This window comes from Aethalodelphis obliquidens, unplaced genomic scaffold (assembly GCF_003676395.1).
Source record: "Aethalodelphis obliquidens isolate GAN/ISIS:26980383/991018 unplaced genomic scaffold, ASM367639v1 scaffold4, whole genome shotgun sequence".
Classification (NCBI taxonomy): domain Eukaryota; kingdom Metazoa; phylum Chordata; class Mammalia; order Artiodactyla; family Delphinidae; genus Aethalodelphis; species Aethalodelphis obliquidens.
In genome coordinates, this window is record NW_020837948.1 from 84,686,705 (window position 1) to 84,758,793 (window position 72,089).

The following is a 72,089-nucleotide window of genomic DNA, read 5'->3' on the forward strand; positions in this document are numbered from 1 at the left end:
CATCTCAGCAAATCTTTACTCGTCCTTACTCAGCCCAAGTGAAACAATCAAGTGCATTACCCAGAGCACGTGCAGGGTCATCCAAAGCTAGGATTTCAGTGTTAGGTCTGCCACCTACTAGTTTTGCAGTGTTAATCAAGTCAGCTCAACATTCTGGGTCTCGACGTCCTCAGCAGACTCCAGATAACACTCACAAGATTATTAGCAGAATCAATGAGGTAATGTGAGAGATCTTTTTATTTTATTTTTTAATTTTTTTTGAAGTTATTTAAATTTTAATACAACGTTCCTGGAAAGGGAATAGCTTAGTCCAAGTAATAACCAAATTGTTATTATTTTATTACTATAAGAGAGATCTTTTTAATTTGCTGCCTCAGTTAGAATGGTTTTGGCTACAAAGTACAAAATATCCAACTAAATGTGGCTGAAGTCATGAGGGCATTTATTATCATCTCTCATGGCCGGAAGCCCAAAAGTAATTAACAGCGTTGGTGAATCCTGCCACGAAGTGGGCCTTCTGCTTCAGCTCTTTTCAGTTCTCTAGCTTTCCCCGCGAGTGTGGCACTGCTACAAACATGATGCCCTCACACAGTTGTATTAAAAAGTAGGAAAGGTGAAAGGGTCTCTTCTATGTTTCCCTCTTCACATCAGAACAGAAAAAACTCTCAAAGGTCCCCGCAGACTTCCCCTCAGGTCTCATTGGCCAGAAGCTGTTTCTATGTCCCACTCTAAACCAATCGTAAATGAGGACGTAGGAGAGCCAGCCCAATTTGGTTTAAAACCAATCACCATTCATCTCCTGGGCTGGGGGGAGGACCTCCCTCCTTTCCTAGAGTCCATTGCCACCAGAGAGTTAAACGGAATAAAGGTTTTGTTGGCTTAGGAGTGGGAATGGCTGTTGACTTGAAAACTGAAAGTGATTGTCAAAATTTAAAAGAGTTAAACAGGTAGTATTTTAAAAATACACTGTATGACAAAAATAAACACATAAGTAAATAAAAAATAAAAAAGGATAAGAACAAGTTCCTGTCCTTAAGGATCTTAAGATCTAACCTAAGAAGACAGCTTTATTGAAAGTAGGAGGATCTATTTAGAGAATCTGTTTTCTCTATGAATTTGGATTCCCACTACTTCCAAAGCAATGATCAGGATAATAGGTGTATAATGTGTTCACCACCTAATCAATCGATTCTGCAAAAAATATAAAAAGGAGTAAATGAATGACATGCCCTCCCCGTTAAAAATAAATCTCTGTTTATTGAAAGTCAGAGTTAAAATTGCATTTCTGATCTTTACAGATGTAAAAAAAAAAAAAGTTGATTTCTTCGCTTTCTCTGTTTGGGTTCTGATATACATAAAAATTGTATTGTGCAGCCCTCCATGGTAGCCCTATCATTTACCAGACCACAACATTCCTGGCCCTCCAAACATGTCAACATGTGGGGTGAGATACCTAGCAGGCGGGAGCAATTTCGTCATCTTTCACTTGATGGGACTGTTGACAGAAGTGGTACAGGGTGGTTTTAAAGAATTGAAAGCAGAGACAGGTGTTTGGGAATTTATAAATCAACTGTTTGTGCTGTAAAGAACACATAAGAGTTCCTGGAGGATTTCCCCCCACCTTCTCCCTGTCTTTACTTTCCATTGTCTCTGTGTTTGAAAATTCTGTCTTGCTATTAGTTTTTTTTTTTTTTTTGATGTTGGGGGTTAGTAATTTATTTATTTATTTTTGCTGTGTTGGGTCTTCGTTTCTGTGCGAGGGTTTTCTCTAGTTGTGGCAAGCGGGGGCCACTCTTCACCGCGGTGCACGGGCCTTTCACTATCGTGGCCTCTCTTGTTGCAGAGCACAGGCTCCAGACGCGCAGGCTCAGTAGTTGTGGCTCACGGGCCTAGTTGCTCCGCAGCATGTGGGATCCTCCCAGACCAGGGCTCGAACCCGTGTCCCCTGAATTAGCAGGCAGATTCTCAACCACTGCGCCACCAGGGAAGCCCCTTGCTATTAGTTTTTAATGAAACCAGTATGTTTATCGTATTTGATGGCAGACTTGGTTGTTTGCAACTCAAGGCTATATTATTTTTTCCTCAGACAGATTCAACTGGCAGCCTCTGCAGATTCCTTGGCACAAAAATGACACATGACACAAAAATTCTAGTGGCAAGAAGCAAATTCTATACCTCAGGAATTCTGCCAACAAGATAAAGCATTGCCAACTGATTTTTCTTTTTCTTAAGGAAAAAAAAAAAAAACAGAAAGGGTAGAATTAAAAGTTTGGACAAGAAAACATGCTCACATCTCACATATCATAACAGAGGAATGTGCTTTAGAGTTTTCTATGATTCTAAATGCTTGGTTGATGCTACAGCAGCCCCTTCAGAGCCATCACTTGCTGCCATTTCAAAAGATCTTGGACTCTGGGAACAGACCGGATTAGCATGACTAAGTTTCATAGTCCCAAAGCTTCAGGCATCAGCACCAGAGAGGAAGGAGCCAGGTAGACACTGGATAAATAATAAATAATGAGAAACATGTTGTAACATTCACTGTCAAATTATATTTCCCATTTTTTCTTACATCTACAAATTTCTGGTAAAATGAAGTTATGCAGTTTCATTAAATTATCTAGATGCCATTTAAGAAGAAAAAGGAAAACAGTTTTCATATAATGTCAAATGTCTCCTTCACGGCAGATACAAACATACGGAAAGCTCTGTGTTGTATAAAAATTTCCCCTTGTCCCCACTGTCCAGTCAGTCTACAGAACCAGGTCTTCCCTTCCCTTCACTGCCAAACTTCTCAAAAGAGAGTTTACAGGGACTTCCCTGGTGGTGCAGTGGTTGGGAATCCGCCTGCCAATGCAGGGGACACGGGTTCGATCCCTGGTCCGGGAAGATCCCACATGCTGCGGAGCTCTCTAGGGCCCACGAGCCACAACTACTGAAGCCCACGTGCTGCAACTACTGAAGCCCACGTGCCTAGAGCCCGTGCTCCACAAGAGAAGCCACTTCAATAAGCATGCACACAGCAAGGAAGAGTGGCCCCCACTCGCCACAACTAGAGAAAGCCCGTGTGCAGCAACGAAGACCCAACGTAGTCAAAAAAATTTAAAAAAAAATTAAAAAAAAAATTAAAAAGAGAGTTTACACTTTTTCTTAAGCTCTCCACTCCTTTCTCATAATAATCTTTCTGCCTCCATCCATTTGTTTAATGGTTTCTCAAAGTCCAATGACCTCTTTACAAAGGATCTCAAAGTTTGTGAAATGTTATTCTTGTTCCATTTGTCCTTGTTCATAGGCCCTTGAAGATAGCATGCTCACCTGAAAATCCTGCTAAACTTAATCCTATCATCAGTTTTTCCTAAATGCAAGCATTCTCCAGAAGGTTTCTAGGACTTCAGGCTTTTTCTCTCTCAGACTTTCTCATCTACGCCTGTGGCTGCAAATACCCACCATGTGTGCATCTGTCTCTTAAATTTTGCTTCTCATCTAAACAGCAGACTGGCTTGTCAACTGCTGAGTTAAATCAGCATATAGGTGCGTCATGGCACTGCAAAAAATTCCCTTTGGTCCAAACCCATTCCTGCCCCTGCTAGTAAGCTTTCGCCCAAACCAGGATTCAAACACAAGAGTTATCTTTGGCTCTTCCTTCTTCGGAACTTCTAACATTCAATCAATTGCTCAGGTCTCTCACTTGTATGCCTGCAGTTATTTCCTCATGTAAGCCATAGTTTTTACTGCCATGGCCAAGATCAAGTTCCTATTACTTCTGTTCTAGACCATTTCAAGCAATATTTATTCTATCTTTCCACATCCTTCCATGCATCCTTTCCCTGTCAGAGTGATTTTCCTAACGTACAGTTCTGACCGTGTCAGTCCTGACTCAAAAACCATGTACTTTTTCCCCATTTTCTACAGAATAAAGATCAGTGTTTAGTTTAGCATTTAAAGTCCTTTATAATTAGGGAGTTAGAAAGCTTTGCAGTCTTTAAAAATCTTGTGTAGAATTCATTGTTTTAGCTTACCACAGAGAAGGACTCACCACAGAGGTAAATAAATAAATAAATATAAGTTGGTTTTGTCTTATTTTTTTTTTTTTAAGTTGGATAGTGAAGCAATTTTTTTAAAACAATGATTGTATTGCCATCTGCTGGAGTGACTGGAGCACAACATTTGAAGCAATTTCTTTTTTCAAAAGTGTGAAAGGTTTGGCTTCAATATTTTAAAATTCTCTCTGAATACGGCTTTAATGTCTAATCTAATAGCAGATGTTAAAGTTTCTGGTAAGAATTACCTTTGATTTTAAAGCACACCAAATTACAATTAACAAATTGACATGACTTTTGCTTAGAAGAGACTGTGAGTGTTCACCCTTTATTACTGAGAATATCCCAGTTGAGTCTAAGAATGAAATGGTTGGCTTTATGAGAAGTAAAGTGCCTTGTCTAACATCAGGTGACTTTCAGAAAGTCACATTTTCTGATGCTACTCAACCATTCAAATCTTTCTCAAACTTTAAGACGCTGAACTAGAATTACCTTTCCCGATGAAGGTTTCCCATGCCAAGTCTCACCCTTCGTGAATTCATAGGACTTACTATTTGCATATACGCTTCATTTGGGAGATTAAACAGACTGCAGTGTATTGACATGTACATTTCCTGTGTTTGCCTTTCACCATGCAGTCATAGTTAAGAATCTGGTCTCTAAAGTCAAAATACCTCTTTCAAAATGTAAATTTGACACTTACTAGCTGTTAATTAATATTTTTGTGATTAGTTTCCTCATCTGTCAAATGGAGATACCAATGCTTCCCTCGCAGGGCTGGTAGAAAGATTATTTTATCAAAAACTGTAAAATCACTCAAACAAGTGCCTGCCATATAGTAAACCCTTAAGAATTAATAGATAGTATCAAGCATATTGCTACAGGTATGATGCTTATGCAGCAAAAATCCCAAGAGGTAGCAGTGAGTCCCACAACTCATAATAGTACTATTATTAAATGACAGAATTTATTAGATATTTTTAAATTAATTAGATTTTTAAAGTATAATTTACATACACTGAAATTTATCCATTTTAATGGTACAATTTGATGAGTTTTGACAGCAGTTGAATAACCATAACCACAAATAAGGTCAAGAAAATTTCCATCACCCTAATATGTCTTATGCCCTTTTTCATATATCCCTTGTTCTTACCCCCAACTCCTAGGGACCCCCAAGCCCTAGCAACCACTGGTCTACTATATGTCACTATAGCTTTCCTTTCAGATAGAACTCTACATGAATAAAATCATACCATATGCTATCTTTTGTGTCTGAATTCTGTTACTTAGTGTAATGATTTTAAGATCCCTCCATGTTGTTTTGTATAGCAGTACTGTTCATTCCTTTTATTTCATATTAGTATTTCATAGATATTTGGATTGTTTCTGGGTTTCAGCTACTGTGAACAAAGCTGCTATGATAATTTGCATACAAGACTTCGTGCAGACATTGGTCTTGGCAATATCTTTCTGGATACATCTCCTCAGACAGGGAAACAAAAGTAAACAAATGAGACCGCATCAAACTAAAAGCTTCTGCACAGCAAAGGCAACCATCAACCAAACAAAAAGACAACCTACCAAATGGGAGAAGATATTTGAAAATCATGTATCTGATAAAGGGTTATATCCAAAATATATAAAGAACTCGTACAACTCAACAACAGCAAAAGAACAACCTGATTTAATAATGGGCAAGGAGTTGAACAGACATTTTTCCAAAGAAGACATACAGATGGCCAATAGTCACGTGGAAAAATGTTTAACATCACTAGTTATTAGAGAAATGAAAATCAAAACCACAATGGGCTATCACCTCTCACCTGTTAGAATGGCTATTATCAAAAAGGCAAGAGATAACAAGTGTCGGAAAGGAGGTGGAGAAACACCTCACACACTGTTGGTGGGAATATAAATTGGTGCAGGCATTATGTAAAACAATATGGAGATTCCTCAAAATATTAAGAATAGAACTAGCATATGACCCAGCTGTTCCACTCTGGATAGTTTTTGAAGAATATGAAAAAACTAATTCAAAAAGTTGTATACACCCCTATGTTCATGGCAGCATTATTTACAATACCCAAGATACGGAAATAACCTAAGTACACATCAATGGATGAATGGATATAAAGATGTGGTATATATATATATATATATATATATATATATATATACACACACACACACACACACACACACACAATGGAATACTACTAAGCCAGAAAAAATGAAATCTTGCCATTTGCATATAGATCCATATAGATGGATCTTGAGGGTATTATTCTAAGTGAAATAAGCCAGATGGAGAAAGACAAGTACCTTATGAATTCACTCATACGTGGTAAATAAATAAATAAGTAAATAAATTAAACCAAACAAAAATAAACATGTAGATACAGAGAACAGAGTAATGGTTACCAGAGGGGAAGGTGTGTGGGAAGGTCTGAACCAGTAAAGGGAATTATGTATCACAATGGATAGAAACTAAGCTTTTGGTGGTGAGCACACTGTAGTGTATACATTAGGTGAAATAGAATGTTGTACACATGAAACATATATGTTATAAACCAATGTTACCTCAATAGATTAAAAAAATATTTAAGTACAGTATTCCATCTACACTGACAAAAGATGAAATAAAGTACATGAACATTTAACATCAGAAGAAAATGAGTATTTTACTGAAATGCAGTTGAAAGAAGAAAAAATTGAGGAGGAAAACAAAGAATGAGAAGAAAAATCATTATTGAAAGAGAAAAAAGAAAAATAAAGACAGAGTTTTGTGGCTGAAAAGTTAGATAGCAATTCAAGTAATGCTGCGAGAAGGTCCATGTTGAGTTGCTTTATATCCGTCAGAAGGTGTGTGAAGAGCGGAAAGCACAGGCAGAATTCAGTGAGGAGCTGAAGAGGTAGAAGCTGGTGGAAGAGGAGATGGTCTCAGAATCCTGGGAGAAAGACCAATGAGCCAAGAAAAACTGAGAAGCCCAGGAGGCGAGGAGACAGAAAGAGCTGGTGGAGAACACACACCAGGGGCTGGGCGCCCAGGTCACCAACATCAAACACAAGAGCGGGTGGTGCAGTGACAGAGAAGAGGAGAAACAACGGTACAAAGGGTAAACTTGAGAAAGAACAGTATAAGCTAAAGGAAGAGGAGACAAAGCAGGAAATTAGGACCTTTTTGCAAAAAGCCCTCTGAGAGAAGGTAGGACCTATTCAACAGGAATAGAGAACAGAGCAGGACTTGAACATGAAGCTCATGCAAAGGGCCCTTCAAAAGTTCCACGAATAGGGCTTCCCTGGTGGCGCAGTGGTTGAGAGTCCGCCTGCCGATGCAGGGGACACGGGTTCGTGCCCCGGTCCGGGAAGATCCCACATGCCGCGGAGCGGCTGGGCCCGTGAGCCATGGCCGCTGAGCCTGCGCGTCCGGAGCCTGTGCTCCGCAACGGGAGAGGCCACCGCAAAAAAAAAAAAAAGGTCCACGAAGAGACTAATAAGAAAGAAGCAAAAAAAGAGAAGACATGGGAAGAAAACGGAAGCTTTCTCAGGGATATTTAGCAGAGCAACGTGAAGAGGAAGATGCTTGGGAGAAAGAATTAGACAGAATAATAGAGGAAAAGAAGGAAAAGAAGTTGGCTGAGAAGGACAGTTTGCTGCGACTTGACGGGAAGGAAAGGAAACAACGTGGGAATGAGGTCATGTGTACAAGAAAAGTGCAAGAAAGCTTGCAAAGAAAAGGAAAAGATCAGGAAGAAGGTGCTATGGAATAGGATCCCACAAATGAAGGTCTTGAAGAACTTAACAGAGAGTAGGAGAATTTTGCAAGAGGCTACGGTTTAGCCCAAGAGTACAGAAGGCTGCTGCAGATGCAAATATCCTACCAGCTGCAGTCTCAGGAAGCAGAGGAGGACGAAGTTTCAAGCAGAGATAGCAGCAAACAAGATTTGTCAGGCCAAGATCCAGGAGATCTGGATCACCCATCAGGTGTCATCCAGAAACATGCACCCCATGTGGACAGTTTGTCATAATAAGCTTCCAGCATAGTCTCATAAACGCCAACATATTTTTTCTCAGTCTTTTAATATTTATGACTACAATATGCTTGTATGTTCTTTAAAAATAACAAAGTACAGTAGCCTCTTCAATTTTATCACCATCCTTGCAGACCCACAAGCAGCCCAGCATATTATAATTAGGAGGGAGATTCCTTAGAACTGGCGATCTGTTTCCATGAGAGTTGAGAATTGGCAGACAGAAAAAAAAAAATTGCTTTACTACTCCAGGAGGCTGGTGACAATGGGCCAACCAGCTGTGATCTTGGGATTAATGGATAGCGACAGAAGCCACCAGATTCCTGGGCCTCTCCTGATCTCGAGGCAAAGAAAGTTAACACGAGAGGGGAACAGTGTGGCTGAGCCAGGCAGGCCTCTTCTGGAAACTGGCAGCCCCTCCTGGGGTCACTGAGGTGACAGGCCTGGACAACCGGCTGACCTCCTCAGGTATCTGCAGTAACCTTGGATTTTTGTCCCAGGCTCCTCTGGGTGTGCTAGCCTCTTCTCAGGGGCTAGGGTTTTTCAGCATCCCTGTCCCAGGGCCTTACAAGGAAATCACTTGGCTGCCCCAGGCTGTGGCCAGGAGCCCTTGATCATTGCTGTGCAGGTGGGACCCCTCCCCCTCCTGACTCTACAGCTGGCTAACATTTCCTTACCTCCTTCCTGCCCCAAACTTATACAAAACGAGTCTTCAGGGTCTCAGTGGGGACCCTGGGGAGAGAAAGGGGTCAAGCACATATAGTGAACCTACCATCTTCACAGAATCCTTGGAAAATTATATATTACACTTTTGTTATAATTTCTAAGTAGTTTTACTTTTCCCACACATTATGTGTTCTTTGAGAATAGAAATTTTATCTTTTAATTCTCTCTTATCTCTTTCATGGTGTTTGGTTTAAATTTGAGATTCAGTAAATACCTTCTGCTCCCAGAATCCCCTTTACAGGCAATTCTAAGTCATACCTGTAGGTGGGGCAAGTGATATATTTCTCCTGCCTGAGAAAAGCAAGCCAGGATTCCATGAGGTAGCTCTCAGACTTATTGAATTTTGATTGTTTCTCAAGCTTGGTAAGGATTTACCTCATATGAAAGAGGTGGGTAAAAAAATCTCCTTTAAGTCTTAAGAAATTGTTTCTATGGGTGACGGAGAAAATGAGTAACTTCTCAGCCCACACCTCACAGCATTAGCTAAGTGAAATGGTTATTTCAGAAAGTGAGAAGAACAGATGTCAGAAGGTAAAAAAAAAAAAAAAAAAAAGTGCTAAAAATAGTAGGTTCTTCTGCCAAGATTTTGTCATCTGGGGTTTTGATTTAAAATTCCATTCAGATGCTATTTGTTAAATACCATTAAAAAAAAAAAAAAAGTCATCCCCCATCCCGCCTCCACGACGGGCTGGAAAACTTACTTTTGATGCTTCATTGACCTTGGCTGTCCACCTTGTTCCACTGAAATGAGCAGGTTATTTTCTCTAAAAGTAAATGCCTGAGACTGTGTTTATAGATGCTAATAGATTAAGTGAAACTGCTCTCTGTGACCACTATGCAAGGGTTAAAGATCAAAGCTCACATTAGCTTTGTTAAAGTATAATCTGGCGCCTTGCTCAGTACAGCGTGATGCTGGTTCATCTTTAATGCTGTGCTTGGAGGAAGGTAGAAGGATGAATCCAAGGGGAATTCTTCTTAGTCAGTTTTTTAAATTGCCTTCATCTACCACTAAAGAGAAAGCCAGAGAACTTAAATGCGTCTTTCATTTTGGAGGAAAGAGATAGATTGACTCTGGTTAATGAAAGTACGCCTTGGATTATCTAACCAAATAAATGGCACTGGATTTTGTTAAAAAAGCAACTTGTGAGACACACACTGACCTGTAGGCAGGAGTGCTTCCTGCCTGGTGTACTTCTGTTTAATTGGGCTTCACCAGCACAAAGGTTGGCCTGGAAGCTTTCCACAGTGGTCTGCACCCTGGACTTACCCAGCACATAGAATTCACTGGTAAAGACAATAGTTAGCAAACCACAACAGCATGGCTGGTTTAAATGAGCTTTTGGGCTGGCTGTGCTGGAAAGCCATGCTGTTACCTGCAGAGCTCCCACTGTATACTTGCCTACTGATGTGCCTGCCGTTTGGGGCAGGAAGTAAAGGAGAGAATGGTGGCTAGTGTCTGAGATCCTTAGATTATAGGAGGAGTGCTAGAACCTGCCAGAACCGTTTCCTTCATTCCTTCCCAAGCAGATTCTTGTAATGGGTTCAGAAGCAGCTAGACCTACTCAAAAGAGACTTAAAATGGCAAAACTTTCAAGGCTCAGGTGACAAAATATGGCATGGAATTTGGGAGAAGGCTGAATTAGGGGCTGTCTGTGCCCCAAACCAGCAGTACTCTATGCTATTTGATTGGAACCTTTGGGGGAGTCTGGAAACAGCAAGACAGAGGTGTCTCCCTAGGTGACTGACAAGGCTGGTGTTCTTATCCTGAGTCAGCTTTGTAAGCAGCTGATATGCACAAGCAAGAGAGGAAAATAGAACAGACGTCCTGCAGTGTCTTGAAAATGGCCTAATTATGCTCTAGCATTACTTTGGCCAATTCCTGACGAAGAGCATCCTTCTTCCCTAAGTTAACAGACAACATAATATACCTTTGTTGAGAACATACCTGCAACCATCACTTGGCTTAGACTATCTCAGTTCGTCTTCACAGAAATCCCCTGGAGTGTTAGTATTACCATCCCCACTTGATAGATGAGGAATCTGAGGCCCAGAGAAGATGAATATCCAAGGTCTCACAGGTAATAAAAGGTAGAATTCAGATTCAAACACAAGCAGTTTCATCCCAAAGCCTATGGCTGTATACACTACAATGGACTATTTTTCCAAAGCAAAAATCCCCCACTTATATGGGTACTAGACAGAAGTGTTATCCTCACTATTGCAGATAGAAAAAAAAAATGTATGTGTTATGGAAGCAAAGATACAAATAGCACAGGGAACAAGGTATTAACTCCGGGTTTACGTGCCTCATCAAGGAGGTCCCTGCAAGACGTTAAGATGATGTTTGTCAAGCAAATAGGACTGGGAGAGGGAGTCCAGGCAGAAGGGACACGCCTGCAAAGCCTGGACAGCACTGCAGAGCGCGACGTGTTGGTGTAACTGGAAGCAGACTGGTTTAGCTGGAGCGTAAGCCACAGGTGAGAACGTGAGGTTGGCCAGGTAGACGAGAGCCAGATCTGGTCAGATGGGGACTTTGGGAGAGTGCATTCCCTGGTTTGGAGATAAGGAGCTTTTATCCCATGAATGGTGTCAAGTCACTAGAAGATTCTAGGCATTCGATGTGTGTGTGAGGGCGGCAGTGACACAGCTAGCCTATCGTGGCGAGGGTAAGAAACTGAAAGTAGATAACTACTGTATTATTTTCCATAGTAGGGTCACTCCACTTCATTTTTTTAATTTTTATTTTATTTATGTTTTAAAATATTTTTTACATATTTTTTTTATTGAAGTATAGTTGATTTACAATGTGTGTTATTTTCAGGTGTATGGCAAAGTGAATCAGTTTTTTATATATATATATATATATATATATAAAATGTATATTCTTTTTCAGATTCTTTTCTCATATAGGTTATTACAAAATATTGAGTATAGTTCCCTGTGCTATACAGTACGTCCTTGTTGTTTATCCATTTTACATACAGTAGTGTGTATATGTTACACCCAAATTCCTAATCTATTCCTCATCCCCCTACCTTTCCCCTTTGGTAACTGTAAGTTTGTTTTCTATGTCTGTGAGTCTGTTTCTGTTTTGTAAAGAAGTTCATTTGTATCATTTTTTTAATTCCACATACAAGTGATATCATATGATATTTATCTTTGACTGACTTACTTCACTTAGTGTGATAATCTCTAGGTACTCCACTTCAGTTTGACATTAAACAGTATGGCCATTTCAGAGGAACTCATGCAGCCAGGGGGCATTGAATGGAATGAAGTTTCCCTCCAGGGTACTCAACATAGAAATGGATGCTTTGTTCCTATTCTCCTATGGCTACAGTCCTTCCTCCACCTGATTTCCAGGAATTTAGAATACCCCTGTTGTCTCTTTTTTCAGAATACTTGCCTGTGGGGAATTAAAATACATTTCTCAGTGTTTATATGTACAATTCAAGGTTTCAATAGAAAGTTGGCTTTCCTGGCGAGTGAGTTGACAGCCCTGGAAACCCTCCCACTGATTCTAATTAGGGAGCTGAAGTCTCTTCACCACTAGCAGGTCAATTTTGTTTGTTTCACGCTTATATATATAAACACACACATATATATATATATATGTATGTATATATATATATATATACACATACATATACATATATCTCTTAATGTAAATGACATTAAGAGATATATGTATAGAGAGAGGATGTATCTATATATACATATAAACACACAGACATATATACACATATATCTTCATTTTATTTTTAAACCTTATTCTTGCAAGTTATAGGAAAATATCCTAATGTTTTTATTTTTTAATTTATGGGTTAGCAATACCTAATTGATAAAGTCATTATAAGACTTAAATGACATAACATATAATGGACCTAACACAGCCTGACCCAAGGCAGGCGCTTGCTCACAGCTCCATCTCCCTCGCCTTTAGCAGATTATAATTGGACGTAAGGAACTTCATACTATATTTGTCTGGACAATGTCAGGCAAAGGATACAAGTCGACCCGTGAAAAAGAATTTTTTGTTCTTTGTAATAGGGCAGTTCAGGGATGGCTGGGTCCAGGGCCTCAGTTGGATTAGATCTCTCCTTCCCCTCATCGTTCTCCCCCCTCCGCCTCCCTCCTCCTCTTTCTTTCCTTCCATCCTTCCTCTTTCTTCCTTGAAGTTGTCTCAATGCTCAGGAGTCTTCTTCCCAGAAGTGACAAAGACAGGTGCCAGCAGCTCTAGACTTAAACTTTACTGACTGAGCAGTCTTGAAAGGGGAGAACACTTCTTTCCAATAGCTTGATGGAGAATGTCCCAAAAGGCTGGCATGACCTCAAAGCCATAAGAAATCTGAGAATCATTAGAAAATTATTATCACAGCCTCTTTGTGTCATATAGGTGCATTGTGCCAGCATACTGCATGGAATTCTGGTAAATTCCAATAAAGAAAAAGAAATAAGCTGGCAAATACTCACACAGAGACAATTACTCTGACTAAAGGTGTGACGAGGACTCCCGATTGGGTCATAAAATAAAGATTTGATTCTAGCCTAGAAAAATGAAGGCTTCAAGCTTGTACATAGCAAACCTTTCTGCAGCAGAATAATTTAGAAAATCCAGAGACCAGTGCCCTTATAAGGAGAGAGACACTGAGACACACACAGGAGGAAGAAACTCATGTGAAGACAGAGGCAGAAATTGGAGTGTTGCAGCTATAAGCCAAGGAACTCCAAGAATTGCTGGCAACCACCAGAAGCTAGGAAGGAGACATGGAACGGATTCTCCCTCAGAGCCTCCAGAAGCATGAGAGAGAAAAATAACTCTCGTTTAGCAATCCAGTTTACGGTGATTGGTTTCAGCAGCCTTAGGAAACTAATACCAATTAGATGGCAATATGTTGCAATGGAATGAAAATTAAAATTCTCAGCAAAAGCTCTTAGTTTAGTTCACGCTACCTTTTTACAACCCATGAAGAAGCCAGTTATCATGCTGAGAGTTTCCTTTTATCTGTAAAATGGGGATAATTATGTTTTTTTCTGTTAAGTTAGAGGATTATATGAAAATCGAATCTTTTTAAACTATACTGGATATTCCAAAGTGTGTTTAGTTGAACTTGAGGGTCTATAAAGATGGGTTCTATGGTGAAGTAAGTTTAGAAAATCCTACACGTATGACTTTTCTCGAGAAGACTCACAACACAGGTTATTAGATAAAACACTAAAAGAAGGACTGTAATTTGGAATCTGTTTAGTCTTCTTTAACCCCATCTTCTCCAGATTTCTTTGACCATGAAACATTGCCTTTGAGGAACTTCAATTCATATCTTATAGATGGTTGCATTGATTTGGAACACAGTTTGGGAAACACTGCACTATGCCATTGTAAGATACTCTAGGAATTATTTGTGTAATAATTTATGTTGCATATACGGGAGAACACTTGGGAAATCTGCAGAAATCATCACACGTCTTCATGGCAGTGTTCCTACATTTGCATGTTGCCCACTGACTTCTGGTGAATGGAATTGAAAGAGGTGTGTAAGTGGAGTAACAGGTTTGATAAAATGCATACTCCAACCCCAAGTTCAGGAGCAACAGAAGTTCCTCTGCCTCCAGAAGGATGGCAGGAAGAAAACAAACATCTACTAAGACGCCTCCATCTTCTGGGCCCCATGACAGACAATTTCACAAATGTTATTTCATTGAAATTTTTGTGGTCTTAATATTTGTATCCTAAAACTCACACATGAAAAGTATACTTAAGTATGAACATATATTTCCTTTAACACCAAAAACAACTTAAAATTACATTATTTATTAGTACTTTTTATTGGCAATAGAACATAAAATAAGTATTTAACAGACTAGCCCAGAATCCCAGACCATGTGTATTTTATTTAAGAAAGACCCTTTCAGGACTTTCATCTTATTGAAGCACCAACTGTTAACGGTCCTTACAACTCTAAGCTGTGAGCTAATTCATTCATTGTCGTAACTATGGGAACATAGCAGTGAATATAAGAGACACAGTCCTGACTTCCTGGAGCTTGTATTCTAGAGGAAGGAGACTAAACACAAACAAAGAAATGAGTATGAATATATGTAAGATGATAGTAACACCATGGAAAATATTAAGCAGGGAAGTAGAATTGAGAGTGAGATGTGTTATTTTAGATGCAGGGTCAGAGAAGACCTTGCTGAGCAAGGGACATTGTGCGGAATCTGATGGAAATGTAGGACTGCTCAGGATACCTGGGGACAGAGAAGACAGTACCAAGCAAAGGGGACAGCAAATGCAAGCAACCTGCCTGCAATGGGAGAATACTTAGCATGTTCATAGAACAGCAAGGAAGCCCAGTGTAGCTGGAACAGAGTCACTACGGGATAGAAAAATAAGAGATGGGGTCAATCAATGGAGAGTGAGGACACAAATCATGTAGGGACTTCACAGGACATGATGGTAAGACTTTGACTTTTACTTGGAGTGAGTCAAGAAGCAATTTAGAGTTCTGAGCAGATAAGTGGTATGATATGACCTATATTTACAAATATCATCCCTGTGGAGACTATGACTATGGTGTGGGAAAGAAGACTGTGGAAGCAGGAAGACCAGTTAGAGACAGTTAATCCAAATTATTCTAATTGAGAGGTGATGGGGGCTCAGTCCAGGGCTCTTCTGTAAAGGTGCTGAGCGTGTGAATGTGATTTGGAGACAGAGCTGACAGGACTGGCTGATGGATAGCATGTGAGGTATGAGAGAAAGAGGAGTCATGGAAGAATGTGGGGTTTAAACCGAAGCATCTAGAGATGGAGGTCCATTAGATGAGATGACTGGGTAGGGGCAAACATTTTATTTTCCTTTTTCCTTTTTTTTTTTTGGTGGGGCGTCCTGGGAAGGTGGAGAAGGAAGAATCAAGAATGTGGTTTGGGACAAATTCTATTTGAGATGACTTTTAACATCCAAGTGGAGATGATACGTAGGCAGTTGGATGTACTAATGTGGTGCTCAGAATAGAGTCTGGGCTTGAGGTCATCTCTTATAAATGATAGTTAAATCCTTGAGACTAGATGAGATCACTCAAGAATTGAGATTAGACAGAGAAGAGTAAAGGGCAGGAGACTACGGCTTGCGGTACATCAATGTTTAGAAAATCATTTTTAAAATTTAATATTTATTTTTATTGAAGTAACATTGGTGTATAATGCTATATAAATTTCACATGGACATTATATTTCTACCTCTATATACCTTACAGTGTGCTCACCACAAAAAATTTACTTTCCATCCATCACCATAGAGTTGATCCCTTTACCCATTTCACCCTACCCCACCTCACTCTGGTAACTACTACTCTGTTCTCTGTATCTATGTGTTTGTTTTCTGTTTGGTTAGTTCTTTTATTTTGGCTTTTCATTTTTTTTTTTTTTTCATAGTCCACATATGAGGGAAATCATATGGTATTTGTCTTTCTCCATCTGACTTATCTCACTTAGTATAATACCCTCAAGGTCCATCCGTGTTGCCACAAAAATAGAAGGTCATTTTTATACATGAGGCTCAAAGAGGTATGGTACCTTGGCTCAGGTAGCATGGCCGGAAAGTGAGCAAGCCAGGGTATTTTATCACTGGCAGTGAAGTTCCTCCTCATAGAGCATATTTATATTCCTGTCATGAGAAAGACAGTTTAGCAGGGAATCTGGAAACGCTGCCCCTGCTTCCTGAGGATGGGATACCTATGAGGGGATTCTAATGAACCCTGGTGAGTTGGCAAGAACCAATATTTTAATCATACTGATTTCACTAGGCATATAAAACCAGATATTCTCTTGATTTCTTGGGGTACAGAAAAAAACTATAGATTCATGATCATTAATATTAAATATATCTTATTCTGTTTAATATATGCAATCATTTATTGAGTACTACGACACCAGGCACTTTGCTAATCATTTTCATGTTGGACACTTTCCATGCCTCTCTGTATCCACCTCCATCCTGCCCCCCATCTCTGCTCTGTGCCCAGAGATACTGATCAGTGTGGACCACATCAAGTGACTCCCTTATCCTCTGTTCCACACAACAGTCCTTACGCTCTCCACCCCTCTCCGCTCCTCTCCACACCTCTCATGCCCTCTATTGCTAGTCTAAGGATTCAGTAGCAGCCATTGTGCTGCTTCCCCTACAGCCTACCCACAACTTTATAAATTGTCCCTTTCTTAAATTCTCCTCCAGTTACCCCCATTTGAGTGTTTAATCTTTTTTCCTTTGGGAACCTTGAGTAATACAGCCTTGGAATGTTGTCTCCTTAGCCTTCTCCCTTCCCCATGTCTCTATGACATGAATATAATCCCCATTTTACAAATAAGAAAAGAGAGGGCATTTGCCTGAATTCACACAAAAATAGGGGCGGAGTCAGCATTTGAACCCAGGTTTGTCTGACTCCAATACCTGCACTCTCAAACATTCATTATATTGCAACACAAAAACAGCTCTAATCAATAGTAGGTATAAAATCATAGGCAGTTATGAACTTATAGATAAATCAATTCACAATGTATTTAAAATGTAAAAACATAATCATTTATTATATGCCAGCATTTCATAAGCGCATTTGATGCTTACGCTCTAACCCCATCATTATCACCGTTTTAGAGATAAAGAAAGTGAAGTTTATCCTCTAAATATTCCCAATGGAAAGAATTTTCACAGAAAAACCTCAGTGAGCATAATACAGTCAAGGGTATTCTATTAAAGACACGACGGTGACACACAAGGAGAGAGATGCCAACATACCCCATGGCAAACAAATCAATAACTCCCTAGTAATTTTTCTCTTCAAAGCTCCTTCTGGGCTACTCTACCAGTGGGGACCTCCCAGCTCTTCATCCTCTTCTGATCCTGTGCTCCACTCCAACCACCCTGCTCTCCTCTCTCCCGGGTCCCCTCCTTGCCTCAACATTTTCTATGCTTCTACCATTTGTACAAATATCAATGTTCTGCCCCAAGTATATATCCCAAACTGCACACTTCAACCCATCCTGGTTTAGATTGTGAGTGAGTCTCTCTTTAGCATAATCTATCCTCTTAAGAGTGTAATTAGAATAATCTATCATGTGTCATCTATCTACCTTCTACTATCTATCATCTATCTATCTATCTATCATCTATCATCTATCTATCTATCTATCTATCTATCTATCTATCTATCATTCTCTATCTAGGTATGTTTTTGTGTATATCTGTGGGAGTATTTTGAACTACATCAATGGTTAGTCTCCTGAACAGTGTAGAGGGGGAGATTTAACTTCCAAGCAAACAAGTTATCCTGCAACAATTTTAGGGATGCTGTCTGAAGATAAGAGAAAAGAAAAAAAAAAATGAGAGGGAAAAAGATATTTAGAGTTTATAGAATTCCTCAAGGTCACAACCAATAAATAGCAGAGCTGGAATGTGAATGCTCCAAGGTCTGTGTTAGCTTTTATGTTATATTGCAGTGAGAATACTTAGGCACAAAAATTGACAAGGAAGAAAAAATTAGTCATATTTAATATACAAGTTAGTTTTAAGCATTTTGAACAGATGATACTTTTCAGCCTGGAATGCCATAAAACTCACCGCAGCTTCCCAAATGCCTGTGGCTGTTGCTTCTTTGGCCAATACCATCGATCAGCAGAAGCAGACCAAGGCTTGGTGTTGGGCTCTTCGATGCATTTGACAATGACTGGAACTTGCCAATCACTGATCAACAAACCAGGATTTTCTGAGGACCTGTCCTGTGCCCAGCACTGAGCAGGGAAACCTTGTGTGGTATATTAAAAATGTAACCCATGTTCTCGTTCTTTGCCTTTAAGAAATAGATCACTGAGGAGTCAAGACAGAACATATAAAACAATCATTCACCATGTAAGACAGTACATACTCTTGTGCCAAGTTGCATGTGTGACCTATAAACATCAAAAGAGAGAAAAGTGGTTTGGGGTGTTCATGGGTGTTTGTGGAGGAGCTGAGCTGACCTCCTTGGTGAAGTAGCTCTGATTCCTCTCTTTCTGGCTTCCGGAGATTAACTACTAGATTTTAATCATTAGATATCAATCCTTCAGTCCAACATTCTTCGGAAGTAAATTTTAAGTAAAAATGGTTACTTTCTAAAGGTAGCAATTGTTTTAAACAATGTTTTCCAATCAGTGCAGAGGGTTTCTTGCCACCTCAGATGTCAAAAAAGAGGTTAATCAGAGCAGATGCCTCCTGAAAGCTGCTTCCACAGCTCACATTGGCCATTTGTCATTCCTCAACAAAGCTCTGAGAATCTCAGCTCTCTTTAGACTGCTCAACAATCAAGGATGCCCAGGGGGTAAGGAAAGCACACCAGATGCCCTCACAAGCCTCCTTGGCTTCCCCCCTCAGCTCTAGGCTTCATTCCTCCCAGGGATGAAGTGCAGGCAATGCAAAATAATCAGTCCAAACTTTTTGTGGGTCCAGGCCTTTCAGACTCTGACCATGCCTAGTGTGAGGGCTGTCAGGATCATGGTAGCTTGTTTTATTCACTAGAGCGGAGTCCTTAAGAGTCCTATTTCACAAACACCAACTCTTATGGGGTCACCAATAGAGAAGTGATTGTGAGGGAGGGAGGAAAGAGACTGTTTTCTTTTTCTAGTGTTACTTCAGAATCCTTTTCCCTCTACTCTTCCTGAATCCTTCCTCACCCAAAAAGAAGAAAAGTCATCCTGCCAATTCCTCCCTAAGTAGCAACCGCTTGATTTGCTCCACATGCCTAACTAGGAAATCTGAATGTGTATGAGAATGTCTAAACACCCACATGGCTGGCGGGTGGGACAGCTAAAGGGTAGGGTCCATTCCTCTGTGTTGGCCAGATGATGTCAATATCACAGAGTGTTGGTACATTTATAGGAAAAAAAACTGACATGGAAAAGGTAAAGGGACATTTTGGCTCTCCTTTTAAAACTCAGAGCAGTAACATAGTCCCTAGCAGTCCAGGTTCAAAAGGCCAGCAGCATAATTAGTCTGTTAAAGTCTCAGCAGTTCATATGGTTTAGAGATTTAAGGAATGGCATTAAAATGCCATAAACATAATCCACAGAATAAAGTTTTGAGAGCTGTTTGTTTTTAGTTTCGTTTTTTCGGTTTTTAAAGAAAAGAAGCCCTTGCCTTTATGAGTCTCTTCATAGGGATTCCATTTCAGAAGCTTGGGTTTTAAAGAAATAAATAAACCAAATTCCAAGGCACGTTGAGGTCTTTCCAAGAGGTGGCATTTAGAAGCTGACTGTATCAGAAGTAAGCTGGGAATTGGGGCTGGGGCCCCTAGCGTTCACTAATTTTCATAGAGAGGAGGCAACCCATATGGTGTAACTTCTGAAAGGCTGTGGGGCACACAACCCTTCCCCAAAATCAATCTTCCATGCTTTGCTCCCGTTTTAAAAGTCACGTTTTGTTTAAAAGTCGAGATTTTCCAAGTGTGTTTCCTGACGCCCCAGGCTTCTTTATCAGTGCCTGTGGGGCTGCGGAGGAAGCCAGATGGGTGGTCTCTGGGAGCCCACTCTCACTTTATTCCCACTTATTCATGTTTTATCTGTTTGAAACTTTTACTAGCAAATGGATTGAAATATTTAGTTTGTAAAAAGGGTTTTGCTAAAAAGTAAAAACAACAAGAAGAAGAACAACAAGCCATCCTCCAATTTAGAAAACTTCTGGGTCAAGTTGTTACTTTCAATTGATAGTGTAAGAACATGCCCTGTGCCATGTGGAAAAAGAACACAGGACAGAGCATTCACAGGAGTCACCGAAGCTCCCTTAGCAAAGATCAGGGCCCTGAGGATGGAAGCCCCAAATCTAAAATATGATGGTGTGCTTTTGGGAGGACTGGGACAGGTCAGATGTCAAAAAGGGAGGAGGAGGACCAAGGAAGGCTAAGCCCCAGGGAGGTGACACATTTTAGGGACTTGGTAGAGTATGCAGCATAAGAACATGGAAATTTCCACAGAAGATGCTAAAAGGGGCAGAGAACGTTGAAAAAAGATGACACATGGTATGAAATGGAAGATTCAACTGAAATGCCATGTAAACAACATCAGATATCAAGTGAGAGGAGAGGCTGAAAATCAAGATGCAAACTTCAAAGGAAATTGCTCAGAACCAGGTACATGATTTGGGGCCTTGACCCACTTCAAGGGTAAAAAGATTCCCCAAACTGGAAATTAAGAGGAAGATTTTAAGAGAAAGCTTTAGATAGAAAAAGCTGTACTTTGAGTTCTACCCTCCACCCCATGGCAAGGGGTGAAGGTGAGGCCTGGCTCCTGACTTGGAGTCTAGTGGGAGGGATTTCAAAGGAGACAGCTCTGAGAAACTGCTTTTGTTGCTGGGTTTGGGAGGTTCCTCTGACACATACCAAATTCCCTCTGGTGCTCTGCGGGAGCAGAGAGAACTGTGGCTAGGAGATAACTTTGCTCCCCTCTGACTGCAAGTCAAGATCTGGCATGCCTACAGCCAGGTGGAGGCTCTGGGGAAGGGATGCCCCCTGGGGACCCTTTTATGTGGGATCCTAAAGATGTTCCTTAAAGAACTTCTGCCAGAGGACAAGGGAATTGGGACTGAAAGGATCTGTGTAAAATGAAGCACCTGAAAATCAGAGGCTGAGGGGTAATAGGAACAATAGGTCAAAGGTGAAGAGAACTGTTGTCTGTTACTGTCCGAGGGGCCGAGCAGGTCGTGAGTCTGGAGGACCATCTGTGAGGCTATGAGCACAAGAAGCCAGCTTACAGGCAGGACAATTAAGTGGATTTTTTCTTTCCCCTTTATCTGTCTTTCCTCTCCTATTTTCAGCCCCAGGTCAGAAAGAACAGCTATTGGGTGACAGGAAAGATGGGCAAAGAAGCAAGAAACCCACCACATCCTTTTCTCCAAAGACAGACTTGTCCAGTGCCACCTCCAGCAAATGGAGTACAAGTCTTATTTGCAAATGCAAATCGTAGTGTTAATTAACATATTATGACTGAAGATCCTAATTTCTGAAATAAGACTTAGGAGATCTGGAGGTCTCTTTTTAGAAAATGAGGATGACCAGAAATGTCATGGTGCTTGATAGTTTTCTTCCAAAGGCAGACAGAAAAAAAAAAAAGCTTCTTCAATGAATTCATCTTAAAGTGGCAGTGGGAGAAAAGTGCCTTTTAATTACAAACGCATTAACTAGGCTTGTTTGTGGCACACGTTAAAAGAGCTTATAGGATAGTTGATCCCACCTCCAGTGCCATGTCCAGGGCAAGTCTTGACCCTGAGCTGAAAAGTAAAATGCCACACACTGTGGTCAGGGGAACAGTGATAAGTGCAAGGATCCAGGGAGGATTTGGGAGGTTGACTGTATGGTTGCTTGCTTGGTGTCTTTTAGTTTCTCCTTGCAACTTCTGCAGATAGCATTCGCCCTAGGAAGTGTTTAGATTCTACCACATGCCAGCATTCTATGTAACCCCACCTACTGCAGTAGAAAGAAGTCTATCTTGTGTATTCATACCATATATATAGATAAATCTATATATCATACCACATACTCATCTCTCTATTATATATATGTGTGTATATATAATACACATATTTGATTATATATATATATATAAAATAGATATACATATAATCAAATGGCTGAGTTATTTGTTGGGTGTTTTTGTTTTGCTTTGTTTTTTTAAACTGGACCCAAAGAGAAAGGTAAGAAAAAGGTGCTTGGTTTATAGGAATATAGGAAACAATGGTTTACTTACCCTAACCCTAAAAGTCCTTCTGTCTTCTTTTCTTTATTTGTTTTTGGGGGTGGGGAAAGTAGTTGGTCTCCTTTCAAAATACCAACTATCTATCTGAGTCCTTATCAGCTTTTCTCAGCAAGACCATTCACAACTTCTCAATAATGGGAAACATAACAAGAAAGAAAAAAATTAATCTCAGGAGAAAAAAGGATATGGATTCAGAAGACCAAAACAATAGGCATACTATAACAACACATCATTGATTAGATGCAGCAGGAAATAGGACTGGAATAATGGCTCAGGAATTACAGGAAAGAATCGCTTTCCGGCCTTTTGGCTACGATCAAGTGTAGTATCTGCTCTCATCAGGTTAATATCTGAGGACAATACAGTAAATGGAGCACATTTTTGGAGCTGGGAATTGGAATAGGAGTTTGCTCCATTCACGCCACACCTGGACCTGGTATTCTCCGGGAATGGTCCACCCCTCTCATAACAACAAAGAGCAGACTTTGCCTTCCTCACCTTTTCTTCATCACTTTGCTCCTCTTTGGTTTGCCAGAGTGAAGTACTGTTTTTCTCGCGAGGTTTCATGCAGCCTTGGCTCCGCCCACCGTACCTTCGCAAGGCGGTCTTGTTTCCTTTTCTTCCCATCTTGGCCTCACCTGCCGACTTGCAGCTGGTGGGTGGCTCTCTTTAGTTTGAGTATGGCATTGACCTTTGCGGGTTTTTAAGCAAGTTATTGGTGAGTGTCTTCATTATTACCACTCTATGCTGTTGCTGTCATGGGCCCAAGGACTTTTTTCAGTAGCTCTCAGAGTGGCAGCAACCCCAAATCCAAGAGCTAGTTTTATCGGCTTTGTGGAAGTAACGTCTCCAGGTAACGGAAACGTCAGCCGCCTTACAGGCTCCGTGCTCTTCCCTAATTCAAGCCAGCCTGACCACCAGGTGGTTACGCCTTAGATGGTCGGCCCCTGCCGTCCTGCCCCTCGGGGTGCCCTATGCCTGTGGTCTCAAGGAGCCGGGGCCTGCCAGCTCTTCCACATTTCCAGTCTCTTACCCCATAAGGCTCTCTGTATTTTCTTGGACCTCTTCTCCAACCCTGCTCAGAGTTCTGAAACCTTGTTCTTCTGATCAACCACCCTATTCTCAACCTCCTTCTCTTAAAAAGAAAAAAAAGAATTATAGGAAAAAGCATCTGAGAACCCTGTTTCCTTGGGGGTTTAGGAAGCACTTCTATGGAGCTGTTTTATTCATAAAATATTTCATAATATTTTATCAGAAACATCTGGTTCTGTTCCTTGACCCACAGATAGGGGAAGAGCTTGTGTGTCATGAAAACTGGAGGGAGGCTTGTGCATTTCTGGATCCAACAAGAACAAGAGTGGCATTGATCACTGTCCGCTCAGGTTTCCACCTTCTCACAGGCAACACCAAGGTGCATTTAACTCATTCATGCGCTTACAATGATAGCTTAGAGGACAAGCTCAGGCTCCAGCCCATTACTAGCTGGGTGATGGCAATAAAGTCACTTAACCTCTCTAGGCCTCAGTGTCCTTACTTTAAAGCAAAAATGATACCAGTCCTAACCTCATAGGGTTTTTGTGAGGATTCAATAAGCTAGTGTTGATGTGACGGCCATGATAAAGAACTGTTCATCTTTTATGTTGTGGGAGCATCACTGATGAACAAACCCCAGCTCTTGTTGTTTGGGATCCACTATAATATATTCCCACAAGGCTGCTCCCAGCTAATGGCCAAGCATGATAGGGGAACAATTGCAGGTCATTTGAGATAGGAGACCCCCTTCCTCCCAAAGATGACTTTGGTTTAAAGACTCCCACTGACTTGGCAGAACATTTCTTGGAATTGCATTGCAGCTCGAAACTCTTTCTACCCAAGCTTCCGTCCTCCCTGTCTTCTTGCACAGGTGTCAGATGATCACTGTCACTGTGGTAGGAAGACTCTTGCCACTTTCTACTACTTCCTCCCCTTTTATCTTTACAGGTTTTTCACCCACAATAAGCCCTTTTTTTTTTTTAGAAGATGTTGGGGGTAGGAGTTTATTAATTAATTAATTTATTTTTGCTGTGTTGGGTCTTCGTTTCTGTGCGAGGGCTTTCTCTAGTCGTGGCAAGCGGGGGCCACTCTTCATCGCGGTGCGCAGGCCTTTCACTATCACGGCCTCTCTTGTTGCGGAGCACAGGCTCCAGACGTGCAGGCTCAGTAGTTGTGGCTCACGGGCCTAGTTGCTCCGCAGCATGTGGGATCCTCCCAGACCAGGGCTCGAACCCGTGTCCCCTGCATTAGCAGGCAGATTCTCAACCACTGCGCCACCAGGGAAGCCCAAGCCTTTTTGTTTTTACCCCGTCTTAGTGTCTACAAACACAGTTGGTAAAAACCAACATCTGGTATTCATAGATACACATATATGTACAGCTATCCCTGGTATGTAGTACATGCTTTATAAATAGTGCTTTTTATTATTAACGAATAGAGTGATAGGTAGCATAACCATGAATGCTCGTGGGAATTCAGAGAAGGGAAAAATCATTTCAAACCAAGACATTCAGAAAGATTTTGTAGGTGAGTTAGATTTAGAGCTAGCTGGAAGATTCTCTAAAGTGAGATTTGTTGAAGATTGGGGACAGGCAATTTGAGCTAGGAGAATAATAAAAGAAACACAGAGGCTGGGGAATGGAAATTCTTCTAGATTGGCTGGAGTGTAGGGTACATGTGCTGTTGTAATGCCATGTAAGTCTAGAAAAGTAGGTTGAGGATAAATTGTGGAATGGATTTATATGAGTTAATTCTGCTGTTGTACCAAGCAAACCCCAAATCTCAGTGGCTTACAGCAACAGACATTTGTTTCTCATCTGTGTTCCCTGCTGGTGGCTTCTATGACTCCATATCATGTGTCTTCTCGTCTTATTCTTCGACTCAGACTGAAGGATCTGCTCCTACTTGGGAAACCTGGTTTCCCAAGGCAAAGGACCGGCCGAAACATACGATGGCTTTTGAAGCTTCTGCCAGAAACAAGCCATATGTCATATCTGCTCATATTCTATTGGCAAAAATAAATCATATGGCCAACCCTGACATCAACAGAGCAAAAGATACCCCTCAAACACAGGAAGCACTAAAAGTCACATTGCCATGAAAGAGGATGTATGGTCCTCTCTCAGGAAAGAGGGCTAAATAGTTGGTAACAGTAAATCTATCTACTACAGGTGAGAAATCATTCAGTTGACCAAATATGAACATTTAATATCTTTTAGTGGGCTCATGACACCATCAGCGTTGCCTTTTGATGAGATGAATCTGGAACAGGGGGAGTGGAGAGGAGAATAATACTGCTCCCGTCCAGGAAGGAGATGATGACAGGCAGGCTAAAGTTGCGACAGCTGGAATGAACTGTGCCCTCTCTTCCAGAACCCAACTCCCTAGTCTTTATTCTAAGACCTGATCAAGCAGATGAAGAGGAAAGTCACCTGTTAGGATGCAAAACAACAAAATCACTTTGTAAGTGTCTGGACATTGAGGGACGCAGGACCAATTCTCAGGTTAGGCCTCAGAAAACTATGAAAGAGAAGTCGGATTTGTCTTTAGAGCCTACTCTCCTTGCACCTCTCTCTTCACAAGATCCCACAATTTCCATCCCTATTGACCAAGCCCCAGCTCACAGTGCTCTCATTTTGTCCCCAAGATGCCCAGGTGTCCCCACCTGTGATCACCCCCAGGCCCTCCCAGACCCTCCCAGGTGACACCCACTGCCTCTGTCCTGACCCTTCTGCTTCATCTCACCTTCTTCAGAGAACCACTTCACAATGTCATCCTGTCCTCAGGGCCTAGCTAGGCAACTGGCTAGCTGTTTCCTCTAAAAACACAGCTCACTGTAAAATGTTACTTTACTATCCTGTTCTGAAATATTTAAATTTTAAATGAATGCCTCAGATGGAGAATACCTTCACCTCCAAAAAGCAGCCTTTTATATAGGCCAGTTGAAGGAGAAATTCTTAAGCAAGGAAAACAATTAGGTCTTAAACCAGACCACACAGGCAAGTTCTCAGTGTGTTAGCATCCTAGCATCCCATCTCTGCCCCTTTCCTAACAGAGTACATGGAGTGTGTCATATACTGTTTCCTGGTCTACACAGAGTGCAGTTTAACTAGATAATGACAAACACAGCATTCTGTTATCCTACAGATGCATTTTAATGAGCGTAGTAGATTCAGAGCCAGACACCAATGCCTGAACATTCCTGAACCCATAATGATCATGCTGTGTGCTATTGTACAAACTTCTGACAGGTGTTAGTGTACTTGCTGTAATCCTCTCACACCATAGACAAACTTTCTAAGTCATTGTTTTTGATGGGAATAGAAAGGAAGGTCATGCCAGAGAAAAGAGTGACCCCAGGCCAGCACTGGTTTAGTAAGTATGTCTGGGCTAATCTTTTTATTTTTATTGTTTTTTTCTTTTTATTATTATTTATTTATTTATTTATTTTTTACATCTTTATTGGAGTATAATTGCTTTACAATGGTGTGTTAGTTTCTGCTTTATAACAAAGTGAATCAGTTATACATATACATATGTTCCCATATCTCTTCCCTCTTGCGTCTCCCTCCCTCCCACCCTCCCTATCCCACCCCTCCAGGTGGTCACAAAGCACCGAGCTGATCTCCCTGTGCTATGAGGCTGCTTCCCACTAGCTATCTACCTTACGTTTGGTAGTGTATATATGTCCATGCCTCTCTCTCGCTTTGTCACAGCTTACCCTTCCCCCTCCCCATATCCTCAAGTCCATTCTCTAGTAGGTCTGTGTCTTTTTTCCTGTCTAACCCCTAGGTTCTTCATGACATTTTTTTCCTTAAATTCCATATATATGTGTTAGCATACGGTATTTGTCTTTCTCTTTCTGACTTACTTCACTCTGTATGACAGACTGTAGGTCTATCCACCTCATTACAAATAGCTCAATTTCATTTCTTTTTATGGCTGAGTAATATTCCATTGTATACATGTGCCACATCTTCTTTATCCATTCATCCGATGATGGACACTTAGATTGTTTCCATCTCTGGGCTATTGTAAATAGAGCTGCAATGAACATTTTGGTACATGACTCTTTTTGAATTATGGTTTTCTCAGGGTATATGCCCAGTAGTGGGATTGCTGGGTCATATGGTAGTTCTATTTGTAGTTTTTTAAGGAACCTCCATACTGTTCTCCATAGGGGCTTACCAATTTACATTCCCACCAGCAGTGCAAGAGTGTTCCCTTTTCTCCACACCCTCTCCAGCATTTATTGTTTCTAGATTTTTTGATGATGGCCATTCTGACTGGTGTGAGATGATATCTCATTGTAGTTTTGATTTGCATTTCTCTAATGATTAATGATGTTGAGCATCCTTTCATGTGTTTGTTGGCAGTCTGTATATCTTCTTTGGAGAAATGTCAGGTCTTCTGCCCATTTTTCAATTGGGTTGTTTGTCTTTTTGTTATTGAGCTGCATGAGCTGCTTGTAAATTTTGGAGATTAATCCTTTGTCAGTTGCTTCACTTGCAAATATTTTCTCCCATTCTGAGGGTTGTCTTTTGGTCTTGTTTATGGTTTCCTTTGCTGTGCAAAAGCTTTGAAGTTTCATTAGGTCCCATTTGTTTATTTTTGTTTTTATTTCCATTTCTCTAGGAGGTGGGTCACAAAGGATCTTGCTATGATTTATGTCATAGAGTGTTCTGCCTATGTTTTTCTCTAAGAGTTTGATAGTTTCTGGCCTTACATTTAGGTCTTTAAATAATATCTAGGAATAAACCTACCTAAGGAGACAAAAGACCTGTATGCAGAAAATTATAAGACACTGATGAAAGAAATTAAAGATGATATAAATAGATGGAGAGATATACCATGTTCTTGGAGTGGAAGAATCAACATTGTGAAAATGACTCGACTACCCAAAGCAATCTACAGATTCAATGCAATCCCTATCAAATTACCACTGGCATTTTTCACAGAACTAGAACAAAAAATTTCACAATTTGTATGGAAACACAAAAGACCCCGAATAGCCAAAGCAATCTTGAGAATGAAAAACGGAGCTGGAGGAATCAGGCTCCCTGACTTCAGACTATACTACAAAGCTACAGCAATCAAGACAGTATGGTACTGGCACAAAAATAGAAAGATAGATCAATGGAACAGGATAGAAAGCCCAGAGATAAACCCACGCACATATGGTCACCTTATCTTTGATAAAGGAGGCAGGAATGTACAGTGGAGAAAGGACAGCCTCTTCAATAAGTGGTGCTGGGAAAACTGGACAGGTACATGTAAAAGTATGAGATTAGATCACTCCCTAACACCATACACAAAAATAAGCTCAAAATGGGCTAATCTTGAGATGCAAGATCTCTTTCATCCACCAGAGCATCAGAGCACTGATGGAGGCAATTCTTTTTTTTTTAAAGTCAATGACTCTAACAACATCTGCCCCTTGGGTGAATAACTTGGCATCTCCCCACCAGTGGCATCAGGTCACACGATAATGTTCATCACACCATCTACCACAGGCACAGAGAGGCAAAGGCCTTCTCCAACCACAGCTTCCAGATTTTCTGCTCTCAGTAAGCAGTGCATCCAGTTGGACCTGAAAATATATCGCCTGCGGCCAATTGTTCCTGAGCCAACTCTGAAGTCGTGAGACAGCTATCGATGGGGCAGGGCTGAAAGACAAGTCACCTGGAGGTCTGGTCACTCCGCGGCTCTGCTGTCACATCGGTGCCACCCGTGCCTGGGACTCCGTGGGACTTTCGGCACCAGGTTCCCTTCCACGGCAGAGAGAGAGCCACTGCTCCTAACATCGGTGAGTTAAAAGGCATCTGTTTATGGATAAATTTTGCCAAGTTTGTGTGGATTGAGGCAACGGAAGAGGGCAAGACGGAGAGAGCTGAGCTGAGAGAGGCCGGGAGGCTTGGGCTGACTTGGCAGTTGACAGGTTTTGTTACAGATTTTAAAAATAATGTTGCTTTAAGAACAGAAAGAAAGCCAAGCCAAGCAACATCAACAGTAAGTTTTCCTCCTTTTTCCCCCCAAAGATATGCTGAAGCCAGGTTTAATTTTATGTCAGGAAAGAATTCCCTCCTGAGACTTTCCTGGCTACGGTTCAGTTGAGGATAATGTTTTCCAGCCATGTTTCCAGAGTCCCTCAAAGAATGAAAGGAAAACGGCAAACAATCACGAAACCTTCACTTTGAAGCAGCAGGGGGAGCTGTTATGATAAAGAAACTGGGTGGTTTCTTCTTGGATGGAGGTGATCTCTGAAATTCAGTCAACGTTCCCTACCTTTTATTTTCAGGACCAGGGAGTACCTAAAGAATAAAATATTTACAGATGCTAGCAAATTTTATACTTCTGATTTTAATGCAAAGACTTCATGTTATACTTTACATCAAAAGGGAAGAAGTCGCCCGCATCTGCAAAGCATAAGAGTATTCCATGATTACTTCCATCACCGTGTAATAAAGCATATCTCATACTGTTTATTGCAATCCCAGAGTCCCCGATGGAAGTGGATGTTTAAAATTGGACTTCCAGGGCATAAAAAAGAGCCACTGTAACTGCCGCACCAAAATTCACCGATCCTTACCACACAAGGTATATCAGGGCTGCCCAGACTACTTCTGTCCAGTAATTCTGGTTTTTAAATTACTTGGGCCCATTTAAAAATTGAGGGAGAGGTTGGGAGGCCAGACTCACTGCTTATCATTAGAAACAGTCTTTGCTCGATTTCTTATTGGGTTGTTTTGAGGTCCTACATTAAAACACACGATGTGACTTCACACAGAGTTAAGGATTAAAATGACTGTGTTGTTACTATGTGTATACTCTACTATCTGTAACCATATGTTACTATTGAAAATGTTAGTGCATTTTAGCTAATTCTCATGGCTGCCTACCTCTGATTACTTGGTTCCTTCTAGCATCAACAGAACCCGTATGTATGAAACCTTCTGAAGCTGAACTTTGACAATTATTGGGGTTTCTCGTACACATTTCTGTGGCTGTTGCTTATATGTTGTCAAGGATGCCCCCAGGAGTAGTAAAATAGGCTTCCAGGGAAAGCTGGCTAAAGAGAATGCTGAAGTTCAGGGAAATTGGGTCCCAGAGAAGAGGGAGATAACGGGGAATTGGCTGGAACACAAAAGATTCAAGAGGAGAAGAGGCATCTTTCACGGAGGAAGTTGAAAAATCAAAGACCTCTACAAACAGGTGTATGGGTAATCCAATACCTGAAAAACTAATATTATATGATGCAAGGAATTCTATTACAGCAGAGTGCCTCAGATTTTCAGAGACATTATGGGAAAATGATCCGAGAAAGCAAGAAATTGGTCAGAAAATAGACTGGTAAAGGACTGGCAGGAACAGAGTCTACATTATGCAATATGTATGTATACAATGGAGGTGCAAGAGTTGAGGTAACAGAGAGAGAATTAGAAGGAGTTCAAGGATCGCCTAGTCTTCCCTCAGAAGAATTTTGGGAGAAATTACTGTTAATATTCTGTAGCATCATGAAATACTTTGCATTCCTGCTCTTGAGAGAAGAACAAACATATCAGCTATTTCCAAACATGGCTGGCTTCTATAATATATTGAATATCTCCTGATATACTAATCAGCAGAGTTCTCAGTGGTTCCAGAAAGTTCCAGATCATCCTGAAACTGCTTAGGTACCCATTCTAAACTGTGATCTGAGTAGGAGCTGCCATATATCTTCACTTAATCTTTATACTGTGAGCCCCTTTGGGTCAGAGCAAGACTTCATTTCTGCATGTCCTCCATGGGAACCTCTGACCAATTCTGATCCCCAGAGGGCCCACTGGGGACATTAGTGAATCTGACATTACCTGTCAGATTCAGGGATAAATCAGTAATGGAAGTTTTGCTTTGATAGTGGTTTGAGGTTGAATTTTGTTCTTTCTGTGCAGAGTGTCTCTGAATTTAAATGGGTTTCCACACGTACCTAATTTATAAAGCAGTGTTCACTCAACAAGAAATATAAAGCCTTTGTGTTTCTAAATCATTCTTCCCAATTGTACTATGTCAAGTATTAATTCTCTGCTGGATAGTGGATCTGCTCAGGCAACTGAGGCAGCTCCATAATTTTCCAGTTGTTTTCAGATATTAAACCTCAGTCCAGCCAGTCATTAAACATGAGTTTATCTTCACCTTCTGCCCTCCTCCACTTTACCCCGTACAAGCATGAACTGGTGCCCTGCCCGTCTGGAGGGCTGTTTCAGGGCACCACCACCTTGTATCCCCCTTCTAGGATTACCCTTCCAGGGTGTTGAGCTGAGAGGTAAGACAGGGAACGAGAAGAGCATCATGTGAACAGGCCACCACCATAATGTCTCTCTCTTGGTAAGTGCTGCTTCTGTGGACACAGCCTGGCCATTTATGCCCTCTGGAGGCAGGCCTCCAGATTCTGGCTGTCTCTGGGGACTAGAGGTAGGAGTCCTTTGAGCCCCAGTGATTTGGGAAGTTGGAAATCCATCTCAGCCATTCAAGCCCCTCAGCTCTTGTCACTGGCCATATACTCCACAGTCTTCTGCAGCTGGAGCGTGGTGGGAAAACTGTATTGGAACTGGCGTGAAACAACCTCAGTTACATTCTAAGTAGCATCCACTTGGCCCACAGACATCTCCTGTCTCGGCCATTAAACCAGGTGCCCCCAGGTTAACACTGCCCCCCTCTAGCCCCGCTCTCACTAATACTCATCTCCCCTGCTCCCATGATAAATTCACAAGTCCTTTTCCTCAGAAATGCTCAAATAGGGAACCAAAGGATACAACAGTCTTTGTGAATAATTCTCTTAGAACCCCTAAGGAGGTTTTAGGGAGAAAGACCGGGTATCCGCATTTCCATTCCCCACGGGAAGGGGAGGGAACTGCCTCTCATCTCACACACACTGAACTCTAATGACCCTTAGGTTTACCACCTCCCTCTCTAGCTCCCAGTTTTATAATGTAGCGGATCGAGGCTGGTAGCTGCCGGCCACACCCATCATCTCTTAAGAATGTTGGCTCTGACTCCAGTGTCTGTCAGCGAAGTTATTGAATTCTTTCTCTGTCCTCAGTCTTGGGTCCTAGTTGCCAATCCCAGGTGCCCCACTGATAGCTTGTTATAGATTAGAAGTGAACAAAGATCTTTGGAAGAAAGAAAATATGGAGTAACCATAAATATTTAGGACAGATATTTGGAATCAGGTGGGCCACTCTTAAGATTTTTCATTATTACCTATTAATTCCATTTCTTTAACAAATAAATAAGAACTAAAAGTTTATCACAAATCAGACATAATGATAGACTTTTGTAATGCGAGAAGGAGACATATGCCCTGCTCTTTAGGAGTCCTTCACTGTTGTGTAATGTTTACAATTGGGCATCCTGATGCTAGTGGGAAGGTAGGCTAAGGGCTCTAAGAGCAGACGGAGGACGTGCTCCTGCAGAAGCCAGGGTAGACGTCAAAGAAGAGATGGCATGTGGTGGGGCTCTTGAAAAATGAATGGCATCGGTCATTAGGTAGGGAAAAGAAAATAGAGGAAAACCTCTCGAGTAGAGATAATAATGGCATGTGCAATGACAAAAAGATATAGAGATTATGCTGAATTTAGCACACATGCCTTTGGGGTGGGGTGACGGTAAAAGATGGGCCCAGCAGAGTCACTTGAGTCTAAACTGCAGATAGCTTTAAATTGTCTGTGAAGGGGTTTGGGGTTTTCCTGTATATGAAATAGGAACTATCAAAGGTTTTAAAGCAAAAGGATGTTACACCGAATGTCATTTTCATAATAAGTCTCTGACATCAAGGTAGACTAGGATAAGAAACCAGGGAGTTAGGAAACGGGTGTGATCACCTGGGGGAGAATTGGTTAGTGCCTGAACTAAGTATACAGCATCGGGAAGGAAGAGGAGGGACAGATAGGAGAAATCTTTCAGAGGAGAATTACTCAGTGATTTTAAGCTTGGGTGTCTGGGTGCATGAAAGTATTCATGAGATAAGGAGAACAGGAAGATCTGGCTGAGAGGAAGATACTGGGTGCAGTTTGGGACATGTTAAGCTGGAGGTGAACTGTGGGACATCTAGGAGGTATTTGGGCAGGAGTTCAAGAGAGAAGTCTAGGTTAAATGTGGGAATAATCAGTGAGTAGACAAGGCTTGAGGCTAGGCGAGTGGATGTGAGAATGTCCAGTTAGAATATGTAGAAACAGAGCAGGATGCTGAGGATAGAACATTTAAAGGGCCAGAAGAGGTGAGAGAGGAGCTAGGGAAAAGGGTGAGAAAAATCAGTAAGAGAAGAAATCAGGTTGCACCGGGTCTCAAAAGCCAAGGCTGGGGTTATGTCAAACAAGACAGATGTAGCCCCAGTGTTAAATGTTAGAGAAAAGTATGCAGAATAGAAACTGGAAAAAAAAAAAAAGGTAATGAGATAAATTGGGAAGTAACTTGGGTAATGCTGGCTTTAACCAGACCATGTTTTTCTTATGTTTAGATAATTGAAATGAATGTCTTAAAATAGGTGTTTTAGAGAACTTTTAGCTGTCTCTTGGATCAGAAATCTCTGCAAATGCTGATTTTTCCACAGACCATGAAATGTGCTTATATCCTTACATTTTTCTTTAGGATAAACAATTTTTTAGCAAATAAGCAAAAAGGAAAAGACATTCATTTTTTTTTTTTTTTGAAAGGGTAAACTATACATGAAAATGGCCATTACTGAAAGGGTTGGAAGTGATAACAGCAATTTTTCTCTGTAGGAAAGGAAATAACTTAGGTTCAGGAAAAGTAGCTTGCTGACAAGGCAGTCAGTCACAGGGCTCCCTGAAGGAAGTTAAAAGATTGGTTTTTTAAGGTCATAGTTCAATGAAAAGTGAAGTTGATGTTCACTTGAATAAAGCTTTCTTCGTTTATCCTGACTGGACTGTCAAAGTAGCCAGCAGAAGCACAAAAGGCTGGGGTGCTAATTCCTCTCTCCGCGCTCCAAGATTCTAAATGTCAAGTCAGATTATTTGCTGAAAGAGTAAACATCTTGAAATATGATGAGAAAGTGCATAAATGATATTTCTCCATTCAACATTCTTTGTTCTAGTTCCACTGTATGCATGTAAATGCATGTTTTCTTGAACAAAACATCCAAAATAAAACGCTTTTAAAAACTTGGCACTTGAGAGGAATTGGATCCATGGCTCACCATATAAATATACCGTATTTTTTCTTATATTCATAGATGACACAGTATCAAATAAAAATGATATCTTTATGTTATTTCTACTCTAGAAAGTATCTTAAGGTATGTGTGGACTCGAAGAGGATGAAGGAGAAAGGAGATAAAATTAATTGCCTACTGCAGGCACATGCTGAGAATTCTGGTAATATTAATGACGGCATCTATGAGTTGTGTCCAGTGCTCAAAGAGCTAGAGTGTCCTCAACATTGGCAGAGGTCTTCTAAGCTCCCCAAGCCCCACTCAGTGTTTATCCTATCATAATGTGGTTAGCAAAGACTGTGGACCTGTTCTCATTCTGAATCAGGGATAACTTGGACCTAAGAATAAATGCGGATGAACGAAGTGAAGGATTATCTTGGCACGTCACTATGGATAGACTAGGTTCTATCTCTTGGCTCTCTTTTGGAAAGCAGGCTTGCTAAACTATCATAAAAGCATAGGAGTCTACCTAATTTGCGTTTTCCTAGAACTGTATATTCCTTTATAACCTCAGAGGTTTATCTATTCCTACATCCTACCCAATGTGGGAATCCCCCCCCTACACAGCGAGGCATCTGAGTCAAATATCTAGACCTGGGCATCATACAGACTTGAGTTCCAATACCAGCACTGTCACCTATAAGCTGTGTACTGAGGCAAGTTGCTTAACCATTTAAAGTAAAATGGGGATGATTAAAATTCCTCATTTGTGGGACTAGTATAAAGACTAAATGTGATGCTATATATTATACACTTGGTATAGCGCTCCAAGCTTAAATGGTAGTCGGGAGAAGAACTGACTGGGGTCAGTTATTTTCAGTTACCTGGAACTTGTTTTTAAAATAATAGTCCTTCCCATTTCTGAGATGTCAAAATGTTATCATGTCTTTCCGTCGATTAAGCCAAAATCGTATTCTTAATGTTGCCCACTAATACTAACTCCATCCTCTGGAATGCCACAAAATAAATCCAGTTTTCAAGTATTTCCATTCCATTCAATACTGAACCGTCCATTGCTGGGAAACCAAATGAGCAAGACATCATTTCAGGCTGAAATAATCTCAGGTAATAGAGGAGAGAAGCTGCGTAGACAAGTATGTGTTTGCATAGGACACAGATTTAAAGTATTTAAGGGTCCAGAGGTATACAAACAGAATACAGGTAAAGGACAGGAAGAAATTCATTTCTGGAATGCAAAGAAAGGGTGAAGCCTGTGACTGAAAATAATTTGTGGAACAGGAGCTGTGCTACACTCTGAAGGATGTGTTAGATACAAGGGCATCCTGAAGGAGACCGCACATGCAGAAGCGCCCGGGCATGTTCAGAAAACGAGGGGCCATGCAGTGGGCAGTAGGCATGAATCTTTGGTTTCCAATGATATGGTGGTCTATGTGTGCAGCAAACATTGGGGCTAGATTGAACAAAAACCATGCCTCTCACATAACTGTACTCTTCTTCAATGGAACTTTACAGCTGTTATAATTAGCAGTACAGTCATAATTTTGTTTTCTTCATCCATGAGTACTCAAAGTACAAAGCTAACATAGACAGTCGTTGAAAATCGTTCATGTTAAAAAGACATCCTACGTGCAAAGTTCGGGACCTACCTGGTCAGAGTCCAGAGTAATGAGTAGAAGTGAGCCATTTTTTCCCATTGGCGTAGCTCCCTCCCTTGCCTTCTCATCTATTCGAGGACATCACGCTGCCAATTAGCCCATTTTAACTTTCTCCTTACTGCTACAGCTTTCTCATTATCACACAAACATGCTCTGATTTCTCCCAGCCTGGAAAACAATTCATCTCAACCCTGCTTCCACCTCCAACCAGCTACTTTTTACAGGGGGAAAAAAAAAATCTTAGGAAAGAAAGTGGTGTGTCTATAGTTCCCATTTCCTATTCTGATGTTTTCTCTGTGGGCTTAGCCTTCAAAATACATCTGCCGTCTGACTTCTTATCATCACATGTTCCACTACCACTCTGGCCCAAGCCACTATCATGTCCCTCTTGGATCCCAATAGTCTCTGAAGTGGTGCTCCCATTTTTTGCCACTAGTCTGCCCTACTTTATTCCCAACGTAGCATCCGGATGTGATTCTGTGAAAGCATATGTCAGATCATGCCATTACTCTGCTCGGATCCCACTGAAGTTTCCCATCCCATTCAGAGTGGCATCCTAGTCTGCACAGTAATCTCTCAGGACCCATGCTCTCTACCCTCATGGTTCTCTCTCTGACTCCATCTTCTGCAGCTCTCCTCTTCACTCACTCTTCTCCAACCACACAGGCTTCCATACAGTTCCTCAAGCTTGCCGGGGGACTAGCCTCATCTCAAATGATTATGTGCTGCATGCCTAATTATCTCCCAGCAGGTTTTCTCTTTTCAGTATGATTTCTATTGCTTGTAATAGTTAGGTTGGTCTACAGTGAAAAAATAGCTTTGTCTGTGATTTGAAAACACTGTCTAGAAACTCCATTAATAAAACATTATTTTTTAAAATGCATCCCTCATGCCTTACTGTATAATTTTTTATCATGTGACCCTTTTTCAGCTTTCATCGTCTTCAATTATCTTTATTGTTGTATATGAGTGACAGCTCCTTTCTACTTGCAAGTCTCCCCGGCTTTTTCTTCACAGGCACTGGCCCCTGGAAGGGTCTCCTACCTCCAAGAGTGCTCTACAGGCTCCTTCACTGACTCTTCCTTCTCAGCTCCCAGCGCTTTGGCAATTCACAGAATTCTATCTTTGGTCCTCTGTTCTTTGTAGATATTCAACCCGGGAGATCTCATCCTCTCACTAACTCAAATCTTCAACTGTACACTGTGTGCTCCCAATTTAAGCCCAAACTTCACCCCTGAGCTCCCTTCCCAATTGCCTACAAGCCAGCTGTGTCAGTATGTTCCAATGTCACTTCAAACATAGTATTTCCCAAATTGGACTCGTTAAATTCCTTTGCAGTCAGTCAGTTTTTCAAGCAAGTCAAATCCTCAGTGAATGTGCCACTATCCGTCTAGACGCCATTCTAGAAATCTCCAAGCCCTCACTCCTCTGCTACATTCATTTTCTTGCAGAGATCCTTAGGGGAAGGCATCTTTCCCAAGCCCACATCTTTGAATACAAGAGTGTGGGTAGCTTAATGCAAATCTATCCCTAAAATTAAAATCCATATTCTGCATCCAACAGAAGAAACTTTGGGCACCCTAAAATGATAGATGTGGATTCTGAATACCAAAAAATCTGGGTTTATAATCCGGCTTTGCCTTTTGTGGCCTTAGGAAAGTTAGTAAGCTTTCTTGAATCTCAGTTTTGTCATCTGCCAAATGGAGATAATAATAATTACTTCACACATTCTTTGGAAAGATTAACTGAAATAAATAATAGGCTAGCCCCTAGTGACACACTGATACTTTTAAGGGGCACTCAAAATATTTAATTTCCATCATTCTTTCCTATCACAAGAGGCAATTATACTTGCTGAAAAATTCTTTTGTTCAAATATGTTTGAAATGTGCCCCCATCCCCTAAGGAACAGGTTGTAAAAGTAATCCAGCTGTGATTTAATATTGAGAAGGCCAAGCTGAGGGAGTTAGCTGAAGGGTGTAATTCACCTGATTCACAAGCCATCTGAACTTATCTGGAATGTACAAGTGATCTTTTCAGTGAAATCTTTTTACAAGATGGTGTATTCTCTTTGTTTCGTTCTGTGGAGTGATGGGAGTTTGCTCCTGACACTGTTATACTAAGCTCATTGGAACTCTGCTCCAGAGCAAGTTAACAGAATTCAAGGAGCAGATTGGTAGTGATTAAGAGCCTGGGCTCGGAGTAGAACTGCCAAAATGCAAATCCGCTCACTAGCTATGTAGCCCGAGGCCAATTATTTAATTTCTCTAGGTCTCAATTGTAATGAAGTGTTGCTGTGAGGATTAAATAACATAATAAGTGTAAAGGACAGAGGAAGGAGTATCCAGTTAACACATCACATTCCCTCAGGGTGTGAGCGTAATCTGGAGGTTTCTCGCCATAAAGAGAGAGTAGGATGACCTGGATTAAGGAAAATACCAGAATTATATTAAACGGTAATTATGACAATTGACAATTTAAGGACATTTAAGTGTTATTTAAACATTGGTTTTAAATATTGTTCTATATAGTCTCATTCGTTAGATTCTGAAGGAAAGTCATGTTTCTTGTTTAGTGCATAATTTAGAGCAAGGCTATTCTATATTAAAAGCCCAAGTGCTATTCTCATTATTTATTCCCATTCCTCTTTATTATTCACACACAGGAATGACCTTGTCCTTGGACGTGTGCTTCCATCACTTCATTGCAGTTGTCATGAATGTATATGATCCTAAAAAGAAATAAGTAACCCACAAAGGGCTTGAACTTCCAAAGTTGGTATTTTCAAACCCATGAAATAATGGCAAGTATCACAAGCAAGGAATAAGACTACTTCTGAGTTTCAAGAATGATTTTCACTGGAGACCAATGACCAATGACACTGCAATCAGCATGATCCTCTCACCATGGGCTTAATATAAAACATTTCATTGTCCTCTCCCCAAAACTCCCCTTCTCACAACAAACTTTCCTACTGACTCCCTAATACCCTGCCACTAGATTCTCTTTTGGGTACTGTATTCTCAGTAAAGTAAAAGAATTACTCTCTCTGAAGTATCTGCATGATGTCTCCATTGAAGCCCTGATATTCTTGGATAAAGTTGGGGCATGGAATTTTAGCATCCGGTAAAGAATATCCCACTTCCTGACCTCATCAAGCATTTTAGGGACTACAGAAATCAAGCTAACTAAATTTGGAAGATCAATTCTATCTTCTGTCTAGTCAAACAACGTTGCCACCTCATAAAAATATTCTTATTTCTGTCACTATGATTTTATTATGAAGTAGCAACTAAAATAATGAGAAATAGAGTCCAATTTTAATCATGGCTCCCCCAGGTGGATCTGAGCTACCTTGAGCTTAATAGTTTTGTGTCTTGGTTTCCTCAACTGAAAATGGATATTAAAACAATAGTACCTACATCATAGGATTATTGCAAAGATGAGTTAAGGTAATTTATAGATAATTTCTGGGACAGTGCCTTGCATGCATTAAGTATTTAATAAACTATTATTAGTACTGTTATTGTTTTCATTTTGCTCAGTTCCTGAAAATACAGCAAGCTAAGACAAGGTGCAATATGGAATGCCAAAATATATGAAAACCTTCAAGCCTGTCATGTTTTAAATGAGAATCCAGGCTACTCAGCTAAAAAAGCCAAAGTCCCTGCAAGCTACAGCAATATACATTCAAGATCTAAGTAGAGTGAATACTGGACAGGAAGGACAAAAAAAAAAATAAAAATAGAAATGGAAGCACAATTTCAAACCATGCCTTAAAAAACAAAAAGTAACATTTTTCACATGAATGAATATTTCATTTGCATCCTGGGAATCTTTGGGAGTAGAAGGGTTTTGACTTTTCTGGTCCCAGTCAGGGATAAATTACCCACCAAGTACCGACAGGAAAAATACTCACCTAAATGTTATGCACCTCACTCCCCACTTCCTCTCCCAGGACAGATAGAGTTCCCATTTGGACAACTGTTCTGAGTTTATTCCTCCCTATTATAATGCTGAGTAAATAGAGTCCACAAGATTAGGACTGTTCAAACAAGAACTTATTTTAATCAAAAGGAAGGAAACTACTACTTCATCTGAGAAGGAGTTGATGAGATTATGTGGCTAGGAAAGGCATCCATTTATTTAAAAAATGACAACAGTCCCCATCCTCTAGATGTATCTGACAGCACTCTTTACTGCATATCATGTGGATAAGCTACTGCAACATTTTCCTTTAGATACAAGAGATTTAAATGGTAGAACTTTAAAGGCAAAGACAAAGAAAAGCATTTATTGATTATTAGATCGTTCAAAGCCATTTAAAAACAGTAATCGAGCTCATATGTAAATAGTAGGTAATATGGTAGGTAGGATAGCATATTTGAATGCAAAACAAATTACTCTAAAGTAATTTATTATAAAACCTAATCTTCAATTCCAAATAAATAGTCAGACGATATTAAAATGTACACGAAGCTATAACTGGCCAGGAACACAAGGAATAAAAAGAGGCTACTGCTCTGTGGTACTGCTCTGAGTGCAAGATGTCCTAGAGTTGTCAATGCCTTTAGTGATGAACTATTTAGGGGGAAGGAAAGAGAAGGGGAAGTCTCTCTTGACTCAGCAAGAAAATGCGAATAAATAAAAACCAAGCTTAAGGAATAAATAAATAAAAAGGAAATCAAGTGTTATAATTGAAAAGAGAGAAAAGGTTAGACAATGAAATAAATACTTTTGTTCAGATGATTTGGGAGAGAAAAAGAATCTTAGATAACGAAAGGGCATATGCTTAAGGGTTATGAAAAGACTGAATGAGGAAGCAAGTTCTGGAAGAAACCAGAAAATGTAAGTCAGTTCAAGAAATGGGGAAATTCGTTCTAAAAGTTGAGACAGAGAAAGAGAGAAGAGATAAAAATGTCTTACATTTTATTGCACAGTATGCTTCCTAAAGCATCTGGCAAAAGCTGTCTTTCTTCATTCCTACTTCCAAAACTAGACTTTCAAATTAACCTGTCTCCTTCCTCACTGGAAAATGCCTTGAATCTAAATATAGATGACCTCAATGATGCCACTGACCTCAAGCCAGGCATTCGGGGGGCACTCCAGAGAGGGTTGCCGAGAACTGGGGTGGGAACGCGTCATAAGGAGGGTTCTCTTGCAGTAGAGGAGAGTAACACCCAGATACAAAGTCTTGGACATATACATGTAGAAAGTTCATAATGATATAAAGAAGCAAGTGGCAAGAAGTGCAGAGTCTGTAAGGATCAAGTGTCCTAGGGGTGTTTCTAGAGGTGGAGGTCAGTGTTAGGATTGAAAGAAGGGTAAAGTCAGGGAGGAGTTAGGCATTCCGGAAGGGGCAAACAACATAAACGCTGAGGTGGGAACACTTCAGTGCGCTTACAGTGAATGGGGGGAAATACAATTGCTAGGACTGGTTGAGTCCTTGCAATTTTTTAACCATCAGCCAAAGGAGATGGGATTTTTTTACCATCATAACATGTGGACCGAGTGGAAGATTTTGAACCCAAGATAGGTATTATGAAAGAAGCATTTCTGAAGATTTACTTTGATGATAGAGTGCAGAAAGCCAGAAGGGAGAGGAAACCAAAGACCTTATTTCAAGAGCCCACATAATCAGATAATGGGTTAAAATAAGGTGGTAAACTAAATTGTTGGATTAAGTGTAGAAGTAGTGGATCAAGAAAAACGACTTGATATACATAAAGAAAAGTGACTTGGTATTGTGGGTGAAGGAGAATGATGAAACAGTGTCATTCTATTTGATGACTCTTTCCTCTCTCCTAATGTAAGTGTTTATTTGAAAGACCTTTTGGCACTTAATTACGGCTGCTGAAGTATACTTTCTTAGGAATGCTTATCTTATCTTCCCTGACTTAATGGTCTTCTCTCTCATATCTATCACCAATATTATCAAAAACCTCTGCTGTTTAACAACTTCTAGGTGATTTCTCAATTCCTCATAGGAGATTCATACGATATAATTCAGTGGGAGAAATATCTGCGACATACATTTCAATGCATTCTCTCAGATTGCTAACAAGTAATCAAACCTCTAGAAACCATCTTAATTACAGGAAGAGGCATCTGAAGTCACCCTCAGTACTAACAACGAATGAGGACTGCAAAGCCATGGGTAAGGGCTTCCCTGGTGGCGCAGTGGTTGAGAGTCCGCCTGCCGATGCAGGGGACACGGGTTCGTGCCCCAGTCTGGGAAGATCCCACATGCCGCGGAGCAGCTGGGCCCGTGAGCTATGGCCGCTGAGCCTGCGCGTCCGGAGCCTGTGCTCCGCAACGGGAGAGGCCACAACAGTGAGAGGCCCACGTGCTGCAAAAAAAAAAAAGCCATGGGTAAAAACCCACAGATAGTCTGAAAAACAGCACTTCTAAAGCTCGAATTTGAATCAACACAGATAACAAGGCTTCTATCTGAATTCCTTCAAATAAAAAAAAAAAAGCCTTGAAAAATCAGTGGCACACAGTTTTCTGTTGACAAAAAGAAGGGAGGGAGCTTCATATTTTCCCTCCATCCTAGATATAAAGGCGAAAGCGGAAGGGAGACAGAGCTCTTGAACACCAAGGAATGTAATGGGCCTATCCATAGGACACACACTGATCCGCTGACTTTGATTCATCCAAACAAATGTCACCTGTCCAAGGAGGACTCATATCCACGGTCACTCTCCGCATCACCCCCAAACGTGGAGCTTCTCCAAGGGCCTCCTCTCAGAGTGCGGCCAGTTATAGGAGCTAGCATCTTGAGGAACGTTCTTGAAATCCTCCTCATCCTAACTCCTCGCGTAAAATCAGTGCAATTCAGATCAGGTCCTCAGTTACTATTAAGCCTGCTCTGAAATGCACTTGGAATTCAACCATTCCTCTCCATCTCCACAGCCTCCATCCTCTCCCAAAGCACCATTACCTCTCATCGAGACTGAGGCAATGGGCTCCTATTCTCTCCACATCCAGTTTTCCCTTCTCTAATGCATTCTTCACACAGAATCCAAAGAACTCCTTTTCCTTTAATGTATTCTGTTTTATTATATCACTATCCTCATTAAAATTGTTCAGTGGCTTCCCACTGCACTCAAAATAAAACCAGTTCTTACAGAGACTCATAAGGTTTGCCTGGGCTGACCACTGCCCTCACCAAACTCATCTCCCTGTTGACCTTGCTCCAGTGACTCTGGCCTTCTCTCCAACCTTGAACACAACGTTGCATGTACTGTTCCCTCCGTGTTTACCCACAATCTGCCCATCCTTAGAACGACCATTCTAGACCTCACCAAACCATATTAGTTCCCCTCATTAGTTTCTCCTGTTTAGAATTCATCTGGCTACATAGGACAAATGATCCTCTAGTCTATGATTTTATGTATATTTATATATTTATATGTTTAATATCTTCTTCACCCACAGACAATCAAGGCCATGAGAATGGAGACATTTCTCACTATGTCCCTGAGGCATAGGACAAGTCTAACACACAGCATGAATCCAATAAACACTCGATAAATAAATGAATCTAAAATGTAAACTCCAGTAGGGTAGTAGTAGTCATCTATCACTGGTCTACTGTTGTATCCCTACTGCCAAAGGATATGTATCTTAGAAACATTGGTAGATGCCCTCAAAGTATTAGTTCAATAAATAAATAAACAAACTGTTTTCCCCACTAATAGCTAATTCCATTGAGAGACAGGCCTAATTACAGAAAATTCCTTCTCAAAGTGAGTTGGAGTCTCTCAGTCTGTCACTTCTGTGGTTTTGCCCTTTGATCTAGACCTGACTACACAGAATAAGATTAGTTCCTGTTCAGTATGAAGTTGGGACATGCCAACTTCCCTCAACCATCTTCAAGTGAATGATGTGACTTCCAGACTTTTCTTTACTTTGCTTGTTGTTCCCTGCACATACTCTAGTTTTATAATTGTTTCTCTTGAAATGCACTGTCCCAGACTGTACCTGTGATATATACTAAGGTATTATTATCCCCATATTTTCATGCTGGATATTTTTATTAGCAGTGCCTAATTACACACCCTGGCAGGCAGGCTCTAGTATTAATTTACATTGAACTTTCAGCTTACTATTAAACCCCAGGAATGCAATTAAATCAGGTCCTCTATGTCTACTACTTATGCATTTGATTTTATGAACCTAAGTTAGGATTTTCCACTTATCCCTAGTAAATAGCAGTGAGATTTAACTCTAATTTTCACGCTCTTGAGATCTCTTCAAGTCCTGGTTCTGTCATTCAGTGCACCTGCTCTCTGTCTCAGTTTTATATCATCCAACACCCCAAGATGTTGACTGTACCCACATTCTTAAAACTCTCTCCCTTATGAGAAATCACTCTCTCTTAGTACTCTGTCATCTTTCTAATGCTCCTTCTCAGTCTCCTCTGAGGCTTTCTTGTATTTACTTATTCACTCGTCCATTTGATAGGTCATGAAATCAAAGTTTACTGAACACCTCCTCTGTACCAGGGACTGGGCTAGTGTTCTGGATGGAAATATGAAGATGTAAAAGACACAGCCTTTGTCTTCCAGCTCATTTCCCAAAAGTCCCTTGGCCTTCACTTACTACTGTGCAATGTTACCTATAAACATTGCTAAAAACATACATTCTGCTAAATTCTGAATCAATGTATCCATCTTTGTAATCTCTCCTAAGCTCTAAATGCTTATTTTCAGTGCTTTACTGGGTTTGACTTAATTATCCCCCCAAAATCTCAAACTCAACATGGCCAAAACTTAATTCATTATTTATCACTACACCTGAGCACCTCCAGGATATTTTCGATATTCCTGATCTTGATTGATGGTATCATCATTTGCCCAGTCACCTAAACTAGCAAATTAGGAGTCACCCCAGATTTACTGTTATTTACCTTTCACATAAAATGGGTCACGGGTCCTGTCAATTCAATCTCATAAATACCTCGAATACTTCTCTTCCTCTGTATCCCTACTGCTACTATTTTAGTTATCTTCTATCAGATGGATTATTTTTATATCCTTCTAACTGACTTCCATATTTCTAATTCCATTCTCTCCAAATACATCCTTCACACTGCTCTCTGAACACCAAAAGGAATTAAGGCATTTTTATAAAACATGTATTCTGTACAGTAGTAAGATTTCAACAAACAAAAGAATAAAATATGAGGCCAGGCAAAAATAATCTAGGAAAAAAGATGGAGCCAGGAATAATATCTAATGTTTATTCGTTCTTCCTGGGACTCTGATACTGCTCTAAGTGCTCTGCATGTGCTATCTCTTAACAATCATAGCCACCCCTATGAAGATTGATAAGGAAACTGAAAGGTTAACATGTCCAAGGTCATTTGGCTAGTGACCTAGTAGATCTGAACCCAAGATGTCTGTCTGTAGAGCTCATGTTCTTAATCACTCACTATGCTGCCTTCTAAAAATGAAATAGAAATACAAAAGTTATGCCATGAAATTTTATAAACTTGCTACAGGTGACCAACAGATTTAACTCTTAACTGTCAAACAGTCAACACAAAGAGGAAAGAAAACAGATACAAGGCTCGTAGTGTTGTAAAGTAAAACAAGCCAGTTACCCATGGAAAACACAAATTAATGCTAAGACCAATTTAAAAAATGGGAGCAAATTGACATAAGCCAAGTTGGCTGCTCAAAACTGTTAGGTTCTCTTGGTAGAATCTGTATAGCCTCTGACAGTCAGAAGTAGGTAAGGGCTATAGGTTCCTTCCAGGAGCCACCCCATGCCATGTTGGTATACTGTAATGAGAGCAAGTCTCAATCTAAATTCTGACATTCTTTTCAACATTTTGTAGCACCCAGACAGAAGAAAAATATAGTCACACAGCCTTAAAAATCTAGTGAAATCTCAGCTTCCACCTGAAGCACATTGCAGGAATGGTTTACTCAGGCCAGATGTAGTGATGTTCTAGCAGCTGAATCGCCAGCCTCCTAGTCTGACCAAGTTACAGGATCCTCATGGAGTGGCAGGATATTTCTATCCTTGTTAGGTTGCTTCCATTCATGCAAGGACAAGGGTACCTTTACAGCATTTCCAGCACATCTACCAGTATTGAATGCCGGTGAAACATCAGTGAAAATTTATTTCTATCATCCCTTTGCCAGGGGTTCTTAAACATTGTGTGCCATAGACCCATTTGGCAGTTTGACACAGAGTGGACTACTTCTTGGGATAATGTTTTTAAATATATTTAGGGGGAAAAAACCCATGATATTTCAAAGAAAGCCAATTACATTGGAATGCAGTTATCAAAGATAATGTAATAAAAATTGTGCTTCTCTTTTAAAGCGTTGAATAGTAAGGCTTAAAAACTACTGTAGATCTTCTTAAGTAATGAATCTAAATTTTACCTTGAGATATCTACAATAACTGTAATGCTACATGAACATTGATCAGATTGTTGGTGAAGGATGCTCTTTCGATGTCGCCAATATTTCATGGTATCAGATGACGATGGCTTAATGTATCCATCTCAAGTTAGACATATTCCTAACACAGAGATCAGAAAGAAAATAAATCCATAGATGTTTTCTAGGCCAAAAATAAGAAGAGCAAGTAACTTGTATTGTAGCTTAAATGACAGTTTTCACATATGAAAAGAATCCAGCAAATGATGGGTGTACAAAATCTACATGTAACAGAAAATGTGAAGGTAGAAAGCCTTGCTCACCGAGCACCATCCAGGGTCCAGAATCTTGTTTATAGAAAACATTTAGTTGTAAAGGTGCTTTTGACTATACCTATTCTTACCTACTGTGTATTGAGACTTTTAGTTTAACTCTCAAAATACGGTGAGGAAGAAAGGGAGTTGCCTTTGCTGGTCCCCTTATACTACAAGGACCTTTAGGACTTCCGTGGACAGTCATCAAGGAGTCTCTGATCGTCCTGAACATGGGTACAAACTTTAGTACAAATAGGTAATCCACAGCTCTCACCAGATTCTCAAAAGGGACTTGACCTGCCAAAAGATAAGAAACATTTTTCTAAACTATTTTTTCCTTCCAGGGCACACCTGTTGATCTCCTTGGCAATAGCTTTACATTGCTCTTTTGGGTATATTTTCTTTTCTTCACAATTTCAGTCTAAATCTTTCTTAACCTGGTCAAGAAATCTCCTGTTCAGTCTTTCAGAACTTTGTGAAAGGCGCTAAATTCCTTTCCAAAAGAGCCCCTCTAGTGTGTGAGCACCAGTTACGTACCACCACCACCTGACGGAGTTTAGAGTGGGTGCTCTCTGAATTTGGAGTCAACAGAGGAACTGTGTAAAAAGAGAAAACCTTCCTCTTCCCAGGTTTTCCTCTTTTTAAACTGAGGTTCATGCTTGGGACCCCAAGAATCTAGATGAAGAAAGAGAAAAGATCAAAACCACATTGTTCTAAACACATAGCTATTTGGAAGCACATAGACAACGATAAAGAAGCCCATGTAACTAGGAGCAAACTACAAATGCTTAGAAGGGGATTTGTCATGCACAAATTGTGGATTTGTCTCTATTGTCCTGGTGGCTCCAACCAGGCAATGTCTGTCCCCTTGTTGACATAGGGCGGTCCTAGAACAAAGAAAGTTGATGACATAAACACATCCTTTTCCCAGCACTTGAGTGTGTGTGATTTAACCTTTAACTCTTGCTTGTTGATGTAGGTGAGATGTCAAATACTTTCTACTGAGCTGCTGGCAACTGTTTAAAGTGTTTTCATCACTCTTCCACTAAGATGAATCCAGGCTCAGTCTAACCCGTCGCTGTAATCGAGTTGCCTCCTCCACTCTCTCTCTTCTCTCTCTGCCACTTCCTCCAGACCCAACAGGAAAGCGGCGACAAAAACCAGGGTTCAACCTGGTAGTCACTGTAAAACTGCAGTTACTTCAAGTGTTGCTTCCTGTTTTTGAAAGAATACATTCCTAGCACGGAATAGAGACTGCGGTCTTGTGACCAACTGTGAACAAAGGATTTAAACTGTCACACAAACAATAGGGAGTCCTATCAGATACTGTAATCCCGTTTTCATCCTCCTTTAATTCTTTAGACTCAGAGATAAAGCCTTTTACTTCCTCTGGATCAAACCTGCCATGAAAAGACAAAACAGTGCCTTCTACCCACTTCACACTTAAACCCATTCCAACTTTTCCTGAGGCTGAACCTAAACCCATCTGTCTACTCAAAGTTTTAAATGGACATTTCTGTTTAATGTTTAAGCCAAAAGTATAAAGTTCTTGCTAGTTTTGCCTTTGCAAGACAAAGGTCCTTCCACCACCAAAAGAGGGGCAAAAGCATGAAACTTCTCAGCAGTGTAATGTCATATATATTTTTTTCTTAGTGGTCATTCTTGCTACCTTAGAGATAAGAGACAATCCTGCTAAAAGAATTAACTCTTAAGAGACCAGCAAAATAACAGCACTTACTCGCACATACCTGGAGAAATGAACTTGTATAGACTAAACACCGCCATCCACATTTTCATGTTTTCAGTCTGAAGCTCGCACTCATTTCTTGGAAAGGAAATCTGTTTCATTAAAGAAAACAGGTTATGCCAAATATACAAAGATAACAGTGGGAGGTGGTGGGCTGAGGGTAGGGTGGAAGAGGGGCACTCACTGCATGACTCAGAGAAGCCTACCTTCTATAATTAATACTTTCAAGCCATTTTAATTCATATTTAAAATAGAATCGTATGGTCAGAAGGGAAACAACTAACACACAGCTAAAATAGTGTTTCTAAATCATACATATACACACAGATACTATCACAGAGCTAAAGTGGAATGTGTCAAAACTATATATATATATATATATATACACACACACACACACACACATATATATATACATACATATATATATTGTTCATTTTTTTCTGTATGGATAACCAGCTTCTCAAGTTGCATTTCTCTTGGCATCTTGTCAGATACCTATTGACTGTATATGTATTGGTAATTTCTGACTCTAATATTTGTCTATTCTTCCACCAAGACCACACTTAAGTTTTGTAATTTTATACTGTAGCAGTTCAGTTCTCTCTGTTCAGTTCTGCTTCCTTCCCTTAAGTTTGTTTACAAAAGTATTCTTCATTAAAGTTTTGTGCGCACACACAAAAATGATATACATATATATGTATGTCTATATGTATATAATCACACATGGGTAAAGTACGGTGTGTCTTTTATGTGCTTATTAAACATGCATTTTTAAATTATCCATACCACATAATAAAAAATTATCTCAGCTGAACTGTCTACTGGGCAGTCTACTCATGAAAACCTTTCCACAAGAATGTTTAAAATAGCCATAGGTTCAATTCTTATTTCACCAGTCATTTAAAGCAGTCATATCCATTACTACACCTTGAGAGGAAGAGGTGGAAAATTAGGCACTTTTGGAATCATGATGCCTGTCTCAGATACCATCTATAACCACTCCATGCACTAAATAACCCAGTGGCACAGTAGCTTTAAAGAGTTCATGTACATCTCAGAAGTGGCCTCAAGGATTACCACTTAAAGGTATCCCCTGACATAAAAAATTCCATCTGTAGAAAACAAAACTTAGGGAATTGATAAAGTATGGTCCACACTTGTTAAATATTAGCAGCCCCAAATTCAGATTCAAGGCATATCAAATTTCTAAATTACAAGCTAGAGAATGTGAAAGTTTATATGGTTCAATTTAGTAACTATCCAGGGAGGTAAATACTTCATGGGGTTCATATTTTAACTCATAGGTAGACAAGAAAGGGCAAGAACAAAGGGCAGAGGTAAATAGAGCTCTGCACGATACCAGAGCAGACTGTTTAAGTAACACAGTTTAGTCCAAAGCCAATATCACTTGACTGAATTTAACAGATTTTTAAAACTGAGATTTAGTCAAATTATTTTTGATATACAGACAAAACCTGCAACATCTCAAATTGTATTTTGTTTGTAAAAAGTATCCGTTAAAGTGATATGGTAATATGTATATTTTGTGGCATTTATGCGCATCAAGGTGTTAAGACAAGACACAAGTTTCTTAGAAGTACAACAGCATCATACTTAAAAGAAAAAAAAAAAAAGAAAGGAAACCAGAATCGGGGCACTGGTTGAAGTACCTCAACAACTGAGGAGCTTGGATGTCAAAGCAGCAGCAAATGGAAAGTGACTTATCAGGTCATAGAGAGACTGACTCTGTTCCTTATCAAAATGTTCACTTCGGCAGAGTTTGTCAGGCATGCATCCTGACCCCTTCCCTTCCTCTGCCTTTCCACTCCTTCCCAGTCATTCTGGGGATCCCCTCCCTTATTTGTTTCTCTTACCTGTTCCATTGTTCTCCTTTCTCTATGCTCCATACTGTTGGCAAAACCTATAATTCATTAGACACTGAAATGCCATTTTATTATTGAAATCATATGCCCACAAATCCATATGTATACATACAGCAAACACACACATGTACAGTCTGCTTACTGTTGTAAATCAAACACATAAAGAAATTTGTGGCTGTTTTTAATAGCATACGTAATAGACGAGTGAATTAACCATTACGGCATTACACTTTACCTAGCGTGTCCCTTGGTGCCTCATAAAATAAGGAACATACCAGACCCAATTCCGTAAGAGACATTTGGGGAGATGGAGGAGAAATCGGAAGATGGTTCATTCCCTTTTCCTATCGGCAGCCCCGGAACCGCATAGTGTTAGTACCCACCTCTCCTTCCGCATTTCCTGTTTCAGTCCTACAAGCCTTGGCCTGATTCTTTTAGTCCTTGGCCTGATTCTTCTTGACACATGATATTTTCACATTATTTTAAATTTGCTTATACCATACTGATTTATATGCTCTCACTATTACCAAGTCCTATGGTATCGTTCACAGTTCCTCGATCATTCAGGTACAAGTAATGTTCATTTGGGGATGAAAGTCCACAGGACAAAGCATACAGTAGTTGTGTTTGTGATATAGTAGGTCAGCATATCAAGAAAATTCAAGTGGAGCAAAGGATCAATTTACTGTAGTGGAGTGAAGAAATTCATGTGTGTTGGCCTCATGTTCCTCAAAACAAAGAGCTGATTGACCAGCTTTTTCTTCCCTCCTCCCTCAACAATTTAGGTTGTTTTCATGTTTTTGAAACCTAGGGTTTCATGGGAGTATCTTTCTCTAGACCTGAATAAGGCATATTAAAGAGGAAAAAGACAACCAAGAACATGCTTATTTTATTTTATTTTTTTATGAACATACTTTCTGTTTTTAAATTTTTATTGAAATATAGTTGATTTACAATGTTGTGTTAGCTTCAGGTGTACAGCAAAGTGATTCAGTTAGGTATACATATATGCTTTTTTAGATTCTTTTCCATCATAGGTTATTATAAGATATTCAGTATAGTTCCCTGTGCTATACAGTAGGTCCTTGTTGGTTATGGTTATCTCTTTTATATATCATAGTGTGTATATTTTAATCCCAAACTCCTAATTTATCCTGCCCCCACTTATGGTTACCTTTACCATAAGTTTCTTTCTATGTCTGTGAGTCTATTTCTGTTTTGCAAATAAATTCGCTTGTATCATTTTTTTAGATTCCACATATAAGCAGTTATATGATGTTCGTCATTTTCTGTCTGACTTACTTTACTTACAATGATAATCTCTAGGTCTATCCATGTTGCTGCAAATGGTATTATTTCATTCTTTTTTTACAGCTGAGTAATATTCCATTGCATATATATATATATATATGTATATATATATATATATATATACACACCACATCTTCTTTATCCATTCATCCATCGATGGACACTTAGGTTGCTTCCAAGGAACATGCTTATTTTAAAGTTAACAACAACAGCAACAAAAGCTTTCACTTTAAATAAGAGGAAACAAGGTCCAAGCAACATGCACACACACACACATACACACACACACACACACACGTAAAAAAAGAAAAAAAATGAATACAGTGTTTACTATAAAATTTGCTTTAATTTACTGAATTTACTTTTATTTAATTTACTTTAACAATAATATGGAATGTTGGCAATGGCGTTATAAAATGGTATTCTTATTAGAGCCATTACACATTGGCATGTCCTTTTTGGAAAATAACTGCCAATATGTTGGTAAAAATCGGAACATAAGTTGATGGTTTATTTAAAATTTGCATGCACTTGACCTGGTAGTTGTACTACTATTAGTGTAGTCTATAAATGAAAATCTAAAATGAACATCAAGATTTATGTACAAGTCTATTATTCCTTACAGCAGTGTTATAAACAGCAAAAGATTGGTAGCAACCCAAATTCTGAAAATAGGTGTATATTTAAATTATAGTCAATCTGTAGAATTTATGTTCTGTAGACATTGAAAATTAGATTTTCAGAGTAGTACATGACATGAAAAGTTAGTAATGTTCAAGAAGAAAATGCAGGGTATTAAACTGTGTATGTAGCAATTCCCATGTATAAATGTATGTAAATAAATGCATATGAATAAAATACAGATATAGATAAATGATAGAAAAAAAGAAATTGGAATGAAATATATCAAAAGTGATTATATTTGGATAGTAGGATTACAGGTGATACTGATACTATCTTTCTACTTTTCTGTGTTTTCCAAATTTTCTTCATTCATATGTGTTAACATTTTTTTTAATCCAAGCAACATTTTTTTAATCTATCTCTGCACTCTCCACCAACTTCTTTCAAATCTGTCAAGTAACCTATCACTGATGTTTTCTTTTTCTTACATTCTTACCCTAAATTTTGTTTTCTTTAGATGCTGCTGCTGACAGTCTCCCAATTGCTCCCTTTGTCTTGCCGTATAAACTCTGATAGGGACCCTTCTCATACTTTAGACTCCTATAGAACTTCTCTTTGTGTTCTCATCATTCAGATATCGTTGTTGATAATCAGAGTGTCTTGGATAGGAGGCCCTAAAAAACCAAGGCTAGGACAGGGCTTCAGATATATGTGACTTATTAAGGGAGTAGTCTTTAGGAAAAACCTGAAAGGAAGTAGATCAAGCTGGAAAGAGCTAAGGAAGGATGCGGACTCAGGTAAAGTGTAGCCTTGGCTGGTGCATGGGAGAATGGAACACAAATCCCACCACAGACTTGTCTCACCTTGAGGATATGTGGCCTTGAGGATTTTATATATCTAAACCTGTCAGTCACTGGCCACTCAGGACAGTGGGGGGAATGGTGACGCTGTCACTGTCCCAGCAGTTGACTCCCATCAACTATTGGCAATTCTCCAGAAAGAACTCAAAACACTTGAGGGGCAGATGCACCAGCTGACGAAGGCAATCAGGGTGAGGAACCAACAGAATCTATTACCCATGATGATGAAGGTGGAAAAGAGAAGAGAAGGAGATGGAGGTGAGGAGGAGAGTTTCCAACCAATCCAGGTAGTGTCAAAAGGGCACACTTTCAAAGTACTGCTCCCATCCCAATTGGAAGAATGCTGATGCAGGGTGATGCAGCTGCAACAGTCCAGTATTATAGGAGACCATGAGTAGACTGGAATGATATATAAGGCATTTAAAATCTCAAAGTTTTTAACATAGGAGCTTAAAGAGATTCCTGTTTAGATGAACCCTCTATTTTCTCTGAACTCCTGAGAAAATATTAAGCAGGTATACTTAATTTCTTCTAACACTAATACTTTTTCCATGCAATTGTGAGCTTTAAAAACAGCTGCTATACTTCCCCTAGAGATGGCTTCATTTTGGAATCAGATGAAAGGCCTTCTTGGTCCAGTGGTACAAATTACTGAGATATTGGGATAAGAGGATCTATAAACTATGCTATAAAAAATCTACCATTCCTAGCTTTGACATCTTGGTGTTGCCAACAAATATGATATACTTTCCAAATGTTCCTCTTCATTCCATCATGCTCTGTGGGCCTAGCTGTCAGGGATAGTTGAGTCATCCCTTTGGTAGCAGAAGTGTTTAGGTCTTGTGAGAATTCCTTTAGATCTTTTCAAGGCCCAGATCTACAGGTTCAAAGTGTGCTGTCACTTGAGGGAAAGAAGGCAATCAAATCTATTACTGGATGTTCGGTAGGTCGGAGAGCTCCTTACTTTTCCACATATTGTGATCATATCATGTGGATCCAAAAAAGAGCATTTTTTATTTCTCTTAACTCCTCACAGTTCAAAGAGGAGAAGCCCTAAAGCAGACATTGAAAATATTAAGTATTAACACAGAAGGTGCAGAAGTAGGGAAAAACATTATTAGAAATGCTAGAAAAAAAGGAAGAAAAAAATGGAAAAGAGACGTTTGAAAAACATCTTTCTCTTTACTAAGCAATTTGTTTCCTAACTTTTTTGTGTCTCCAGTGATAGTCTTCAGGAAACTTGGTGATGTCATTTCCTTTCAATTGGCCAGTTACATAAATGTTGGGAAAAAGCCAAGTAAAACAGCCCTGAAACAGATGGCCATGTGTGTAAATGCCAGAAAGTGAGAACAGCCATTTGTAGTTATTTTTTTTTACCCCACACATGGTATAATGTTTATTTTACAACCTCTCTTATGGACTTATGTGGACCATTCTTGTCATTTTTCTTGGGAAAAAAAAAATCCCAGAGGAAGCAGTGATAAAATATAAAAGACAAATCATGAAATAGTGAAAAATAAGGTAACGAGAAGAAGTGAGCATTGCATTGGGGGAATCTAGACCATCAAAGAGTGGTCCCCACAAAGCTCTTTGGGTGATGACACATGCTGGGAAGGGAATATCTCTAACTGTCAGGAAATTTCAAGTGAGGGAGACTTTACAAGGCAAACGAATTCACCTTATGATCCACAAGAAGTTAGAAATGAAATACCTCCATGGCTTTCACAAAAAAGCACACTTTCTTGATTTACTTTTATTCCTTCAAAGCAAATCAAAATGTAGCTGCGGAGTTCCTTCACAATGAGTGGTCTACATACCTCCCTGTTCCAAGTACATATTGATGTAATCAAGAGGAGTTTACACTATTGTAACTGTGAAGAATTTCAGTTATGCATAATAAAACACAGCAAGGAGTTTGAGGCTTTTCAGCTTCAAAACCTAAACTCTGTTCTTGTTGTCTGCAATGACTGATAATAGCATTTTCTGTCCTTGCTGCTAATGAAAAGGAAACAAGGGTATTCTTTTAACACCTAGTACAGCACATAGCACACGTTACGTTAATGCAGGTTCAAAGTAAGTTAATCCTTCATAAATTCTATCAATTAGCTTCCTTTGATATTTCAATATTTCAATGAAATAAGGACATGTAAATTTTTTTTTAAAGTCTATCCTCTTAAATCCAGGTGTCATAGAAATCAGCAGTGTGGGGGGGAAATAAGAGTAAGCTAATCGTGGTCCTTCTTTTGATTATTTTCTTCTTTGTTAAATTGTTTCTTTTATTTCCATGGAGATTAAAGGATTTGCTTTCTCTTTCATCCATCAAACTTCCACACGTATGTAGCTATGCATTCTAATCTCTACTTGAACATATAGCAGTAAAATGTCAGATTTATTTGTTCACAAATATTTATTAAACAACAATTATGGGCCAACGACTGTGCTAGAAATGAGAAATAAAGTGATACCAACTGAGGGATCATTACTGAAACAGGTCAAATATTTCACAAACTCTTACTTAAACATTACTTTTTTGATCTTTTCAAAACTTCTACCGACTTTTGTGCTATTCTAACACTTGAAGCCCAGGAAAATATTTGGAACTCTGCTATTTCCTGTGAGAGTTCTATACCTCTTAGGTCAGGGAAGGACAGTTTTAGAGACCCTGTTACCTTTAGGTAGGATTGTGTCCTCAAAAGGTTTTTATGCTTACTTTGGACCCTGCTGCCTGAACTCCACCAAGCAGTGTAATAAGTTCCATATGCCCATTTTTTTGAAGAACACATTTTCAAAGCAGCAAATGTTTTGACGGATTGGCTCTTGGAGAGTCTGAATACTGTTATACACATCGTTTAGCATTTCACAAGGCCCCTACTGTTAAATTCTGGGAATGGAGCCAGGGTAACATACCTACTGGTGCTCTAAGTAACGTTAAAATATTGAGAATTCTTAACCATCATGCTTCACTAAGACATATCTGGAATGTGAGGATTTCTTTGCTGCCGTGGAACTGTGCAAATGTGTGTGCGTGTGTGTGTGTGTATGAACGCACGCAGGCGTGCATACATACGTGAAAAGTCAAAGAAAGAAATAGACCCTTAGAGTCAACAAACGAACAACAACACGAAAAACCTTAATGATGGGAGTTTTGAATGCTTAAACTTTTAAATCTTTCATCTAAAGTAGTTACTGAGTTCTGATCTTAGATGTATGAGAAGCAATGGAAAGTGACAAAAATACAATAGTGAGCAGACAGTAGGTTTAATTTTCTTTACGTAAAGAATTTCATAAAGTCTTCTTGCTTGCCTAATGTAATCATCTCTGAGCATCCTGTACTACTCATATAATAAGCATTCTCTGGCTCAGTCTTCCCAAATTTGCTTAAATCCAATATTCTTCTGGGATACCTCTTCCTTCCCCCCTCCCTGCGATTCTGAATCAGTAGATCTGGGGTTGGACTCTGGAATTTCTGTTTTTAAGAATCACCTCCAGTCTTTCTCAGGACCCAGTATGAAACCTTTAGGAACTTTTAAGAAACCTTACAAAAGCCCAAAATAAGACTATACCTGTGAACAGCCACCAAATCTACTATTGCTGGTTATTTTTCTTCTAACTTATTAGCTTCTGAATTATTTTCATGAAATCTATCCTTTTGTTAAAATCTGAAATCTTATTACTATTTCAGTATCTGACCTTTCGCATTGTTCCAACATCTCTCTCTTAGCCCATGTATAATGAAAAGATTATAGATAGGTGGCTTATAAACAACAGAAATTTTTTTCTCACAGTTCTGGAGGCTGGGAAGTCCAAGACCAGGTCACCAGCAGATTCTGTGTGTGGTGAGGTCTCACCCTCTGGTTTACAGACGACGCCTTCTAGCTGTAACCTCATGTGGCAGAGGGGATGAGGGGCCTCTCTGCGTCACTTTTATAAGCGCACTAACATCGTTCATGAGGGCTCCACACCCTTATGACCCCAAACACCTCTGAAAGACCCCCACCTTCAAATACCATCACACTGGGGGAAGAGGTTTCAATATATGAATTTTGGAGGGACACAAATATTAATTCTATAAATGTCTGAAAAAAATATTAGATACATTGATCTGAGTGTTCAAGGTGTTACATTTTAAAACCTTTTTTTATGGTAAGAAATGATATACCGTGGTAACATATTTCTTCCAGAAATGTGGTTCATTAGGGAAGGGGGTGCAAAGAACTTGAAGATAAAAATGTTAAGAATTACTGCTCACTGAAGAGTAATACAATCTAATAGTCTCTGATAATACAAGGCAATGAACATGTTTTGCTTGATTTATTAAATATGGAAGCATATTTAATTAGGAGGCAGTCCAGCAAGGAATGCATTCAGATGTTGAAATTAAAATCCCAGTTAACACCCTTAAGAACATTGAGATCTTGAGCCTGTTATCTTCTCTAACATCTAAGAAGCCTCTTTTTTCCTCCTTTGTTGAAATGAAAATCCACCTCACAGAGCTGATTTGAGATTTAGGGAGATAATCTAGGTAGAGTGTGACATGTAGTAGATGCCCATACATTTTTAGGTTTATCATTAATATTAATGTTATCATTATTGAAATATTAATTGATGGCCTACTATTGGCCAGGCATTCATAAGATGGCCCAAGTCTTCTGTTCTATGCAGACCCTAGTGGAATGGAGAGAAAATAAACAAATATTGAACATAAATAAAACAGAATTTCAGCTATCACTAAATGCTGGGAAGAAAACAAAACAGGGTAATGTTCTGGGAATTACTAGGAGTGACCATTAGCTAAGATGGCCGAGAGAGCCTATTCGGGATATGGTGCGATACTCTCCACAGAATAGGTGATGGCTAAGAATCTGTTGTCCAAGGATGCAGGGAGAGCAGTCAAGGCAGAGGTGGGAAGGAGGCCCATGTGGATGGACGGTGAGAGTGAGGGGGAGGTGGGGTGAGATGGAATAGGAAGGAGGCAGGAACCAGATGCATGCTTTCCCATTTGACTGTTTCTTTTCAAAATGGAGATATACATATTTGTTAAAAATAAATTCTTCTCATTGAGGATGGGGACAGGAAAAATACTTTTATGTTGTTTTTTTCTTTGATTTGGTTTAGTGTTTTAAGGCTCGTATCCAGAATGGTTATTCTTTGTGGTTGACATCTATTCTGATTGGTGGGAGCCCATATGCCATACATATTGTTACAGATTTTGAAAGTCACAGCTTCCATCTAATATTTCATTTTTGACTAGGAAAAGTACAGATGGATTTTCCTTTAAACCTAAAACAATCAATGTGCCCTATGACTTGTCAGTGAGGGAAGAAAGAAAAAAAAAAGTACTTGTTTAGTTAGAATGTAATCTCAGCATTCACCCCTTTCCCCGTTATGTTGGGTCACCAATGACCTAATTTCAATTATGTTGGGTCACCTATGGTTGTTCAGCTTTCTAGTTAATTTGCCCAGGCTGTTAAGTCATTGCCCACTCAGTTATGAGGACATTGTGCTCTACCATAAGGAATGTGGCTTTCTAATACATTGAACAGTTGTATATACATTCTTAGGAATAATTTCCATACATTTCTACAAAGGAGGAACAACAGATAGCAAAATTAACAACTGCACATTTTAGATTAAAAAATGAGGATTTTTTTTACAGAATTATAAAATTTCAGGGTTGGAGATTGCCATTAAAGTTTACTAGTCCAAACTGTCATTATAGAGATAAAGAAAATTAAACCCAAAGATGTTAGCCACTTTCAAAAACCTGCTTAATCAAAAAGATAAGGTTCTAACTAAAATCCAAATTACTTAATTCCATGGCTTTTGCTCTTTCTATTCAGAAACACACAGGGACACATACGTTTGCTGTGTATGAAGGAAATTGGATTCTTAGGAAGACATAAAGGAAAAATAAATTAAAGCTTTCATTCAATCATTATATGAGTCCATTTTATTGAATATTCATCTAGGACCAAATTATCCTCGTTGATCCAAGCTTCCAACAGAATGAGCTTCATAACCTATACATTTCATGTCTTAGTAGCTTATGAAAAGTAGCTTAGTAGCTTAGTAGCATATGAAAAATGGAAGACTAGATAGCAGGAAGCTGTGTGCCCCACTTTGCCAAGATTTAGAGGAATTTGGGATAAACATGAATATAGATCTTGGTTCTCAGGCTGTGATTGGACTTCTAGATTCATCTGTTTTTTAAACTGTAGGAAACAATTGCAATTACGCACTGAAGTCTCCCATAAGATTATAGCCAAAGGGCATTATAGCTACTCGAAGAAGAGTGTGGCCATTTCAAAATTGAGACCCTCAATTTTTCTTTTTTAGCCAAACTGAGAAATCTTCTGAAATACAACAGTGTTTTCCACTGATAGCTGCTCTGTTCCAGCTGGTAAGTGGTAGGACAAAAGATCACTGACCTCCCAATGGCACCATTGCCATGTCAACATGTCCTGGCCACCAGAGAATGATATACAGGAGATATTTAGATTTTATGCCCACTAATGCAAATCAATATTAGGTAAGGAATGCTGATGATGTCATTCTGTAGGGTAGCTGGATCGAGGGCCTATGGTACCCAATGCTCAGTAGTGACCTGAAGGACATAGAAACCAGAGATGCCCCAGAGCAGATCATGAACACCTACAGGTAGGCATAAACTTTGTCTATAACTCAAAGGTGGAGAAAATGGCAGACAGCAATGTGAGGAACAGACAATTGTGCATTAAGGTGCAAAGCACAAGGGAAGAGAGGAAGAAAATGAGTATGTATTAAATACTTCCTATGAGCTGAGCTCCATGGGAGTCACTTTGAACATTATATCATTTAAGTTTCCCAATACCCTTTGAGGAAGGGATTATAGCTGTTTCACAAAAAAGGAAAATGAGGATCAGAGAGTTTAAATAAGTTCCTCAAAATTACACTGTTCCTCAGTGGAGGAGCCAGAATTTGAACTCATTCCAAACCAGATCTCCTGCCACTGAACTGAGCCTTGAGTTCATAACCCAGTTCTGTATCCAATGAGGGCATCCAGGTATGAAAAGCAAAACAGCATGTGTGGGTTTGGTCAAGTAATTCCAAAGAAGAGTCTGTGAGCGTCTGTTTTATTTTTCTGAGACATGGCCCTGCCAAGTTTTGGACAGGACAATAGTCTTGATTCTTAGATTTGGGATTAAGTATTTCTGATCCTCTTTCTTGCAACATCAGAAATGTGGCTTTGCTTCAGAAAATATGTCTCGTACGTAAAAGGGAGGATTTATATATAAATGAGTACTTATCCCAACTGCTGACACGACCATCACTGCCTCACAGCTCCCAAGTCTAAAAATTTTCTGCATCTTCCCTGGGCCATCACCACCAGGAACTGCCACTCCCTAACACTGGTTTCATAAATTTTCATTCTCAAATCCACTGGTTCAGCCCCTGTAATAAAACAGGTCAAATCCGCCAGGGCCTGGAAAGTGATGATCTTCAGGTACAGCCCATTGCTCCAGCAACGGTTTTCTTTGTACAGAAAATAATCAAACTCTATCCCTGCTCCAGTGAGTAAGAATGAAAATGGGTTATGCTTCAAGGGGTCTCATAACAGAGTAGGGAATTAAGGTTAGATGGCTTCTCACCTTTTGGTCAGGTACCAGCAGGATCTGACAATCAAGGTCTGAAGGCTTTATTCACTGTGAGAACAAGTACATCCAAGAAGCACTTGATCCAATGGCTCTCCTTTCTTAATGAATATTAAGAATGAATATTATATATAATAAATATTATTTATATAATATAAACATATATAATAAATATAATAATAATATTATTAATAATTTATTTTATTATATATATTTATATAATATAAATATTATATATAATAAATACTATATAATAAATAGTCCTGTTATAGCACCAAAAGAATAATTATGACATTAGTCAGTATTTACTGAGCACTTAACATGGGCCAGACCTGTACTTCATATTTGATCCTCATATGGGTCTATGAGGTAGGCATTATTATCCTTGTGGGCTGTAAGAACGCTGAAGTTCAAAGTTGTTATGTAACTTCTCCAAGTTTGCAGAGTAAATGACAGTGCAGGCCGTGAAGTCCATGAAGTCCAGCTGGACTTGAGGTTGAGCCTTGGGCATAACTGCTTAGTGGGTCCAATTTCCTCTGCATTAGTCAGATATTCAGACTTTTGTAATCTGCCTACTGTTCCAGGGAACTCAGAATGGGGAAGCAGATTGTACAGCAAAGTGTAAAAGACTACTATTTTATGATGAACATGCATTTTAAGATTTACCTTATGGGTCAAACCTATTTTCCATCCAACCTGGTGATACGCCTCTGCCTCAAACGTTCTAATTTGCCTTGAAAACACCAGTGTTTGTGACTCCTTCAACCCTGAGTTTACGTGAAACTTTCTTCAACTTATTTGTGTTTTTTGTCTCAACCACCTCTTTGATTACTTCAGTGACACACAATAAAAATGCCAATAATAGGGCTTCCCTGGTGGCGCAGTTGTTGGGGGTCGGCCTGCCGATGCAGGGGACGTGGGTTCGTGCCCTGGTCCGGGAGGATCCCGCATGCCGCGGAGCGGCTGGGCCCGCGAGCCGTGGCCGCTGGGCCTGCGCGTCCAGAGCCTGTGCTCCGCAACGGGAGAGACCACAACAGTGAGAGGCCCGTGTACCGTATAAAAAACAACAACAACAACAAAAAATGCCAATAATAAAAAAAGCAGTTAGTACTTATGGAGTGCTTCTTCTGTGCTCACAATTATGTTGATTAATCCTCACAACAGCACTGTGAGGAAGATAGTTCTATCAATCTCTATTAGCGATGAGGAAATCGGGGCTCAATGAGGTTAAGTCACTTCACCAAGGATATTCAGTTCGTAAATGGTGAAGCAAGGTCTCCATCTACCTCGAAGTCCACAAAATGTGCTCTAAACCCTGATACTCAAAGTGTGGTCCCCAGGCCAGCCCCAGCATCAGTATCATCTAAGAACTTGTTAGACATGCAGAATCTTAGGCCCTACCTGGGACTTACCAAATGTGGATGTGAATCTTAACAAGTACTGCAGATGTAGGGGGTGCCTCCTGAAGGATGAGAAGCACCGCGTTAAATGACACCCTTGACTGGAGGTGGGGTGGCCAACTGTCCTTGTTGACTCAGGACTAAGGGCTGCTTGGGACATGGAATTTTCAGTGCTAAAAGGTCGCAGGCAGACCAGGATAACTTGGTCACACTAGCTGTAGGACTAGTGCATTGGGCCCCTCTGCAGAGAGGTCAGTGAGTACTTTCCTCTTTTGTGGGCCTGGAGTGCATCCTGTGCTGGCTTTCCACCCGCCATGTGGTCACAGGAGATGTTGCGTGTGTCTTCAGATGGCGCTACTCATCCCCTCACTGTGGATGGGGAACACCATCCAGAAAAGACGGACCTTAAGCCCTCAGATCCCTGTGCACTATCAGTGTCCACCTCTGGGTTCCTGAATCTTGACATTTGACCTAGGCCATGAGGGGAAGCATTCTTTTCCCTTTTCTCAATCTTCCTCACTGCGTTATAATCCCAAATGAACACATTAAAATTGCAAATAAGTACATTCCCACTCACTGTCTTACGGGTTCATTCATTCAGTTCTTGAATGTTTTTCTAAAGCTTCAGAAAACTCCAGATATGTGAAAAACCCTCATTATTTTAATACTAATGATTTCCATAAGAGAAATATAAATCTGTGTGTTATAATTCGTTCAAACACCATCATCCTAATGCTTTTTAGAAACTACTAAGGTTTAAGTCATTGCTACAGATTTCTCCTCATGAAGGAGAAGTTGTAGATTTTTTAACCCAAATCATGGCCTAAAAAGAGTTTGCACATTTTCAACAAAGATAGTATATGAGTTCCACCTGTGAGTTCTAGAATGTTTCTTTGTCCCAAGGGGGGGGGGGAAACTTTTAATGTATTTTAAACAGTAATATTTATATGCAGAAAATACAGCAATTTTTGATATATGGAGCAAAATGATTCCGCTTTTTGGCTTTAATTTACTTTGTGTGTAATGAGGTCTTGGCATTATTCTCAACTGTTAATACCCTGTGGAGAGAGGACTAAAATCTTCAGTGGCCAAGATTAAATCTCCCTGTCAATTTCATTACTTTGTTCTCTGAAATTTGCAACCAGTTGCTCAGACCCCTAGCTGGTACGAGCACTACCTGTGATTTCATTGTCATTTATGTTTAGGCTTTTATCTTGCCTCTCAACCACACTGAGAAATTTTAATACAATCACTGCCATTCATTCATTTATTCAGCAAACATTTATTGATCACCAGCGCTGTGTGTTAGGTCTTACATAATAAATAATTAAAATGTCTTCGATGCCTTAAGTGACTATGAGATAAAACTCAGAAAAATAACCATAATGCAGTATAGAATGTTTTAACAGGCGTTACAGATGTACATAAAAAGAACTTAGAAATTCAAAGGTCCGAGAGATTTCTTCTTACTGGGAGGAACAGGGAAGAATATTAAGGAGAATATCGTATTTTGAACTGGCCTCCTTGCGAGATTTATAGAGAAGGAAGCCACAGACAGAAGTCGGGGCGCAGGAAAGAACAGGGCATGCCACGGGAATAAAACATGTCTGATCTGGCTGGAGTTTATGAAAAGGAGCTGGAAGAGCTGAGGTTTTAAAGGAATTTGGAAACTGATCATGTGGGTTTGAGATGTAATCCAGTAAAGATCAGGAAGTCAGTGAGGGTTTCTGAGCAAGGAATTTTCACAGTTGGACAAAACTGTATTCACCCAGCAGGAATGTATAGGAAGGACAGAGCAGGAGACAAACTTATGGCACAGAATTTATTCAGAGCCTGTTAAAATAGTCCCAGGATAAGTAATAAAACCTACATTAGAATCTCTTTCTGCCACACTTAGCCATTGGCTTCTCTTTTCATCAGATACACTTACCAATGATTTATCCATATGTCTCTCAGCATCTTTGAAGGAATACTTGTGCTTTTTGCACTTTTGTTTATTTTTGTTTTTTGGCAACGAAGAGCCTTCAAGTGATTCTTAGTTAAGAAGTACAGAAGAGGGTAGGTTTAACAGCATACACAGAGAGACACTATTGTTTTCAACAGAAAATTAATAACTCATTTATGAAGGACATATTATATTATGTCACACACAGTATGCTAGGCACTCTGCATATAGCTTGCTTAATTCTCAAAACAGCTCCATGAGGATGGCATTATTATTTCTATTTTAAAGTTGGGGAAACTGTGGCTTAGGTAGGCTCATTCCATGCATGAGCTAAGGATATTGGGTTAATGTTATTTTCAACAGGAAGAATCCAGTATTCTTTCATTCTGGAAGAGTTTAGAACCTTGCTCTATTTTTAATTCTAACCTTCAGTCAGAATGAACTTATAATCAGTGCTCATTAACGCTGAGGGCACCCAGCCGGAGAGGCTATGAGGGAATAATGAGGAGACGGGGAACGGATGGCAGTCTTAGGACACGAGGTTCCAGGCAACCCTGGGTGGAAATGGGGCAGAAAAATTAGAATGGTGATGACATTGTTAATTTTTAATATAAATAATTCCTTATAATAGAATTGTAGATGTTGTAGGGACATTGGGGAAATTGGAGACTTTTAAGCACCTATTCTCAATTGGATAAAACTCATTGAACTAAATGGATAAAATTAAGGCAAAGTTCAATATTCTCAGTACAAGTAAATAATCTTTGGGTTTCTGTTGTCACCTGTTTCTGCCATCAAGTACCCCTTAGAATGGCCCCTACAGTGGGTCTAATACCCAGCAGTCTTTTCTCCTAACTCCATATAAAATTGAGGAAGCATATTTCCTCTCTTTGAATTGACTATAGCCATGAAGTGTCCAGTGAAATCAGGTCATTTGGAATAATGAAAGCATGAAATCGCTCCCATTTTTCACAGGAAAGGCTAGAATATTTAACAGAAACCAGGCAAGAACCAGGATCTATGAATCCATTTTATCAAAATGTCCCCTTAGCCAGAATTCTCACGGAAATAACCGTGCATCCTTTCTCTTGGCAACTCTAAATATTCCTGTTTCATCCTCAGAAATAAAGGAGGGCTCACGTTCTATCAACCAGAAAGCTCAATGGCCAGACAGTGAGGTAGAGCCCATTTTCCCTTCTTCTCCTGGCTAGACGCTTTTCCTGGGGTCTTTCTCTTTCTGGAGTCTCTCACTCACACTCGCTGTAATCGGTTGTGTGTCTGAAAATGACACCACATTTCTAAACGCCACAGTTTTGGGAGGAGGGCTCATGGTACCATATTCATCATGGTTTTCCACTTCACAGAGCTGGAAGCTAAACGTCGCAGGAAAGCCTTCCTCAAGTTTTTATGGGGTGGAAGATTTTGACTCTAGAGAAAATCAGCCTAAAAATAATGTATTCGGTCTTCACCTATCTATATCACAAATAGTCATTATCTACGCGGCACTCTGCTGGGTGCTGTGAGGAAACTTTTGAAAAGTAATTTTGTACAATTACAAGTTATCCTTAGTTGACACATTCCAATGGATGTGCATGATGCTTCTGGAGATTAACACAGAAATGACCTAAACTGTGAGAACACAGCCCCAGACTGGGCTTAATTAAATATGTGTTCATAAGATGATGATGATAACTGTCATAGCACATGCTAATGGTATTCCATCAGTGTCGTGGCCATGTCTTTTCCAAGTGTGGATATGGAATAAACCATCTATTTTACTTCCAAGACATCATGTCTCAGATGTTATTATTTTTATATCTTTTATTCATGTAAATTGGTATATGGTTTATTATTATAATAGTATGTTGCATCTATTACATAAAATCACATTTAATTTATGTGCACATATGTGTGATGAGCAGGTACAAAGAAAATAAGGACAGGGTGGGGGATGGAGGAAGGAAAGAAGGGAAGAGACCATGAGAAGAAAGAGAGCCTGTGCTTTCCAGATGTTTCCATTCCTCCTTACTCTGTCAAGAGAATGCAGTTTTCCACAAATTAAGCCACAAATGTCACATTACTCTTTCTTCAATAAACCTAATTTCAGTGCCTCACTCAGCAAGGTTGATAAGAAGTTTGATATCAGTTGTTCTTGGGGTCTGAAGTCTCATAGATGTCCAGAAAGAGGACTTTCCATCCCCATCCAACCTTCTATGTTTTCTCCTTCTAGGACCTTGAAGCTGGTTAGGTGTGGCACTCCATCAGGGGTCTCACACCGTGGACACTTGTGCAGATGTTTGCCCACCGTGGACACTTGTGCAGATGTTTGGATGGGCTATGTGTTGGTGAGGGGGGCAGGGGTGGTCCATGGGTATCATGGGAACCGCTAGCCTTTTTTGTTTTAAGTATAGTTGATTTACAATATTGTGTTAGTTTCAGGTGTACAGCATAGTGATTCAGAGTTTTTGCAGATTATATTCCATTATCAGTTATTTCAAGATAATGGGTATAATTCACTGTGCTATACAGTATATCCTTGTTGCTTATCTATTTTATATATAGTATTCTGTATCTGTTAATTCCATACCCCTAATTTGTCCCTCCCACCTTCCCTCTCCCCTTTGGTAACCACAAGTTTGTTTTCTATATCTGTGTCTGTTTCTCATATGTATTCATTTGTAATATTTTTTAGATTCTGCATATAAGTGATATCATATAGTATTTGTCTTTCTCTGTTTGACTTGTTTTGCTAAGCATAATATCCTCTAGGTCCATCCATGTTGCTGCAAATGGAAGTATTTCATTCTTTTTTATGTCTGAGTAATAGTCCATTGTGTATATATATACCACATCTTCTTAATCTATTCATCTGTTGATGGGCACTTGGGTTGCTTCCATGTCTTGGCTATTGTAAATAGTGCTGCTATGAACATAGGGGTGCATGTATCTTTTCATATTAGTGGTTTTGTTTTATTAATATACATACAGGAGAGGAATTGTTGGATCATATGGTAGTTCTATTTTTTGTTTTTTAAGGAAACTCCATACTATTTTCCATAGTGGTTGCACCAATTTACATTCCCACCAATAGTGTACAATGGTGGGAACCTCTGGTCTTAATGCCAAGTTTTTTAGTACAGATCCCACCCCCCAACCTGAGAGTCTGCCACATTTGAGAGATAGAAAGTTGCAACCCTTTCTTTCTCTAGTCCCACCATCCAACCACCTTTTTGAGGTGAGACCACTGCTCTTTATATCTTCAAGAATCCTCTCCATTTTAGACAAGGCAGCTTAAACATCTCTGCAGGTTAAAACTTGAAAAAATAAAGAAAAAAATAATGTTTTCCCTGACTTGAGAAAAATCCAGACTAAAGAATTCAAAAGCTTCTCTCTCCTCTTGGGAGGGAAATGAAAACATTTCTATATCACAGATAATTATTTATATTTATAGCTATTATCAATGTCTACTCATCTACTTCTATATATTAACTATCTGAATCTTTCTATATATCAATCTATAGCTATATCTACGTCTCTATTATCTATCTGTATCTCTCTCTGCATAGCTACCTGTATCACAGATTATATCCTAATGGATCACTTGCCATATTGTGTTGTCAGCAAATCATCTTGATGCACTTATTATCTCCTATTAGCCACACCATTCCTTTGGAAAGATTGCAAAATCAGAGGAAGTGTAGGGCTGAAAAGAATCTCAGAATTGACTTACTTGGTATTTCCTAAACTTTTAATATTTCAGCAAATATCTGGTATTTCCTAAACTTTTAATATTTACAACTTTTGTTATACTCACATGTCATAGTCTATTATTTTCTTGATAACTTCTTTAAATCAACTCATTTATTTTACTAAAATACAATATTCTTTAAGTAAATCTTATCAACATAAATGGACAAAAACTTGCAAAATAATTTGCTTGAGAATAAATAAAATGAAAACAAGACATTGTTCAGTCCTAGTTGCTAGAGTAGGCAGACTCTGAGCTTCAGACTGTTTCTTGCCCCATTTCTTTGTGACCGAAAGGAAAATTTGAAAAGAAATGACCTTCTCTGCTTGTGATTTAATCATACTTAATTCTGAGTCTATATGTCACCAAAAAAATATATATATTATGCATCACACTTTGAGAAACACTGATGGAATTTTTCCCTTCACTTTGCTCAAGAATTTAACCCCAGAGAAAATGGGTTCCTACCTTGCTTCTGACAAAGTGAGACTAGTCTTCGAGTTTCTTGATCTTGAGCTCTGTGCACTAACCCACGTCATCCAACTAACTTACCTATAGGTTATTACAGGACCATTCCTTTATCTGTGCCCAGTCACTCTAACTGGATGGCAAGCTCACTGAGGTCAGGAGCTGTGACCCTGTTCTTTACATACTCTCCTGCACATGGTGTCTTTCACTCCACAGATGCTCAAGAAGTAAAGTTGGATTTGATGTGAAATGCTAGTGGTGTCACGAGGAGATGTTTGTGAGGAAATCAGAATTGCCCCTCTGTCACCTCCAGGTTAAGACAAATGCCAGGCATTGTGCCAGAGACTTGGGTGACTGAGACACAGCCTTTGCCCCCAGGAAAGTCCAGGTGGTGGCAGGAAAGAAGACAGATGGATGGTGGAAGGGTTGCATAGATATAACTGTCCTAAAGGCAAGACATGCAGTAAGAGTGCTAGTCATCAACAGCTTAAGGAGCACAGAGGGAAGAACCATTATGAGAACAAAAACAGATGAGGAATTAAAGTAGGATGTGGAAGAAGAGGAAAGTGAAGAATAAGAAAAAGAGGAAAACCTATTGGTTCAGAAGACTAGAACTCTCTATGACGCCGACAGAGGACTAGCTCAGCTCAAATCAGAACACTTGAGGAACCTGAGCTATAAAGTTTGGATTAAAATTAGAATATAATACCCAGAGCTCCCCCAGAACAAGGGAATTCAGTTGCAGTGATGTCCAAAATCTCTGTCTAGCCTATGGAACTGGGTTGACCACATTGGTCCACAGTCTCTCTCTCTCACTTACTTAACATGACTGTGCTGATCTCATGTTGGTGGCCTAATGATTTGCTACAGGGCAGACTCTAGTGCCATATGGGAAGTTTGTAGCCGTGGACCACCCAAGCCTCAGGTAATGGAGCAAGTGTTGGGGAAAGTCCTCCCAGGCAGCTGAGGTGGATCCAGCTCTGCAGCCTGACCTGACAGAAAATTGTCTTGTGTCCCATATAGAAACTTTTCTGTTTGCCTTGTTTCTTAACTTGCCTAAAGGCCAATTTACACTTCTGAGAAAAAACTCATTCCTTGGGTAATATCCATCTACAATTTCCCTTAACTGCCATATTACTGTAAACAGGAGAGAGCTCAGGGCAGCTGTGTTGGCAGAATCTATTACTGCTGTGTTTTTATGAAAATCTAGCAGCTTCTCAATCCCTTTCATTTTAGCACCCCCCTATAACTTCCCACCCTCACACTCCTGCCACCTATCCCCACCCCTGCTCCTTCTCTGGACTCATTATTTTTCTTGGAAATATTCTTTGACATATCAACCAACTACAGGAATTGGCCCTGATGTACTCCAGCCTGGAGAGGATTCACAGTTAATGTCAGAAGGAAGAAATTGTCCAAGTTCACTCCAAGAGAATCAATTAGCTTCTAATAACAGCCCATCTCCAGAGAATGCGATGGCCTAAGTGTTTGAGCAAAAAACACAGGCCGAATTCCCCACCTCCTACACTCATTTTTCACTCCCAGATATAACAATCAGTTTTTCCACACTCTTCTTACAGACTCTCATTCATTTTTGTACCCCCACCCCCCAAATCTAACATCATGGTGCTGAGCAATGCTCAACACAGAAGGTTTGCCAAATGAATGATTCATAAGAATTCAGGAATATTCCAGTGAGTTACATGTAAAGGTAAAGTAGATATGTAGATATCCAGTAACTTTCTGGTAATTCAACACATGGTTGTCGCACTACCTAGAGATTTCCTGTAAAGTACTCATAATTGAAGTACTTGTAGGTCATATGTGACTTCTTGGTAGTGTTATTCGTTGTACTTTGTGCATTCTAAAGCACAAAGTGTTGCTTTGACCCGTATGATTTATTAGTTTAATTAATAACGCATATAGCCTGTGGAAGCACTATTGCTGTTTGGAGAGGTCAGCTATGAGGCTGCAGAGACACTGCCTGCACAGAGCTGTCTGAAGAAAGAGTATATGAATAAGTAAAGAAGACATTGAGAAACAGAGAAAGATGGAGAGCACTAACCTGTCTACAGAACGGGCTTCAAAACAGGGAAGAGGAAAGAGGTCAAAGCACTGAAAATAACTTTCAAGCCATGCCAGATCTTTTCCTGGATCAGCACTGCTTTCCAGGGGGGTCCTATCTGGTAGACAGAGCATAATGGCAAGATTCTAGGCTGGGGTGCTTTGTGAATCAGGTGGCCAGTGATCAGTATCGTGATTCCAAGTGGTCCCTCTGGCTTAGAGCTCAACTCCTGTGAACAGCTAGGGATGCAGATGGGAAGTTGCAGAGATAAGAAAAATACATTGGTAAAAAACTGGGCAAGAATCCTGTTATGGGTTGGATTGTGTCCCTCCCCCATTCGTATATTGAAGTCCGACCCCCAGTATCTGAGAACGTGACCTTATTTGGAAATAGGGTCATTGTAGATGTAATTAGTTAAAATGAGGACGTACTGGAACAGGGTGGGCACCTAATCCAATATGACTGGTGTCCTTATGAAAAGGGGAAATTTGGACGCACACACACACACCCACACACACACAGGGAGAACACTATAGAAAGAGTGGAGTAGTATAGCAGAAGCCACAGAACACCAAAAATTGTCAGCAAACTACCAGAAGCGAGGACAGAGGCATGGAACAGCCTCACAGCCCTCAGAAGAAACCAATTCTACTGACACCTTGATCTCAGACATCCAGCTCCAGAACTAGAAGACAATACATTTCTGTTGTTTGAAGCCACTGGTTTTGTGGTATATTGTTAGGGCAGCCCCAGGAAACTAATATAAACCCCCAGTCAAGTCAACTGGCAAAGCTCCAGGGAGCTGGGGCTCCAAGCAACACTTGGGACATAAGGTAGAAGGGCAGTCACGGGCACTAGGCAGATGTGGCAGAAGTAAGGAGGGGATGGCTACTACTTGTCCATGCCACTTCAGTCCCCCGCCACCCCCAAATCCATGCACTGGAAAGAGAGCAAGCCCGATCTCACACACTACGAACTGGGGGCCCAAGCCTCCCCTTACACCCCAATGCTTTGGCCAGTCCAAGGTCTGAGTGGGTCGAGAACAAAAGGGCTGAAATTCCCTGTGCCTGTAGGGAAAGACAGCAAAGCAGGCACAGCTGATGCCTCATAGAGAGGGTGAATCAGAGGTCATTGCCCGCCAACTCGGAATTCGCAGTTCTTTTCCTGACACCCTTTTACAACCATCCCACAGATTTTTTTCTATGATACCTAACATCCCTTTGGTTCTTAAATGGGTTTGGGATTTAAATTTAAATCCCC

General features: G+C 39.9%; 2 pseudogenes; both read left to right on the plus strand.

Moving 5' to 3' along the window:
* The first annotated feature begins 6,448 nt into the window (after positions 1-6,448).
* Positions 6,449-7,377, plus strand: LOC113613969 (cilia- and flagella-associated protein 53 pseudogene; annotated as a pseudogene).
* A 15,486-nt stretch (positions 7,378-22,863) lies between these two features.
* On the plus strand, positions 22,864-23,036 carry LOC113617712 (uncharacterized; annotated as a pseudogene).
* Positions 23,037-72,089: the final 49,053 nt, after the last annotated feature.